Here is a 70322-nt window from a genome sequence, read left to right as displayed (position 1 = left end):
TCAGTGCAGAGCCCAATGCGTGGCTTGAGACCACGAGCCATGAGATCATGACCTGAACCAAAGTCAGACACTTAACTGACTGAACCACCTAGCTGCCCCTAAAGCCCTAATTGTAAGAGGGAGAGATAAAACAAACATTTTTTAGTAAGGTAATATGTACTTCAACATGTAAATGATTATTCAAGAAGACATAATAAAGTAGTGAAATAATAATACAAAACATGGAATCACCATGAATGTTACAGCTACAAATGCAGCCTGATGTAAGTGTGATAGGTGTGATATAGGTGTGTTTTATTTGTGACTCAGAAATTAGGGGCAGCATTGTCATTGGTGAAGTGATTTTCCAAAATAGGGAACAGCTATTGGTAAAGTTTTGGAAAGATAAAGTGCAGTCTTTTCTTGACTTACATGATAGTTGCATTTTTGGAAAATGAGTGTGTATGAAAACTCTACCAAAAAATACTTTATGTTTACATGTAGAATTAAATTAGGGCTTAAGCTCAATTAATTATAAATAGGTTTTTCACCTTTGTGAATGTCAGATGGAACACTCAAATGTTAATAGGGGCCAGTTTTTGATTGTTTAGTAGGAGTGTCCTGAGCATCTAGCATTCTTGGCCCCCTCCCATGATCCCTTGCCATGATCATTACAATTAAAATACATCCTCTAGGGGTGTCTGGGTGACCTAGTCAGTTAAGAAACCAACTTCTGCTCAGGTCATGATCTCACAGTTCGTGGGTTTGAGCCCCGTGTTGGGCTCTGTGCTGACAGCTCAGAACCTGGAGCCTGCTTCGGGTTCTGCGTCTCCCTCTCTCTCTGCTCTTCCCCCACTCGCTTGCTTTCTCTCTCTCTCTCTCTCTCAAAAATAATAAATAAACATAAAAAATAAAATACACCCTCCAGTTTCTAGAACACCTCCCTAGGGGGCAGTACTTCCCCCTTGAGACCACCGGTTTTGTTCAGTCGCTGGCCTTGTAGCTTATATTGGCAGCTACCATTTGCTAAGTGCTGTGTGTCCAGCATGGGTTAAGTGCTTTATTACATCATTTTTATCCTAAACAATAGTAGGTATTGTTATTACATACTTGGGAAGGCCGAGGCTTAGAGAAGGTAAATAACTTGCCCACATTCACAAAGGAAAATTAACAGGGACTTGGAATGCAGGTCTGTGTCACTCTGGATCCCCCTGTCCTAGCTGTTAGGTTTACAGGCCTCTGGGGCTCAGAGAGAAGTGGCTGAGGAAGATGAGCCCTTTGCCAGGTACTTGTGAGTGAGGTGGTCAGGAGAGCATTAGTCCATCGGAGGAAGCAGGCTTGAGACTTGGCTGCTGGTTTTCTTTGTTTTCACCTCTTCTGTGAAGTACTGGCGAATACAAGTGAAAGTGGGAGCCCTTAGGAAGTGCCTTCCTGGGTCCTGGGCTTTGTTCATCTTGGTGAATGGGTGAGTGGCTCTTTGAAGGCTGGTTCTGGGAACTGTGCCCTTGCAGGGGTGTATACTGTGGAGGAAGAGCTTGTGGTTGGTTGGTGCCAGCTGGCATCAGCTGGCCTTCTAAGGGCCTTCCTCCCTGCAACCCTCACCTCCATGCCTTTACTCTTTAAAGGGGTACTCCTCCTTGGGGAGCCAATCCGCTGGGAGACCAGCCTGCAGCTGATCATGGATGTCCTTCTCAGCAATGGGAACCCTGGGACTGGTCTGGCAACATTCCCCTATCCCCATCTTCCTGTCCTGGCCAGCAACATGGATCTCCTTTGGATGGCTGAAGCCAGGATGCCCAGGTGAGGACACAGAGTCTCTGGGTTTGACTGTGGTGGCCACTGCCATCTGTTGCCTGGGTGGTCCTGCTGACAGTTTCCTACCATCTGGGCGGTCAGTACTCTGGGCGGTCAGACCCCTGCCTGAGCAGAACCCATATTTGTCACAGAAACTTAATCTTCTGGGAGGATTTTCAATGGGTCACTTCTAATTATTAAATGAAAAGTATAGCTTACAGAACATTGAAGATATGTTGAGATGATCTTTAACGCATGATCTTTGCCCTCCAGAATCTTAACAGAACATGTTATTTTTTTTAAGATTTTTATTTTTTTTAAGTTTATATATTTTATTTTCAGAGGGAGAGAGGGAGAGAGAATCCCTAGCAGGCTCTGCACTGTGAGCCCAGAGCCTGATGTGGGGCTTGAACTCACGAACTGTGAAATCATGACCTGAGCCAAAATCAAGTCGGATACTTAACCGACTGAAGCAACCCAAGTACCCCTTTTTTAAGATTTTTTATTTTTTAAAGTAATCGCTATCCCCAACGTGAGGCTTGAGCTCATGACCCCTAGACCCCTAGACCAAGAGTTGTGCACTCCACCGACTGAGCCAGCTGGGCTCCTCCAGAACATGCTGTGTTTGCCTATGGAGCCCAAATGATGGATGACTTCTGAGGCCAGCAGTACAGCTGCTCCTTGCATTGTCCCTGTAGCACGAGTTCTTTGTTGTTTCTTTCTGCCCTTAAGATGTAGGGCGGGGTATGCAATAATTATTCTGATGATTGTGTAGGCCAGAGAGCTTGAGACCCAGTGGGTAAGTGACTTTCTCAAAGGCACATTGATATTGAGCAGGCCCATGTTCTCTCCTCAGCTGTTTAAACCTCATCTGGCGTGTCCTTTTTGGAGGCTAAGAACGGTCTAGGCAGCGCTTTTCCTAGCCCTTGAGGGCCTTCCTGGAAGGGCAGCTATGGCTATTGTGTACTGTATGGCTGCTCTTAATCTGCAGGCCCAAAGTCTAGAGTTTTCTTTCTCTGCTACTTACTGATTCCCAGTGCACTCTGTGAGTGATCCATCAACAGAGGGCAGCAGGCCCAACACTTGATGTGACTGAAGTCATGTCACTCATTAACTCCAAAGAGATGAGTGTTACAAGTGTTCCCTTGTTACTTTAAAAGATATATTTCTGCAGGGGCACTTGTGTGGCTCAGTCGGTTAAGCATCCAACTCTTGATTTTGTCTCAGTTCATGATCTCACAATATGAGATCGAGCCCTGCATTGGGGCTCTGAGCTGAGCATGGAGCCTGCTTAGGATTCTCTTTCTGTCTCTCTCTGTCTGCCCCCACTTGTGCTTTCTCTTTCTCTCTCAAAATAAATAAGTATTTTATAAAACGTATATTTCTGCATGCTGAGGTTAGATATTTTTTCTGAAGTATTCTTCCTATAGTTAGTGTGTGCTGACACTAGGTGAGAGGGGTTTGGTTATGTAGGCTGGAACTGAATAGCCAGGGGCAAATTTCAGTTTATAAACTAAATTTGAGATTGATTTTCTTTCTTTTTTTTTTGTTAAGTGTTTTTATTTATTTATTGAAAGAGAGCGTGTGCAAGGGAGGGGCAGAGAGGGAGGGAGAGAGAGAATCCCAAGCAGGTTCTGCACTGTCAGTACAGAGCCCGACGCAGGGCTTGAACTTGTAAACTGTGAGATAATGACCTGAGCTGAAACCAAGAGTCGGACACTTAACCGACTAAGCCACCCAGGCACCCCAAGATTAATTTTCATTCAGTAATTTAAAAATTGAAAATAAAATTTGTCACATAAATAAGTGACACTGAAATACAAGTTTATTTGTTTTTTAATTATTTTTAAATTTTCTTTTTTTTTTAATATATAATTTATTGTCAAGTTAGCTAACATACAGAGTGTACAGTGTGCTCTTGGCTTTGGGGGTAGATTCCCATGGTTCATTGCTTACATACAACACCCAGTGCTCATCCCAACAAGTGCCTTCCTCAATGCCCATCACCCATTTTCCCAGCCCCCATCAACGCTCAGTTTGTTCTCTGTATTTAAGAGTCTCTTATGGTTTGCCTCCCTCTGTAACTTTTTTTTCCCTTTCCCTTCCCCCATGGTGTTCTGTTAACTTTCTCAAGTTCCACATATGAGTGAAAATATATGATATCTGTCTTTCTCTGACTGACTTCTTTCACTTAGCATAATACCCTCTAGTTCCATCCACGTGGTTGCAAATGGCAAAATTTCATTATTTCTCATTGCCAAGTAGTATTCCATTGTATGGATATACCACATCTTCTTTATTCATCCGTTGATGGACTTTTGGGCTGTTTCCATACTTTGGGTATTGTTGAAAGTGTTGTTGTAAACATTGGGGTAACATGTGCCCCTATGCACCAGCACTCCTGTATCTTTTGGATAAATTCCTAGTAGTGCTATTGTTAGGTCGTAGGGAATTCTATTTTTAATTTTTTGAGGAACCTTCACACTTTTCCCTAGTGGCTGCACCAGTTTGCATTCCCATCAACAGTGCAAGAGGGTTCTTGTTTCTCCACATCCTTGCCAGCATCTGTTGTTTCCTGAGTTGTTATTTTAGTCACTCTGACTGGTGTGAGGTGGTATCTCAATGTGGTTTTGATTTGTGAAATACAACTTTAATATGTTGGACAGTATCTGTTAAGATTTGGTTTAGCAGCCAGGGATGAAAACCCAAAACAAAAGTGTCTTAAACAAGATAGAAGTTTCTTTCTTTCTCATGTTAAAGAAGTATGTGGTAAGCAGTCCAGGGCTTGTGTGGAAGTCCCACCTATCTGGGACAGGCTCCCTCTGTCTTCCTGCTGTGCAATCCTTGGCTCTTTACAGCATAATCCAAAATGGCTGCCTGAACTCCAGCCGCCATATCAGCATTCCAGGCAGCAGGAAGGAGTGGGGAAGGATGGAACAATTTTATACTCCCCAATTTTACACTTGCTAATAGTTTAGCCCAGCACTTCTGATTTCATTGACTCTTTGCCTGTAGCTTATTCACATGGCTGCTCACCTCGCTGCAGTGGAGGCAAGGGAGTACTTTTTACATCGGGTCACAATATGGTAAGCTGCAAATTGACACTGAGAAAGAAGGGGAGAATGGCAACCAGTAGTCTCCACAAATTTAAAGCTGAATTTAAACTTCAGTTTGTTGAGTCTTGACTGCTTGGGTTGTAATCCTAGCTCTGCCATGTTGGGCAAATTACTTAATCTTTATGCCTCAGTCTTCTCACTGTAAATGAGGAGAATGACTGCTCTTTCATGGGGTTATTCTGAGAGGTAAGTGTGATATGCCATCTCTAGTGCTCAACAAATGTTAGTAGATAACAGCAGGTCATAAAAATAGGTAATGTCATTCTTACTAGAAATAAGTTCACTTACCTGTCACCAACAGGGTGCTGGAGTGAAAGGTATAGGGTCCTGCTTAGGGCCTGTGAGGGGAGGCCTGAACTGCTGAGCTCTCTTCTCTGACAGGTTTGGCCATGGCACCTTTTTGCTGTGCCTGGAAACCATTTACCGAAAAATGACGGGCAAAGAGCTGCGATACGAAGGCCTGATGGGCAAACCCAGCGTCCTCACTTACCAGTATGCAGAGGACCTGATCAGGCTGCAGGCGGAGAGGCGGGGCTGGGTGGCCCCCATTCGGAAACTCTATGCTATTGGGTAAGTGCTGCTGCAGCTTCTCATCCCTTTCAAGACTCCCCCTGCTCTTCCTCCATACCTGATCACTCCCTTGTTTCCTTGTATCAAATGCACGCCAGTTCCACAGCTGTCCTTCGCTTTCTTTACCTTGTAACACTGAACTGGGTTTTTTTTCTCTTTCCTTTTCTGGTATGGCTACCCCTGCCAGTGATAATCCTATGTCTGATGTCTACGGTGCCAACCTGTTCCACAAGTACCTGCAGATGGTGAAGCATGATGGGGCAGAGAAGCAGGGGGCTGGTGGCTTGTGGAGGCAACGACCCTCAGCAACGCAGAGCTGCGCCTCTATCCTGGTGTGCACTGGTGTGTACAATCCCAAGGGTCCAGAGCCTACCCAGCCTGTCCAGGGTGCAGAGGAGGCTCCATTCCACGGGCACCGGGACTTCAGCTTCAGCCCGGGGCTCATGGAGGCATCCCACATCGTGAATGATGTGAACGAGGCGGTGCAGCTGGTTTTCCACAAGGAGGGTTGGATTTTATAGTGAGGGCTGTGCATTGGAGGCAAGGGGGCAGGAGGGGCCCTGGAACATTACGGGAGTCCTGTTGACTAGCTTCTGGCCCAGATCGCTGGGCATCAAGTCAGGGCTGCTTCCTGTGACACTTTCTGCCGCCCCACGGGGTGTTATTAACTGGTCACTTAGAAGAAGACACTGTTTTTCTTCTCCTGCTGGGCAATAGCCACAGAATTGTATCTGGGTAGCATTTTGGGTAGAACAGTCAGGATTTTCTGGGCTCAGTTCCTGTCTGATTCTCCTGGCAGTCTGACCTCAGGCTAGTTCCTTTACCTCTGTGCCTCAGTTTCATCTCTCATTTCAGTAGGGACTTCTGAAAAAAGGGGAAGTGGTAGGAAATAATGTGGAAATTTCTACAGAGCCTTGCCTGCATTGAAGGCACTACTACTACTACTGCGTCACTGCATGCCAGCAAGGTATGTCGCTAACACTAAGATACTGCTTTTTATTGTATTTTAGCTTATTGCCCAGAGACTTCTGGGCTTATTTTTTTAAATTGAAATAATCATAATAAAAATTCATTATGCTGTCTATTGTGAAGTGCTTCCTGGAAGGTACTAGAAAGTCCGGTGGGGGAAGAGTAGTGGGTGAGCAGTGTGGGTGATCTTGAAGCAAAGAGATTGGTGCCATTTTGCTCTCATAAGGTGCTGATGTCTCTGCTTTCCTACCTCTGTTCTCCCTCTGTTCCCTGTTCTTCCAACCCACCCCCGACCTGCAAAGCCTGAGTCTGTCTAGGAATTAGTTATGCCCAGGCTTTGGTATATACTTGGCAACTTCTCTGATACGGAAAAAAAAGATCTTGCTTATGGTTTGTTCAGAAAGAACAAATCACACAGAATCCTGTGTGATTCTGGAAAGAATGTGTTTCTTATATTTCTTCCTCTACAAGCAATCCAATTTCACTTTCCATGGTCTGTGTTGCCAAATCCCTTGGTCATTTCTTGCCCTTGTGTTACTCCAGCAGTCATTTGCATGTGACACAAAGCTGATGACTCCCTCCCCTCTTCTCAAAATACTCTTTACTTCTCTGATATCTCGCTGACTTCCTGACCCTTTTGTTTGGATGCCTGGTAGTCATTCAGAGGGAAAGAAACATAGGAGATTGAGAAGGAGTGGCCAGTGAAATAGAGTCACAAGAGTCTAGGAAGCTGAGTGAACATGTTTCACAAAGGAGGGAGTGATGAGCTGTGCTCACTCTAGAAGTATCAGAGCTTGGCTGTGTCCAAAGCTGAGTGCAGTCTGACCTTACTCCTAGCACCCTGAGCAGCCTGGGTCCTACTCTGGGTCCTGCTGCAGCCCCCGCCCCGTAGACACAGCACTGAAGATAGTAGGCTGAAGGCTTAGACACCCTTGTCTTCTCTCTCATCTCCTACGGCCAGTCCATCAGCACATCCTGCAACTTTGCCTTCAGAATGTACCCAGAGTGTGAGCATTTTATAGCCTTCAATGCCTCCCTGCTCCAGACTGTTGGCTCCTCTGGCCTGCGTTGTTGCGGCACACTCCAGTCTGGCCTCCCTGCCTCATCACCTCCTCCCTCCCCACTGCTTTCCACTCAGTAGCCCAGAAGCAAAATCCTAAGTTTGACCTCTTCTAGGATCAAAACCCTCCATGACTTTTCATCTCAGAGGAAAAGCCCACATTCTTTACTGCAGCACAAATGCCTCTACATGCTGTTCTTTCCCCTTCATGTACTAGCCCTGCTGGCTCCCTTGCCAATCCATCATACCCATTCCTGCCCCCGGGGCTTCTGCACTCATGGTTCCCTCTGCCCTACTTCCACTGTCCACATGGCTCATTCTATCTCTTTCCCCCCTCATCACTTGTTCAGTGTCTGGTGGATATGTCCTCCCAAGAAGACTCCCTCAACTTCCTATAACAAATAGCATTCTTAATTCCTTAATTTTTTCCATAGTCCTTATTACTCGTGACCTATGTCTACTTCCTTTTTTTTTAAGTTTATTGATTTATTTTGAGAGAGACTGTGCATACATGCACAAGCGGGGGAGGGGCAGAGAGAGAATCCCAATCAGGCTCCACACTGTCAACACAGAGCCAGTCACAGGGCTCAGACTCATGAACTGTGAGATCGTGAGCTGAGCTGAAGTCGGACACTCAACCAACCGAGCCACCCAGGTGCCCCCAAACATGATTTTCTTTTTTTCTTCTCCTTTGAGGATTATGGCAGAAGTGAAGAGACTAAGGGTCTTGGAGTCAGACAGACCTGGAATCAAATCCTAGCTGTCATTCACTAGCTATATGGCCATGGGCAATTTCCTTCATTTCTCCAAGTTTCCATTTTCTCATCTGTAAAACTGGCATTGGCAGTGTGTATGTCATAAATGAACTATTTTAAGTGCAGTACTGTATCATTTAGGATTTTGTTCAGCTGCTTATTACAGAAATCTGACTACAGTGGCTTGAACAAATAGGTGGTTATTTTTCTAAGCGATAGGAAGTTCAGAGTAGGCATTTCAGGCTGGGGAAGAAGCTCAAGGGTGTCATCAAGGACTCAGGTGCTTGGCCTACTATCCTTAGCATGTATGTTTGTCCAATTGCAAGATGGCTCATCTACCTTCCAAGGAGGATGGAGAAAAAGGTGAAGACAAAGCAAGTGGAGCTGGATTCCTTCAAAAGAACTTTCCCAGAGGTTCTACTTTAGGACTTCAGTTCTGTCTGGTTGACTACAGGTGGATCACACAGATGCTGGTAGCTACAAGGAGGCAGGGACAGGGCACAGTGTTGCTCAAATGAAATCCGGGTCTGTCTGTTTGGAAGACTAGTAGAATGGATGTTGAGTAGGCAACTAGTAGTACAACTCCAGTGCCTGGGACCCACAAGCATTTAACTGAGTATTTCTTCAAGTGCCCTGAGCAAGTGGGTAAAGCCCTGGCCTCAGGAGTACCTTGTCTAGCAGTCATCTGATGACGGCATCTGGCTGCATCTGGCTGGCAGTCTTGCTAGATTCCATTTGTACCTCGCTTAAGCTTTTCCAAAGCATTGTAAGTTCAACAATGTTCATCCTGTTTTGTTAGAGCCTTCTAAAGCCCCTAATGAAGAGAGAATTTTTACCCTATTTTTCTAAAGGAAGGCACCAAGGCACTATTTTACTTTGATTTCAGAAACATTTATTGATGATCGCCTAGGTGCCAAACACCATTCTAGGTGCCGTAGCAATGACCAGTCATTGGCAACAATACCTGCTCTCATGGTGCTTTACCTTTCACTGATGATGTGTCCAGTCAGTTAGCAAATGGAGAGGCTGGGTCTGCAGTTCAGTCTCCTGACTCTGAGCCCAGTATTCTTCCTGAGACACACACCAAAGACTCTCCTACCCTTAGCCAGCCTGCTGCCCTTCTCCAAGCATTGTTTTGTATCCTGGAGCAGTTGCTGTTGTGCATACAGCCCATGTGAGCTCTCCTCGGGCCAAATAGGTCAAGCTTACCAAATGGAATGACAGGTGAGTGCAGAAATGAGTTGGAAAATAAAGGCAAGTATGGCTATATGGGGAGGAATCATGCCAGAGTCAAGACTCCCTTGCTCCACATTGAAATGACAGAATGACAGCATCTCTGTGCCTGTCTACCTCTGGCTCTGTCCCTTTGGCTGCCTGTCATTCTGACTGTGTAGTCATTTCTCTCTCTTACTTGTTTGGGTTTCCTGAAGATCTCACAAGCCATTCCAGACCGGGTGCCAAAGAGCAAGTGTATACAATGGTACTTACTCAAATCTGTGTCAGAGGACAGGGCCAGCCAGCCGCTCAGCTCCAGTGCCAATCTTGTCCCTTAGGGGCTTTGTCTAAACTACAGAACCAAAACTCACAACCAACTGCTTCATTTGCTCAGTCCCAAACTGAATGAAAATACTACTTTTTTGTGTTTCGATGGAGCCAAGTGAATACAAAACAAAAAAGACTTTGTAAGTCAATTTGAACATCAAGTAAGCCACGCACTGTCCGTGCTGAGCCTGATGTAGCGTCCACGCCCACAAACTGTGAGATCATGACCTGAGCTGAATCAAGAGTTGGACACTCGACCGACTAAGCCACCCAGGCACCCCAAGTATTTTTAATAAAAGTATTAAGCTGGAACAAAACTATATCATGAGGGGTTCACACTGAACAGAGAATCACCTTGGGTCTCTTCAAGTCATTACCTTGGAGCCAGAACATAGAGGCACTTCCTTGGTGTTCCCCTTGGTGGCAGCAGCTCCCGGCCTCCTGAGGACACCTCTAGGCTGCCAGAGGCAGGTGCATCGAGCAAGTTGGTAATCAGAACTCCCAGCAGAGTTAGGGTTGCCATAGCAACTGGATGCTGCCCGAGGGTGGAATTTTAAAATATCACAGCTATAATAGTGTTTATTTCCCCCAATCACTGTCACTTCCCCAGTGCTGCGTGGTGCTGCTGAGGCTGGGGCCATCTTGGGACGCCTGTTTCCCTGCCTGGGGCTTTTGGCAGCTTTGGGGGTTGGAGGTGGGAGGATTGTCTCAGGGTGTGAACTGCTGGGAAGCTGACAGCTTCAGCTTTTGCTTCCAGGCTCCTCTAGCTCTTGGTTCCAAAAGCCTTCTGTCATTTTCTATATTTTGGGAGGTTTAGAAGAGGGGTCTAGCTTTATACTCTCTCCACTTCCTCCCACTGTGATTTGAGTGCTCTGACTTACACTCCTACCAGATCAGACTTAGCATTCCTGGGACTTCTCTTTGGAGAGGGGAGGGGCATATCCCCTCTTGTCTGCTTTTTTCTTTGGACTTTCTAACTTCCTCTTTCAGCTTCATTTATTTACTTACAAAATGACCATCAAGTACCCAAGGATAAGAAGTGAGAAACTGCCCTGGTCTTGAAGAAGCTCATTGTATTGACATTGGACTTGGGCCCTATCCAATTCCAAACATTTTTACAAACTTACACTAATTAAGACAGTGTTCTGTTGGCAGAGGGATACAAATCAATGGGACAAAATAGCATGCAGAAGCATGTGATAAGTATCCATCCGTGGATGAGTTGATAAATGTATGTATACACACACATACAAGATGTATACCTATACATATACACAATGGAATATTCAGCTATAAAAAGGAGATCTGGTAGGGCGCCTAGGTGGCTCAGCTGAACGTCCGACTTCAGCTCAGGTCATGGTCTCACGGTTTGTGGGTTCGTGCCCTGCGTCAGGCTCTGTGCTGACAGCTCAGAGCCTGGAGCCTGCTTTGGATTCTGTGTCTCCTCCTCTCTCAGCCCCTCCCATGCTCATGCTCTGTTTCTCTCTGTCTCTCAATAATAAATAAAGACTAAAACAAATTTTTTTAAAAGGAAATTTGGTATTTACAGTAACATGAATGGGCCTCAAGGGTCTTATGCTAAGTGAAGATAAATACCATATTATCACACTTATGTAGAATCTAAACAACAACCAAAAAAACCCCCTTGTGCTCACAGATACAGAGAAGAGATTGGTGGTTGCCAGAGGTAAGGGGTGGGGGTGGACAAAATGGGTGAAGGGGACCAAAAGGTACAAGCTTCCAGTTATAAAATTAGTAAGTTGGGATATAATGTACAAAATGGTGACTATAGTTAATAATACTGTATTACGTATTTGAAAGTTGCTAAAAGTACTTAAAAGTTCTTGGGGCACCTAGGTGGCTCAGTTGGTTAAGCATCTGACCGTTGGTGTCAGCCCAGGTCATGATCTTGCAGTTTGTGAGTTTGAGCCCCACATTGGGCTCTGCACTGGTGGCATGGAGCCTGCTTGGGATTTTCTCTCTCTCTCTCTCTCTCTCTCTCTCTCTCTCTCTCTCTCTCTCTCTTTTTCTCTATCTCTGCACCACCCCCACTCACATGTGGGCTAAGTGGCTATTCTTGGCTTTTCCACTCCAAGTAGTGACTTAATCCAGACACCTTCCATTTTATGATGCTGTCATCTTCAATGCATGATTTCCAAGGTCTCTATGGAAGAGGGAGAGAGAGTGGATGACTGTGAGGGATTTATGGCAAGACCTGGGAGTGGTACACAATACTTGTGTCCACATCCATTGGCCAGGCACATGGTTCCAGTGCAACTACAAAGAGGATGTGAAACGTCTTCCTTTGTGCTGAGGAAAAGGAAATGAGATCAGTCAGCATCTACCCTGTCTTTGTTGCCATATTTCTTTTTACCAGGATGAAGAAATTCTGTTTTGCCAAATTTTTGTTTAAATTAATAAATGTTGGAAGTTGTTTCTCTATGTTTATTCAGTTGATTATAAATGCTTTTCTCCTTTAATCTGTTAATGTGGTAAATTACAGTAATAGAATTTTTTTTTCCTCTTTAACTCTTCCTTGCATTCTTGTAATAAAACCTAATTGGTTATGTTGCATGTTGCTGGCTGCTAGTAGCCAGCATTTGTTTAGGGGCTCTTTGTCTATGTTCATAAATGAGATTGGCCTGTATATTTTTAACTATTTTCTACTGTCTTTGTCTGGTTTTGACATTGATTATATTAGTCTTATAAAATAAATAGTGGTTCATTCTATATTTTCCTATTTTCTGCAACAGTTTGTTTAAAATGGGAATTATCAGTTGGTTGAATGTTGGTGGAACACACAGATAATTATTAGGACCTGGCAAATTTTGTGGGGAATACTTTTAGTTACTGATTCAATTTCTTTTCTTTTTTTTTTTTTTTGAATGTTTATTTTTGTGTCTGTGAAAGCGTGAGTGAACATAAGTGGGGGAGGGGCAGAGAGAGAGGGAGACACAGAATCCAAAGCAGGCTCCAGGCTCTGAGCTGTCAGCACAGAGCCTGATATGGGGCTTGAACTCACAAACTATGTGATCATGACCTGAGCCGAAGTCGGAGACTTAACCGACTGAGCCACCCAGGCACCCCCTGATTCAATTTCTTTAATAATTAAATGTATATTCAGATTTTGCTACTTCTAACAGTTTAGGAACATCATATTTTTCTAGATAATTTACCAATTTTTTCTAAGTCTTCAAATACATTGACATAACATTGTTCATAATCTTCTTACCATTAAAAATCTCCATTGTTTCTAAATTAGATTTCCTTTTTCATATCTAATATTGTTTTATTTATACTTTCTCCCTTTTTCTTAATAAGTCATGCCAGATATTTGTGTATTTAAATGTCAATTTTAATTATTTATGTTCTTTAATAATTTCTTTATGATTTCACTGCATTTACTCTGTTCTTTCTCCCACTTATTTGGATGCTTAGCTTGCTAATTTTTAGTCTTCCTGCTTTTGTAATAAACATTTAAGGCTATCAATTTTGCTCTAAGTTGTGCTTTGGCTGTATCACATCATTTGGACAGGTAGTATTTTCAAAATCATTTAGTTCAAAATATTTTCTAATTTTTAGATGAGTTATTGGCAAGTATGTTTTAAAATATTCCAAATGTATGGGGAGTGGTTGGTTATCTTTCTGTTAACTGTGTTCTAATGTAATTGCTTTGAGGTCAAGGAATGTAATATACGTGGTCAAGTGGTCAAGTTGGAATGTAATATACGTGGTCAAGTTTTGTAATATATTTCTAAACAATGTGTAATAGTCAAATTTGGGGGTTACACAGTTCTATATTCAGCCATTGTATCAAGCTTGTTAATGATGCAGTTAAAACTGTATAGGGGTGCCTGGGTGGCTCAGTCAGTTAAGCATCTGACTCTTGATTTTGGCTCAGGTCATGATCTCATGGTTCATGAGATCAAGCCCTGTGTTGGGCTCTGCGCTGACAGTGGGGAGCCTGCTTGGGATTCTGTCTCCCCCTCTGCTCCTGCCTCGCCATGTGTGCACTCTCTTTTAAAATAGATAAATAAACTTAAAAAAAAACCAAAAGCTGTATATATCTTTATCATTGCTTCAACTATTTGATCTATCCATTACTAAGAGATGCTTATATCCCCTACTATAATAAAATATTTGGCAGTGTCTCATAATTATCCATTTTTTGCTTTATACATTTTGAGGCTATGTGATTTGATACATACAAGTTCAGAATTATGATGTCTTTCTGGAACTTGGTCCTTTTATAGTAGCAAATTCTTATATAACACTATGTGCCAAGGATTTTCCAAGTGCTTTTTTTTTTTATAATTTTTTTTTTTTTACATTTATTTATTTTTGAGAAACAGAGTGAGACAAAGCGTGAGCAGGGGAGGGGCAGAGAGAGAAGGAGACACAGAATCTGAAGTAGGCTCTAGGCTCTGAGCAAGCGGTCAGCACAGAGCCTGATGTGGGGCTTGAACCCATGAACTGTGAGATCATGACCTGAAACGAAGTCGGATGCTCAACTGACTGTGCCACCCAGGTGCCCCTCCAAGTGCTTTAAAAAAATTTTTTTTTAATGTTTATTTATTTTGAGAGAGAGAGAGAGAGAATTAGTGGGGGAGGGGTAGAGAGAGGGAGACGCAGAATCTGAAGTAGGGTCCAGGCCTGAGCTGTCAGCACAGAGCCCAACATGGAGCTCAAACTCGGGACCTGTGAGATCATGACCTGAGCCTAAGTTGGAGTCTTAACAGACTGAGCCACCCAGCGCCCCTCTAAGTGCTTTTGATACATTAATTATACATTAATTTATTTATCCCTCATAACAACTCTATGAAGTAGGTATATATTATTGTCTCCATTTTACAGATGAGACAATTCATGGCTGAGAGACTAAGTAATTTGCCAAGGGTCACCCAGCTTCTCAGTGGTGGAGCCAGGATTTGAACTCGAGCAATCTGGCTTTGGAGTGTGTGCCCTTAACTACTGTGCTATACTGTCTTTTTAAAATCATGATATGGTGAAATTCTCTTTTTTTAAAGGAAAGACAAGGCATAGACTGAGAAATACCCCTTTTTTAAAATAAATCTTTTTGGGGCGCCTGGGTGGCGCAGTCGGTTAAGCGTCCGACTTCAGCCAGGTCACGATCTCGCGGTCCGTGAGTTCGAGCCCCGCGTCAGGCTCTGGGCTGATGGCTCAGAGCCTGGAGCCTGTTTCCGATTCTGTGTCTCCCTCTCTCTCTGCCCCTCCCCCGTTCATGCTCTGTCTCTCTCTGTCCCAAAAATAAATAAACGTTGAAAAAAAAAAAATTAAAAAAAAAATAAATAAATCTTTTTAAAAAAATTTTAATGTTTATATTTGAGAGAGAGAGAGACAGGACAAGTGGGGAAGGGACAGAGAGAGAGAGAGAGAGAGAGAGATTTCAAAGGCTCCAGGCACCAAGCTGTCAGCTGAGAGCCCAACAGGGCTTGAACCCATAAAGCCTGAGATCATGACCTGAGCTGAAGTCAGGGGCTTAACTGATTGAGTCATCCAGGCACCCCGAGAAATACACTTTTAAAGAATTTTATTTTAGAGAGAACACAAGCAGGGGAGAGGGGCAGAGAGAGAGAGAGAATCCCAAGCGACCCATGACACTGAGATCATGACCTGAGCTGAAATCAATGCTCAACTGACTGAGCTACCCGGGTGCCCCCAAAATTTATCTATTTTTGAGAGAGAGAAAGTGTGTGCTTGAGCGAGTGGGGGAGGGGCAGAGAGAGAGGTTAGAGAGAAGATCCCAAGCAGGCTCTGAGCTGTCAGCACAGACAAACCATGAGATCATGACCTTGATCTCAATCAAGAGTCAGCCGCTTAATCCACTGAGCCACCCAGTTGCCCCTGGGTTGTTTTTTTTGTTTGTTTTTTTGTTTTGTTTTTTAGGTAGGCTCCATGCCCAGCACGGAGCCCAATGCCAGACTTGAACTCATGACCCTGAGATCAATACCTGAGCTGAGATTAAGGGTTGGACACTTAACAGACAGAGTCACCCTGGGGCATTTCTGATGAAAAGTCTACTGTCAATCTAACTTGTTCTTTATAAGTAAGTTGTTTTTACTGTTTGGTTTCTCTTAAGATCTTTTCCTTGTTTAGACATTCTGTAGCTTCACTTCAAAGCATTTGGACATTTTTATTTTTAATTCATCCTGTTTAAGATTTATTGCAACTCTTAAATCTCTGGACTGGAGAAGTTCTTTCACCAATTTTGGAAATTTTCAGCCAAAATTTCTTTATTGTCTTTCCCCCAATTGTTTCTAGTTTCTCCTGGAAATTCTTTAGGCATATTTTGGATCTTCCCAATTCATCCACCATGTCTTTTGATCTCTCTTTTATATATTCCACTCTCTAACTCTCTGTACTTCATTCTAGAGAATGTCTTCAGATACATATATTATTAAATCTACACTGCTCAGTTGTGTTTAATTTTCTGCTTAATTCATCTATTAAATTCTTTCCGATGGCTATATATTTGAAATCTGAAGTTCTTATTTATTTATTTTTATTTTAACTTGTTTTATTTTTTATTTTTTTAAATTTACATCCAAATTAGTTAGCATATAGTGCAACAATGATTTCAGGAGTAGATTCCTTAGTGCCTCTTACCCATTTAGCCCATCCCCCCTCCTACAACCCCTCCCATAACCCTCAGTTTGTTCTCCATATTTATGAGTCTCTTCTGTCTTGTCCCCCTCCCTGTTTTTATATTATTTTTGTTTCCCTTCCCTTATGTTCATCTGTTTTGTCTCTTAAAGTCCTCATATGAGTGAAGTCATATGATTTTTGTCTTTCTCTGACTGACTTAATTTCACTTAGCATAATACCCTCCAGTTCCATCCATGTAGTTGCAAATGGCAAGATTTCATTCTTTTTGATTGCTGAGTGATACTCCATTGTATATATATACCACATCTTCTCTATCTATTCATCCATCAATGGACATTTGGGCTCTTTCCATACTTTGGCTATTGTTGATAGTGCTGTTATAAACATGGGGGTGCATGTGTCCCTTTGAAACAGCACACCTGTATCTCATGGATAAATACCTAGTAGTGCAATTGCTGGGTCGTGGGGTAGTTCTATTTTAGTTTTTTGAGGAACCTCCATACTGTTTTCCAGAGTGGCTGCACCAGCTTGCATTCTCATCTGAAGTTCTTATTTTTAAAAAAAAATCCTTGTATTTGTGATTTTTTTTCTTGTGTAACATTTAACTTCTTTAGTTTTAAATTAATATTTTAGTTTTTTAAAGTTTATTTTGAGAGAGAGAGCATGAGTAGGGGAGGGGCAGAGAGAGAGGGAGAGAGAGAATCCCAAGCAGGCTCTGCTGCCAGTGCAGAGCCCCATGTGGGGCTTGATTCCATGAACTGTGAGATCATGACCTGAGCCGAAACCAAGAGCCGGAGGCTTAACTGACTTAGTGTTGCTCTGGGGCTTAGAATATACCATCTTAGCTCATAAGAATCCACTTCAGATTTATACTATATTAATTCCAGTGAGATATAGAAACTACACTTTTTTTTTTTTTTTTTTTTTCAGAGCTCACATGGGATTTAATTGTGGGGAGGCTCTGCGGGAGAGCAGCTTTTACCAGGTTGGTGTAAAAATGGAACAGGGTCCAGACATGGTTCTTTACACTGACAGTTATAGTAAATTCCAGAATTCTAGCAGCAATTTGAATCATATTAGAAACTATATTTCTATTTATTATTCCATTCCCTTTTTAGTGCTATTACTGTTACATGTATTCTATCTTAATGTTACAAACCCAACAATGCTTTGTTATAATTATTACTTTATATAATTTTATGTCTTTTATTTTTATTAAAAAAATTTTTTTTAATCTTTATTTATTTTTGAGAGAGAGACAGAGTGCAAGCAGGGGAGGAAGAGAGGGAGACACAGAATCCAAAGCAGGCTCCTGGCTCTGAGCTGTCAACGCAAAGCCAAACGCAGGGCTCGAATCCATGAACCACAAGCTCATGACCTGAGCTGAATTCGGACGCTCAACTGACTGAGTTACCCAGGCGCCCCATAATTTTATGTCTTTTAAAGAAAGAGTAGAAGGGAGAGAAAGTATATATTTATAATTTGTCATATTAAACTTACCATTTCTGGTTCTCTTCATTTCTGAGAATTCTCTTCATCAGGTTACCATCTGATATCTAATCCTTTAACACAGCTTTGCTCTCACCCACCTCCTTTATGTTGTTATTGTCAAATATATTTCTATGTGCTAAAGGCCCAACAATACGCAGCTGTGTGTGTGTGTTTTAAATTAATCTCTGTGCCCAGTGTGGTGCCTGAACTCACAACCATGAGATCAAGAGTTGCATGCTCCACTGACTGAGCCACCCCTGCAGTTGTGTTTTTTATAAGACAATTTATTTTTTAAATTTATTTATTATTATTGTTTGTTTGTTTAGAGAGAGAGCATGAGTGAGGGAGAGGGGGAGAGGGGGAGAGAATCTTAAGTAGTCTTCATGCTCATCTCAAGCCCAATGTGGGGTTCGATCCTATGACCCTGGGATCATGACCTGAGCTGAAATCAAGAGTCGAATGCTCAACTGACTGAACCACACAGGTGCCCCTAAAAGACAATTTTAATAGCAGTTTTAGGTTCTCAAAATTGAAAGAATAGTACAAAGATTTCCCAGTATACCGTGTGTCCCCACAAATGTGTAGCCTCCACCATTATCAACATCACTCACTAGAGTGGTACATTTTCTACCAAAGATGAACCTATATTGACACATCATAACCACCCAAAGTACACAGCTTACCTTAGGGTTCACTCTTGGTGGTGTATATTCTGTAGGTTTGTATGATGATATACACCCATCATAGTATCATGCAGAGGATTTTCACTGCCCTAAAAATCCCTTTGCGCTCCACCTATCCCTCCCTCTCTCCTAACTGCTGGCAACCACTGATCTTTTTATATTCTCTATAGTTTTGCCTTTCCAGAGTGTCATATAGTTGGAATCATACAAGTATGTAGGTTTTTGAGATTGGCTTTTTTTTTTTTTTTTTCAACTTAGTATTAGGCTTTGAAGGTTTCTCTGTATCTTTTCATGGCTGGATAGCTCACTTCTTTTTAGCACTGAATAATATTTCATTGTTTGTATGTACAGTTTTTTTATCTACTTACCTACTGAAAGACTTCTTGGTTCCTTCTGTTTTGGCAATTAGGAACAAAACTGCTATAAACATTCATGTGCAGGTTTTTGTGTGGATATAAGGTTTAAACTCCTTGGGGAAATACCAAGGAGTGCAATTGCTGGGTCATATGATAAAAATATGTTTAGTTAAAATTTTTTTTAACATTTATTTATTGTTGAGAGACAGAGACAGACAAAGCATGAGTGGGGGAGGGGCAGAGAGCGAGGGAGACACAGAATCCAAAGCAGGCTCCAGTCTCTGAGCTATCAGCACGGAGCCCGACATGGGCTCAAATTCACAAACTGCGAGATCATGACCTGAGCCGAAGTCGGATGCTCAACTGACTGAGCCACCCAGGCGCCCAAAAAAATATGTTTAATTTTATAGAAATGCCAGAGCATGTTCCAAAGTGGCCGTGTCATTTTGCATTTCTACCAGCATTGAACAAAGGGGTTCCTGTGCTTCTCATTCTCACTAGCACCTGGTGTTGTCAGTGTTCTAGATATTGGCCATTCTACTAGATGTGTAGTCATATCTCATTGCTGTTTTAATGTGCATTTCCCTGATGGCATATGATGTTTAGCATATTTTCATATGTTTATTTGCTCTCTGTATATCTTCTTTGGCAAAATGTCTGTTAAGGTCTTTGGCCCATGGTTTTACAGTTGAAAAATTCTGTTTGTCTTAATGTTGAATTTTAAGAATTCTGGGTATATTTTGGATAACAGTCCTTTATCAGATATGTCTTTTGCAAATATTTTCTTCCAGCCTGTGGCTCGACTTTTCATTCTCTCAGCCGTGTCTTTTGCAGAGCAGATTTAAAAAAAATTTTTTTAATTAGAGAGAGAGAGAGCACGTGAGCTGGGGAGAAGGGCAGAAAGAGAGACAGAGAACCTTAAGCAGGCTCTATGCTCAGCACGGAGCCCATCATGGGGCTTGATCCCATGACCCTGGGATCATGACCTGAGCCCAAATCAAGAGTCAGATGCTCAACCAACTGAGCCCTCAGGTGCCACAAATTTTAAAATTTTAATGAAGTGTGACATCAATTCTTTCTTTCAAGGACTGTGACTTTGGTGTTTGTATCTAAAAAGTCATTACCAAACCCAGGGTCGTCTGGAGTTTCTCCTGTGTCATCTTCTAGGAGTTTTATGGTTTTGTGTTTTACATTTGGGTTTGTGATCTATTTTTTTTTTATTTTTTTTTAACATTTATTTATTTTTGAGACAGAGAGAGACAGAGCATGAATGGGGGAGGGTCAGAGAGAGGGAGGCACAGAATCCGAAACAGGCTCCAGGCTCCGAGCTGTCAGCACAGAGCCCGACGCGGGGCTTGAACTCAAGGACCGCGAGATCATGACCTGAGCCGAAGTTGGCCGCCTAACCGACTGAGCCACCCAGGTGCCCCATGTGATCTGTTTTTTTTTAAAGTTTATTTATGTTGAGAGAAACAGAGTGTGAGTGGGGCATGGGTAAAGAGAGGGAGAATCTCAGGCAGGCTCCTCACCATCAGCTTTGAGCCCCATGTGGGGCTAAAACTCACAAAACTGTGAGAACATGACCTGAGCTAAAATCAAGAATCAGACACTTGACTGACTGAGCCACCCAGGTGCCCCGGCCTGTGATCCATTTTGAATTAATTTTTGTGAAGGGTGTAAGATCTGTGTCTAGATTCTTTGTGTGTGTGTGTGTGTGTGTGTGTGTGTGTGTGTGCATTTTTTTGTCCAGTTGTTCCAGTACTATTTGATAAAAAGATGCAGTTGCTTTTTAAATGAGTTGGATGAAAGAAGAAATGTGCAATTGCATTCTTTTATAATTACCTACATAAGGACCTTTGCTGCAATTGCTTTACACATAATTTAGAAGAAAGGAATAGAAATACACAATTACATTTTTTATAATTGCATACGTAATGACCTTTACTGGCACACTGTTTTGTTGCATATGGATTTGAATTAATGTTTTCAGTCTGAAGAAGGTCCTTCAGAATAGCATTTTAAAATAAGGTAGCACTGCTAGCAACAGGTTTCTCAGATTCTGTTTGTCTACAAATGCCTTTATTTCATCTTTTTTTTTTTTAATGTTTATTTATTTTTGAGACGGAGACAGAGCGCGAGTGGGGGAGGGCCAGAGAAAGAGGGAGGCAGAATCTGAAACAGGCTCCAGGCTCTGAGCTGTCAGCACAGAGCCCGATGCAGGGCTCAAACCCATGAACCGTGAAATCATGACCTGAGTTGAAGTCAGACACTTAACCAACTGAACCACCTGAACCCAGGTGCCCCAATTTCATCTTCATTTTTGAAAGATAGTTTGGCTGGATATAAGAATCTTGTTTCACTTTTTCTTTCATCACTTTGAATTTGTCATCCCATTGGCTTTGGCCTTTACTCTTTCTGATGAGAAGTGAACTGTTAATCTTATGGGATTCCCTTGTATATGATGTAGTTTTTTTCTTGATGTTTTCAAGATTTTCTTTTTGTCTTTTGCTTTTAACATTTTGACTATGATGTGTATGGATCTCTGTGTTTATCCTACTTGGAGTTTGTTGAGCTTCTTGGATGTGTAGATTAATATTTTTCATCAAATTGGGAAGTTTTCAAGAAATTAATTCTTTGAATATTTTTTCTGCTTTTTTCTTTCTATCCTCTCCTTCAGGTATTCTCATTATGTGTATGTTGATATGATTAATGGTGATATGATTATCTCTCTGAGGTTCTGTTTATTTTTTTCTTCATTTTTTTCTCTCTGTTCTTCAGAGTATTTAATCTCCATTGATTCTTTTTTTATGCCAGCTCAACTGTACTGTTGAGTCCCTCTGATGAATTTTTCATTTTAGTTTTTGCAATTTTCAACTCCAAAGTTTCCATTTGGTGGTATTATTATTATTATTATTTCTATCTCTTCATATTCTGTATTTGATGAGACATTATCATCATACTTTCCTATAATGCTTTAAGCATGGTTTCCTTTAGTTCTTTGAACATATTTATAATAGCTGTTTTGAAGTATTTGTCTCCTAAATCCAATGTCTAGACACCTCAATGGCAGTTTCTGTTGTCTGGCTTTCTTTCCCTCTGTGTGGATCACACTTTCCTATTTCTTTTTTTTTTTTTTTTTTTTTTTTTTTATTTATATATGAAATTTATTGTCAAATTGGTTTCCATACAACACCCAGTGCTCATCCCAAAAGGTGCCCTCTTCAGTACCCATCACCCACCCTCTCCTCCCTCCCACCCCCCATCAACCCTTAGTTTGTTCTCAGTTCTCAACAGTCTCTTATGCTTTGGCTCTCTCCCATTCTAACCTCTTTTTTTTTTTTTTTTTTGTTCCCCTCCCCCATGGGTTTCTCTTAAGTTTCTCAGGATCCACATAAGAGTGAAACCATATGGTATCTGTCTTTCTCTGTGTGGCTTATTTCACTTAGCATCACACTCTCCAGTTCCATCCACGTTGCTACAAAAGGCCATATTTCATTTTTTCTCATTGCCACGTAGTACTCCATTGTGTATATAAACCACAATTTCTTTATCCATTCATCAGTTGATGGACATTTAGGCTCTTTCCATAATTTGGCTATTGTTGAGAGTGCTGCTATGAACATTGGGGTACAAGTGCCCCTATGCATCAGTACTCCTGTGTCCCTTGGATAAATTCCTAGCAGTGCTATTGCTGGGTCATAGGGTAGGTCTATTTTTAATTTTCTGAGGAACCTCCACACTGCTTTCCAGAGCGGCTGCACCCATTTGCATTCCCACCAACAGTGCAAGAGGGTTCCCGTTTCTCCACATCCTCTCCAGCATCTATAGTCTCCTGATTTGTTCATTTTGGCCACTCTGACTGGCGTGAGGTGATATCTGAGTGTGGTTTTGATTTGTATTTCCCTGATAAGGAGCGACGCTGAACATCTTTTCATGTGCCTGTTGGCCATCCGGATGTCTTCTTTAGAGAAGTGTCTGTTCATGTTTTCTGCCCATTTCTTCAGTGGGTTATTTGTTTTTCGGGTGTGGAGTTTGGTGAGCTCTTTATAGATTTTGGATACTAGCCCTTTGTCCGATATGTCATTTGCAAATATCTTTTCCCATTCCATTGGTTGCCTTTTAGTTTTGTTGGTTGTTTCCTTTGCTGTGCAGAAGCTTTTTATCTTCATAAGGTCCCAGTAATTCACTTTTGCTTTTAATTCCCTTGCCTTTGGGGATGTGTCGAGTAAGAGATTGCTACGGCTGAGGTCAGAGAGGTCTTTTCCTGCTTTCTCCTCTAAGGTTTTGATGGTTTCCTGTCTCACATTCAGGTCCTTTATCCATTTTGAGTTTATTTTTGTGAATGGTGTGAGAAAGTGGTCTAGTTTCAACCTTCTGCATGTTGCTGTCCAGTTCTCCCAGCACCATTTGTTAAAGAGACTGTCTTTTTTCCATTGGATGTTCTTTCCTGCTTTGTCAAAGATGAGTTGGCCATACGTTTGTGGGTCTAGTTCTGGGGTTTCTATTCTATTCCATTGGTCTATGTGTCTGTTTTTGTGCCACTTTCCTATTTCTTTATATGTTTCTTTTTTTTTTTTAAGTGTATTTTATTTATTTATTAAAAAAAATTTTTTTAGTTTATTTATTTATTTTGAGAGAGAGAGCACAAGCAGGGTAGGGGCAGAGAGAGAGAGGGGAGTGAGAGATTCCCAAGCAGGCTCCACGCTGTCAGCCCTATGTGGGGCTAGAACTCACTAACTGTGAAGTCATGACCTGAGCTGAAGGCAGATGCTTAACCGACTAAACCACCCAGGTGCCCCTAAGTGTATTTTATTTTTGAGAGAGAAATAGAGAACAGGGTAGGAGCAGAAAGAGATCCAACGCAGGCGCCACGTTGACAGCAGAGAGCCCAATGCGGGGCTCAAACTCACAAACCATGAGATCATAATCTGAACCGAAACGAAGAGTCAGATGCTCAATGGACCTAGCCACTCAGGCACCCCATCTTAAAATGTTTCATAATGTTTTGTTGAAAACTGGACATTTAAGGTAATATAGCAACTCTGGGAACTGATCATGACCCCTCACCCCCACCTTAGGACTTTTTGTCATTGATGTTTGTTTTGTTGTTGTTTAGTGACATGGGTGGAAAAATTCAGTGAAGTCTGTTTTGCTTGTAGTGCAAAGCCTCTGATATCACTTTTTGGAAGATGTAGCAATGGACATGAACTCAGTCTCCCTTCCCTCCTGGGACGGTTCCAGTTTTAGCTGGGTTCTCATTGGCTGTCTTTTTTCCTGATCTCCCTGTTAAGCTTCTGGCTGGTCTGCCTCTGTTGGTTTCACATTCAGCTCTAATCTTCACTAATTGATAGCTGATTGTTCTGTTATTTTTCACAATGTCCTGGGGCATAAATTGCTCCACATCTGATCCAATAAATTTGGACCCCTTTGCAGGGGTAGTTCTTGAGACCAGTTTTTGAGGCTTGCTCTGTCCCCAGGTTTTAGCTCTTTCCCTGGTTTTCTCTGTTAAACTTCTAACTGGTTTACTGTTTCACTTGTTCCATCATGGAACTACCTAAGCCTCCTCTAAATTACTTACCACCAAGATTTCCATTGTCTTCAACAGTGCCTTTAGACTTGAACTTCCTCACACTCTGTTCCAAATAAAATCAGGCTCCTTAGGCTGAGCTACAGAGCTCTTTGTCTCTCTATCTAAAGCAGAAACTTTGTGCCAGTGCTCACACAGAAATAACACACTTCTCTTGGAGTGATACAACTTTCCAATGAACTGGAAGGGGATGAGAGTAGGGGGTAATAGCTCCTTGTCTTCTCAGCTTGCCTCTCCCTGCCTGGAACCTCTACCCCACGAGTGAGCTGGGACAGGGTGATTTGGTTCAGTATTTTTAGCCTGCCACACCTAGGTTAGAACTTTTACTCTTCAGGAAGGGACTGGTTGGTGGTAGGGAACCTCAGATCTCTCAGCTGTGCTTTTTTGGAATAGAATTTCTACACAGGAAGCTGGGGGAAAGGGGGCTGTATTAGAAAGCCCTTCCTAGGGAGAAACCATTATCCTAGCCTAGGAGACGGGAAGCCCCTTTTTCTTGGCAGTATTCACATGAAGTAGTTTCTTTCACACTCAGCTAGGGGAGGGAGGGAGCAGATTGTGGCTTAAATGCCACAGACTCTTGCTGTTCTTACAGAGATTTAGTGTACTTTATTGAATAAATGTTTTTCTATTTGCTGGATGCCTTAAGACTATTTTCAGAAATTTTGAATCATTTGTCTGGTTGGTTTGGTTTGTTGGTTTTTACCTCCCTCCATCAACCCTCAGTTTGTTTAATGTTTATTTATTTTTGAGAGAGAGAGACAGAGAGACAGAGCACGAGCAGGGGAGGAGCAGCGAGAGAGAGACACAGAATCTGAAACAGGCTCCAGGCTCTGAGCTGTCAGCACAGAGCCTGATGCGGGGCTCAAACTCACAAACTATGAGATCATGACCTGAGCCAAGTCAGTGCTCAACCAACTGGGCCACCCAGGCGCCCTGACCCTCAGTTTGTTTAAATGGTTGTTTTTTATAGTTGCTAGCAGTTATGGCTGTTTCACTGGGGAGCAAATTCACAGAGATCCACACACTGCTATTCTTGGATGTAATTCTCCCTGCCTTGTTCTTTTCTTTTTCTATACTATTCTTTTTCATAGCATTCTTTTTAAAAATGTTTTTAATCATTGTAAACTTATTGGTATTATAGCCATCATCTGAAGTTCTTGGTGGTGGGGGGGGAGGGTCTAATCTTGCTGTATATTTCATCTGCTGGCTTTCATTCATGATGGATTATTTCCTTATGTGTTTTGTAATTTGGGATTGTGAGCTCACTTTTGCTGGTGTTTTATCTATGGGACTTCTGTAAGGCCTGTGTTGAAGGTGTGTCTCTTCAGAACTGTTTTATATTTGCTTTCAGTAGGTATCCATGTTCATTGTCAGCCTACAACCAATATATATATTTTAACTTTTTAACACTTATTCAATTTTGAAAGATGAAGAGAGACAGAGCATGAGCAGGGGCGGGGCAGAGAGAGAGGGAGACATAGGATCCAAAGCAGGCCCCAGACTCTAGAGCTGTCAGTCAGCACAGAGTCTGACATGGGGCTCGAACTCAAAGACTGAGAGATCATGACCTGAGCTGAAGTTGGACGCTTAACTGACTGAGCCACCCAGGTGCCCCAATATATATATATTTAAATAAAGTATATTTATTTTGAGAGAGACAGAGAGAGTACAGGGGAGGGGCAGAGAGAGGGAGAGAGAGAATCCCAAGCAGGCTCTGCAATGTTAGCCAGGAGCCTGATGTGGGGCTCAAACTCATGAACCTTGAAATCATGACCTGAGCTGAAGTCAGACACTTCAACTGACTGAGCCACCCAGGTGGCCCAGCCTATAACCAATATGTATGTTAATTTTTAGCATAAGATCATTGAAATTCTAAATCTATATGTGGTGTAGGCTCATGGTAATGAATTCCCAGGAGGGGTTTTCCTTGTACTTCTAGCTGAGGCCAATCCTCATTAATTTCGATGTAGTCTCCCTATTTGGGTGGTAGATTTGTTTTTCTAGTCCATCCTTTCATTGAGGGTTCTGGTTTTATGTAGGAAGCTCAGCTTTGCCTTCTTGCCTCATTGGGGTTGAATGCCAGGTCTCCTGTCTGTTTGGCTATTAAATCCAAGTTCCCATCTGTGTGGTCCAATAGAACGTGCCACAGTGATAGAATTGTTTTGTATCTGCTGTCCCATACGGTAGCCACTAGTCACATGGGGCTTTTGAGCACTTGAAACGTTGCTGGTGAGACTGAAGAATTGAATTTTAGGTTTTAATTTATTTCAATTAATGGCAATTGAAATAAATTTAAACCTAGATTGCTGTTTGTGGCTAGTCCCTACCATATTAGATAACATCGCTTATCTAAGAGACTACATATGTGAAGGCAATCAAAGCATCATTTACTTCACTTATCATTTTGGTTTTTAGTTTCCTCTTTATTTATGGCCCCAAGAATTTATCTTACTCTCTTAACTGGGCATTTAAAAGGACATTCAATTTTATCTTGTATTTTTTTGCTAGCTGGAGAGGTTTTATATTACTTAGTTCACAGTATTGCCAGAAGTAGAACATAGTCTCTGCTTTCACTTTCTCTCCCCTCCATATCCATCATCTTTACTGCAAAATAACTTTTCCAAAATGCAGATCTGTTCTTGTGACATCTCTGCTCTCAAGAGTTCCCTATTCTGAGGGTGCCTGGTTTGAGTGTTGGTTGAGGGTCCGACTCTTGATTTCAGGGTTGTGGGATGGAGCTCCATGTCCAGCTCCGTGCTGAGCATGGAGCCTTCTTGGGATTCTCTCTCTCTCTCTCTCTCTCTCTCTTTCTCTCTCTCTCTCTCTCTCAATCCCTTTGCCCCTCTCCCTGCCCTCTTTCTCTCTAAAAATAAAAAATAAAGAAATAAATCACATCTTAAAAAAAAAAAAAGAGTTCCCTGTTCTCTCAGAATGCAGTCCATTCTGCATATGGGCTGGCATATGAGGTCCTACCTGTTTCCTCAGGCTTATCTCGTATTGCATCTTCTTGCACCTCATATTCAAGCAGTGTCCCATACTTGTAATTCCTTAAAAATGTCCTGCTATTTCATACCTTTGGTACTTTGTTGATCTTGCTCCTTCTACCTGGGATGCTCTCCCTATCCAGCCCTATCTGCTATCTGCTAACCAACATCTGCTCATGTTTTACAACAGCTTTCATACCCCATCCTCCTTGAATGCTTTACCAACTCCTATTTCATACCTCTTCTGGACCCTATATAACATTTGGTCATAACATTCATAATATTTTATTGTGTCTCCCTCCCAGTGTAGGTTCCTAGGAAAGGACTTGCCTTGTTTTAGTGTCTAGAATCCCGACACCTAGCCCAGGGACTGATACATGGAGTTGCCTCCTTTCCCCAAGAGGGTAATGGCATGTCTGTGTGACATCTGTGGGACAGCTCAAGGCACAGCCTTGCTCCAGGTATTGGAGGAGCTCTGAACTGGGGTAGGAGGAGTGTCCATCTTCAGAGAGCTCTAAAAGCAGTTTTGAGGCTCCAAGTTCCTAATAAGCCGCACGCAGCTTCACAGACTCATCCTGTCTCAGTCCCAGTTCCCTGCTAGCTTCCCTTTCATTTTCTGATAGTCAGTATGGTGACTGTGTAGTTGAGAACCAGAGATCCCTGCTTGTGTCTTTTCACAAGTACCTGTGAGGTTCCACACACCCCTCTGACAGTTCTCTTTGGACCTGTTCTTTATTCTCGCTATGAAGGTGAGAGAGGGCAGTGATAGTGAACTGAGAATGGATCGGGAATGAGTGGGGTCTTGGTTCAGTATTTGGAGGGGCTGGCCCTGCCTCACTGAACCTTCCTATGCTGCTGAGCTGGCAGGGATATCTTTCCCTTACTCCTAGTCTGTCTACTGCTGTTCCAGGAGGACAAGAATATTAGGTCCCCAAATGAACCTTACCCAGTGCCTAGTGTTTAGCAGGTTCTTAGGTAAGTATATTTTGGTTTGAAACCTGCTTAGTTTGTCCCTGTCCCCCAGGATGCCCATGAGTGCTGCCATCCTGGAGAGTGGTACGCAGTGAGAGCACTGGGCTAAGAGAAGTCTAGATCTAACCCTAACTCTGCCCTTAACTGCTGTGTGACTTGGAGTAAGTTGTTTTACTTCTCTGTCTCTCAGTTTGGTATGTAAGATATCTAGCATAGATCCTCAGGGCTTATGAGGTCCTTGGCATCTGTATCTTCCCTTTGCTACATCCTTGTAGGATATTTTCTCTCACTTTATATATGAGGAAGTCTTTTTGTCCTCCTTCTTCTTGTCATGTCTTTGTCAAGCCCTTTCCAGGCTGAAGCAAAGGCTGTGTGTGTGTGTGTGTGTGTGTGTGTACACAGAAGATTAGAAAAAACCCAGTGCAAAGAGGAGATCCTTCCAATACCTAGGCCACCAACTTATTCTTTCATGTACTCGGATTTCTTATCCTTATTATATGTGGTCTTTTATTCAGGGCCTCAGATCTGAAAAAATTGGGCTAAAAGATCTTGTACAGAAAGTTAATCTAATCTGGGGCACCTGGGTGGCTGAGTTGTTATGTGTCAGACTCTTGATTTCAGCCCACAATTTGTGGGATCAAGCCCTGCCTTGGGGTCTGCACTGACAGTGTGGAGCCTGCTTGGGATTCTCTCTCTCTCTCTCTCTCTCTCTCTCTCTCTCTCTGCCCCTCCCCTGTGTCCTCTCTGTCTCTCAAAAATAAATAAACTTAAAAAAAACCAAAACAAGAAAGTTAATCTGATTGACAGTATATTTCCCAGAAATACAAAGGATAACTTCAAAGGGCTGTTACAATTCAAGTGGCTGGGGAGGGAACCTGTCCTGGAGGCATCTGTGGGAGGAGGGGCTGGGCCTGCCAGGTGAGAGCAGGAGGGGAGTACCGTGAGTGGTGAGTGGGTCAGGGTAGCCGGCAGGTGTGGGGAGTGGGAGCAGATCTCTGAGTGTTCCCTCAGGAGCCCAGTTCTTTGCCTTCATCAGCTGCTTTTGTTCCTTCACCTTCTCTTCATTAACTTGAGCAGAAGGCTTGGGTCAGCTTTCAGGTTAGTTGTTGGCTGGTGTTTTCCCTGGGGGAGAGCTGGGAGATTGGCTGTAATCACTCCCATTAGCACTTGGCCGCTCCCCAGTCTGCTTCTTAACCTCGACTGTCTCAATCCTGATGCCTGCTGGGTCTGCTGTGATGCTCACACCTGAGTGCAGGCTGCATCCGCTGTTTCTTCCCCACCCTGCCCCATGTGGAGGGGCCTTGGCACCAGCTGCCATAGTGGAATCTCTCACACTGAAGTCTGTGAAGACCAGCTCCAAGAACCACTGTCCTAATGAGAGTGGCTTTGCTTCCTGGCACTTCCCAAAGTGCAAAGCTGTGGGGGACAGAACTCTGGATGTGGCCTCAGGAATCCAGCCCAGAAAACCATCATTAGAGCCCTGTACCATGAGTAAATGTTCCTTGGGACGTTAAGACAAGAGCTAAGAGGAATTAGGATACACCAGCTGCCTTTAACTGAGTACATACTCTGTGCCAGGCACTAGGCTAAAACCTTTGAATTCATGACCTCTCTTAATATAACAGCCTGTTAAGGTAGATATTGGTCCCTTTTTACAGTTGGATAACATGAGGCTCAGAGAGGGGAAATAACCAAGCTAAGTGGCAGAGCTGAGGCCACCGACCCCAGAGCTCACGTTCTGTCTGGCATGACGATTGGACATAGAACTTTTGAAAGGCTATGTGTGACAGAGGCAGATGGAAAAGTGAAGGCTGTGGTTCTAAATCGCACATTTACCATGGCTTAGTTGTACAGACTGGAGAAAACAAGTTTGGCTCAAACTGACCCTTATTCAAGAGGCAGATTTAGGGGCAAGGCCTGGGCTTTACTGTTTCCTCCTCCCTGGCACTGCAGGGTGTCATCTAGGAAGGGAGCCCCAATGGCAATGAAATCAAGGCAGGGAACTTGGAGCCTGAAGTATGTGGGGAAGGAGGAAGGGGCCAACAAGCTTCCTGCCTTGCCAGGATGTTTGCATTATACATGAGCCTCGGATTTTTTTTGAGCCCCAAATGCTCTAGTCATTTCTTCTCCCCTAAATCTGTAAAGCCAGAGCTCTACCTGCTGCCTTTCTGAGTTGCTGGTGGATATCTAGCCCCAGTCATGGAATAAATCCTAGGGGCTGAGTCAGAAAGAGCTCTGTGCCTTCTGTCCACAGTGGCTGGTTGTTAACATTCCCCATCACTGTCTTTGAGCTTTTGTTTTTTATCAAGGTACCCATACCTCTAAAGATGCCTTTATTTTACTCTCTGCTATGTACATCTTTATTAGTTGCAATTACCACTTTAAAGACCTCTGAGAATACCAAAAGCCCCACTTGGCTGGGGCCACATAAGTAATTCCTTTACCTACCCTCTCTCCCCCAGCAGTTATATTCAAAGAACTGATCCATTCACTGGAAATTGGAACCTCTCTGAGGGTCTATCACTGAACTCAGTGCGGGGGCACATGAATATGTAGAAATACATGACTGGGCTGGTCCTTTTAAATTGTATAGCCTGACGCCTTCATTAGTTTTTAAGTGCCTGAAGGAGAGGCAGGATGCCCCAGCCAGCGGGCACTGGACAGAGCCAAGGGGCCAGAGCTGCCTTTCTGCCTGCAAAAGTGTGCTGACCAGGAGGAGAGGCCTGAACCTGTCGTCTGTGTCTGGTGCTCAGGCGCATGGTCTGCGCTGAGACCAAGACCATCCAGTTGCTAACGCTTCAGCAGTTCAGCTAGTGGGATCTCTGAACGACTTTCCTAGGAATCCTATGCTCGGGTTAGTCCTCCCAGCGCCACCACCGACCCCCCCACCCCGCCCCTTCCCGATTCCCAGCCCCTCCCTCCCCTCCTCTCTTCCTCTAGGCCCACCACAGCGCTCCCCACCCCAACTCTTGTGTCTCAGCAACCCCTTCCCCCTTTTCTTCCTGCTGATCCAGCGAGCCAGGCTTTCTCCTTCTCTGGTCTCTCCTCCTCCTCTCCCCCTTGAATCCAGTCCTGGTTTCCCCGCCACCAGCTTCCCTTTTCTCTCCGGCTGGGCTCGCTCCCCGCCCCCGCCCCCGCCCCCGCCGCGCCCGTCGTCGCCGCGGAGGGTTCAGCTCCTCGCCTTCCCCGCTCCCAGCCACCCGGGGCTTGGCTCGCCCAGTCCGGTGGCTCCAGTCCGGATCTCGCTGCTGCCCGACCCGGGTACGAGTCCCAGCCGCTCCGGAGGAGGCGGCGGCTGGCCCCGGCTCCCCTCGGCCGCCTAGCCAGCCCAGGGTTGGCGGGGAGGGAGCAGCTGGGCAGCCCCCCGGAACCCCTTGGAGGACAATGCACCCAGCGCTCGGCAACCCCCGCTCGGTCTCGTCCTCGTCCGGCTCCTTCCCGCCGCCCCCCGCCGCCGCCCGGCTGCAGCCCCTTTTCCTCCGGGGGGGTTCCTTCCGCGACCGGAGAGGCTCGGGCGACAGCAGCACCAGCACCAGCACCAGCAGGGGGGGAGGCGGCGGCAGACGCGGCGGGGGCGGCGGCGGCGGCGGCTCCCGCTCCCCCAGCAGCAGCACCGGCGCCGAGCGAGAGGACGACGACGAGAGCATCAGCATCAGCAAGCCGCTGGTGCCAGCCACCGCCGCCGGGCTCCCGGGACCCCCGACTCAGGGGGGCGCCCCAGCCGCCGACCCCGCGCCCGCCGCCTTCTCCTCCTCGGCCGCCCCCTCCTCCTCCACCTCCACGCCCACCTCCTCCTGCAGCATGACAGCCGCGGACTTTGGCGGGGGCGCGGCGGCCGGGGCCGTCGGGGGCCCCGGGGGCCGCTCGGCTGGGGGCGCGGGCGGCACCGGGACAGGCAGCGGCACCTCCTGCTGCTCGTGTTGCTGCTGCTGCGGTCGCCCGACCCGGTCGGGCCGTAGGAGTCGACGCCGCGGCTGCGCCCCCAGCCCGGGGTGCCGCTGGGGCTACCAGGCGCTGTCCGTGGTGCTGCTGCTGGCGCAGGGCGGTCTGCTGGACCTGTACCTCATCGCCGTCACCGACCTGTACTGGTGCTCCTGGATCGCCACTGACCTGGTGGTGGTGGTGGGCTGGGCCATTTTCTTCGCCAAGAACAGCCGGGGCCGTCGGGGCGGCATGGCGAGCGGCGCGCACAACCACCACCAGCACCACCACCACGCCGCGCCGCCCCTGCACCTGCCCGCCTCCTCCGCAGCCTCCGCCGGGGCTGCGGCAGGGGCCAAGGCGCGCAGCGGCCGCGGGGGCGCCGGTGGCCCGGGGGGCGGCCCGGGGGCTGTCGGGTCAGCGGGCGAGTTCGCCTTTGCCTACCTGGCCTGGCTCATCTACTCCATCGCCTTCACGCCCAAGGTGGTGCTCATCCTGGGCACGTCCATCCTGGACCTCATAGAGCTGCGCGCGCCCTTCGGCACCACGGGCTTCCGCATCACCATGGCGCTGTCCGTGCCCTTGCTCTACAGCCTGGTGCGGGCCATCAGCGAGGCTGGCGCCCCCCCTGGCTCGGCGGGACCCCTACTCTTGCAGCCCCAGCAGCACCGAGCCGCCGGCTGCTTCCTGGGCACGTGTCTGGACCTGCTCGACAGCTTCACCTTGGTGGAGCTGATGCTGGAAGGCCGCGTGCCGCTACCCGCGCACCTGCGCTACCTGCTCATCGCCGTCTACTTCCTCACCCTCTCCTCGCCGGTGCTCTGGCTTTACGAGCTCAACGCCGCAGCGGCAGCTTCGTCCTGGGGCCAGGCTTCAGGGCCGGGCAGCTGTAGCCGCCTTCTGCGACTGCTGGGTGGCTGCCTGGTGGACGTGCCCTTGTTGGCGCTGCGCTGCCTCCTGGTGGTGAGCTACCAGCAGCCCCTCTCCATCTTCATGCTCAAGAACCTCTTCTTCCTAGGCTGCCGCGGCCTGGAAGCCCTAGAGGGCTGTTGGGACCGGGGGAGTCGGGCCTCCCCCAGTCGGGGGAGAGGGGGCTATGGCGCTCCGCCCTCTGCCCCACCGCCGCCACCGCCACCACCACCACCACCTCAGGGAGTCTCTCAGCTGGGCCACTGCATCTCGGAGAATGAGGGAGGAGCCCATGGCTATGTCAATACCCTGGCAGTGGCCTCCCAGAATTGAGGAGGGATAAAGGAGAGGGGCTTACTTTGGGCTTGAGAGACCCCAGCCCCTTATCCTCTGACCTCTCACCCAGATTTGATCAGGCTCCATTTGGAAAAGGTAACTGTCAATAGGGCTAAGGGCCAGTGTGTCCTTCTGCACCCTGTGAGTCAAGACTGCTTGGAGGGAGACCAGCTGCTAATGATGAAGGAGGAAGGTCCACTTACTCAATTCTCCCTTCTCCATATCCTACTCTAATCTAGCCTCCAGGGGGCTGGATACCTCTGCTTCTTGCTTTTCCCACTGCCATCCTAATTCCTGTCCATTGTGGGGGAGCATGGAGTAAAGGTGGTGCCCAGGCAGGGGGTGCTGGGCCTTAAGCCTTCCCTCTTGCTTGGAAGTGCCAGCTTCTTATAGGCTGTGGTTAGTGGTCACTGTCCCATGCCTTGAAACTGACCCGGAATCCACTGTTCTCCTGATGTGTCTATTGGATTTTTCCCCCCCAGATAGTAGATGCAAAGTCTGTGTTTGTCTCTGTGTGTATAGTGTTGTTTTCTTGTGTCCACATTGTGACCTCTTGCAATCAGTAGATCTGGGAGGCCCTGCCCTCCCCACCACACATATGACCACTCTCCTCATTGCTACCTGAATTTGTGGCCCTGAATTCCCAGAAAGAGCTGGGCTCCTGGGAGTTGCCCAGTTGCTCTCCTCCGAGGGAGAAGCTCACCCAGGACCTTCCTCAATTCTACTCCTCTCTTCTCAGCTTGGGGAGGAGAGGGTCCCTACTCTAAGGACCAAACCACACCCTTTCTTGGGTGAGTGAGCATTTCTACCTCCGTGCTTTCAACTTTTGTAGCATCATGTGCTGATGCTGCTTGCAAAAAATAAAGTCAAAATACTCAGAAGTCGCATTCAACATGGCCACTGGATCCAGCTGGGGTTTGGTGCCAGTCTTATTACAGGGTCTGTGGAGTATCAGCCATTGGCTTGCTCTCCCTGTCTCCTTCCCTTTGTACCTGGAACTCTTATCCTTCCTGAGGTTTGTTGCTGACTGGGTCAGATCTTGGCTCAGAACAAAAGCTTTGGTGGGGTTCCTGGGTAGATGTGAAGTTGGGGCTCCCATCGGCTCAAGGAAATCCAATTCCCCATCTGTCCTTCCTCTAGGAAGCCTGGTGTGTATCAGAAAATGTGGTGATGACCTTCGTCCTCGGCTCTGGTTAATTAAGAGAATTTCTACGGAGAAGGCAGGCTGCATAGAGAGACTGGGCAAATCTTACCTCCGCCCTGCCTTCCTCCCTAGTATTCTCGCTGAGGTTGATGATGAGGGACACCCAGGGGTTGCCCACTTATACTCTCTACGTGGGACCTCACTCTTGGAATCTTTGAGGCAGGATAAGTGTTTTTAGGGGAGGTAAGAGTGCTGGAGGACAGCTGGCAGCAAGGCCAGGAAATACTCATTTTCTTCCACCCCAAAATAAGATGGGGTGGTGCTATAAGAATTTTTGTTTTCCCCTCCCCAACTTCTTATGCTTGAGAAGTCTTGTGTGGTTTAATGAACCCTGGACAAAAGACTAGAAGTCACGGACTGTAGTTTTGACTCTGTCACTCACTAGCTTTGAGTGACATGTCACTTGCTTTCTGAGCCTCAGTTTTTCACTTGGGGCCCTTCTCTCTCAACTTCTTGGAAGTTTGTTGACAGAAGACATCTGTCCATGTAGACAGAGACAGAGAGGCTGATGGCTTGAGCAGAGTTCTGAGCCTCCCCTACTGTCACTGTGGGGGACGATGGAGGAAAAATGTTTACACTCAATGTATTATCTGTGTTCCCAGCCCCTCACCCTACCAGGTCCAATATTAGCTAGTTGGATTTTACAACGATTCTTTTTTTTTCTGCCTTCTCCCCCTCCCCCCTCTTACCCCAATCCTCTCCCTTTAAATTCTCTGTGCTTGAAGTTCTGGGCCCAGACCCTGGGTGGGCCCCCATGGCTGCTCCCTGGGTCCCCATATCCTGTCTCCAGCTTTGCTCTCTCTGCTACCTAATCTCAGTGACTGTGAAAGGGCTCTGTGTCTGAGCCATGGCCAGCCCCTGGCTGGCCCCTGCCCCACCCCTCTCTCCTGTTTGGATGGTGGTCTCCCGCTGAATGACTGTAAAATCTGAGTGCTGTTGAGTTTTCTGTGGGAGGCTGTGATAGGTTCCAATGAGCTACCACTTCCCGAGATATGACAAGAGATTTATGGCACCTGGGCCAATTCTGGCAGAGGCCAGGCCTGCTCAGGCTCTGTCTGCTGCGCCCCCCCCCCCCCCGCCCCTCACCCCTGGACATTCTCTTTCAAACATCTGGTGCAAGCACTTTGTGCTCAGGGGTCAACCCCTTCCTTCTGGTGTTTCTTTCTTGAGTCCTTTTACTTTCTTTCCTTGCCCCACGCTCAATAAGAAAAAACCCCTAAAGTTTCATTTTTCTTGCTTTCTAGGGGCATCTTTAGTGGGGGGTCAAACTGGAGATGTTTCCCGTGGGTCTAAATAAAGATAAGGTGCACTGTCTCCTGAGGCTTGTGCTGGCAGTATAGTTCACAGAAAAGTACTCTGGGTTCAGAATTCAGACTGTCTGCCTCTAACATTTGTGCAAGTAAGGCATGCTCTTGATCTGAGCCTCTGACTCCGTATCTGTTTTAAAAGGGGGTTGGACTAGACCCTCTGTAAAGGCTGTTCTGCTATAATGTGCCCTGGTTCTGGTTCTATGTGTCTTTGTGGAGGAGAGCTGGCTGGTAGAGCCTGGAAGAAGGGAAGCGGCAGCTCACTAGCATTTATCACGTTTTTTCCCCCTTTCTCTTTTTAAAAATAAAACCAGCCTCTGTTCTGAAAATAAAAAAAAAAAAAAGCCTTGAGACTTGTGACAAGCTTCCTGTGTGGTTTGTTTAAGATCTTTCCTGTCCTGGTTTCCTTACTAAATTCTTAAATGTCACTGTGACATTTGTCATCATTTTATAGGCTTATGTTAACATCGTGGGTACACCTTGGCTATTTCCTTCTGGGCGGTTGGCATGCTATTCAGAGAGGCAGTGTGGTTTTGGCCTTGACCTGGGGGGTGTCTAGCCGGGCTTTCTGTAGGCAGAGCTAACTCAGGTGGGCGCTTGGCCTGAGAGAGATTTCCCCAGCCATTTGGGGCTTTCACTCCCACTTCTTTCTAAGAATAACTTGCCAAAAGAAAGATTGAGAAACTTATGTTTAAGTACTCTGTCTTCCTCTATTACTCTTCCCTCAGCCAAGCATGAATTATGTACGAATGAGAAGAATAAGGCCTTTAAAAAACAAACAAACAAACACAAAGGGGACTGTGAAGTCTAAGACAGAACACTGAGTCTGCACAAAAATAATAGATTTTTTTTTAGCATAGATATAGCCACTCTGTGTTGTTGCCCTATGATGCTTCTGGCCATTCCAAAGGCTACACAGTGGTTGGACCCAGAGGGTGAAAGAGGCAAAATCAGAGCATGGGAACGGCCTGGCCCTCGGCTTGCTCTCTGTTCTACTAGCTGAGGCTGTGGGCACTTACCTCACCTCCCAGAAGGTTTTCATCAACAGGAGCAATATTATCTCACAAAGCTGTGGTAATAATTAAATGAGGTGGCATATGCAAAAATGGTCCTTTTCCTCAAGATATTTATAATCATAATGGGGGACAAAATTTACATATAAAATAATGACAAAAACATAAGATCATGTTTTCATTTGTTCCTAAATCTAGATGTAAAATAAGATGATTAATTTGACTAAGCATGTTATAAATATTTACACATTTCTCATAGTTAGGCAAGCTAGCTCTTACCCATTTGGTCAACTGGAACATATATGAAAACATCTTTGTGAAAATGAGAAATGGCATATGAATGGGCAGTATATTCAGAGTGGGCAGGGCTGAGGTCTCAGGCCTTGCCTGAGGGGTTGAGTCTGATCCTGAAGTTCCGGCCCTCTGGAAGAACCTGGGAACATGCCCTGTGCTCGCCTGAGTCAGGCCCTTGCACAGCAGCCCATTTCATCCTCACAGCCATCTCCAAGGGAGGCTTATCTCTATTTTCCTGAGGCCCAGAAAGATAAAGTAGCTTGCTGAATACCACACTAGAGTCAGGAAGGGAATCCAGATCAGGGGCCCCTGGGTGGCTCAGTCAGTTAAGCGTCTGACTTCAGCTCATGATCTCTCGGTTTGTGGGTTCGAGCCCTGCATCAGGCTCTGGGCTGACTGCTCAGAGCCTGGAGCCTGCTTCACATTCTGTGTGTCTCTCTCTTGCCCCTCCCCTGCTTGTGCGCTCTCTCTCTCAAATAAACATTAAAAAAAAAAAAAAAAAAGAGAAGGGAATCTAAATTTGAACCCAGGTCTGTCTGCTTTCCAGATATTCACTACCCCAGGCAGCCTACAGACTTAGCTGTCAATTAAGTTCAACTTTCCCTTATTAAAGCTTCAGAATGGTCTGGCTCAGAAGCAGGGGCTGGTTTTCATATTCTGTGTGAGTCCCAAGAGAGAGGCATTGAGCAAAAGTCCACTAGTGGGACACCCATGTCAGGGTGCAGGCAAAAGTAGGGGGCCAGCCACCTGTGCCTCATTCCTTTCTGCTCTCTCTCCTCTTCTCAGGTCACTATTGTATCTATCTTCTTCCTCTCTAATCAGAAAGGAAGAATCCAGTAAACAGCCTAAGGGACTACTCTTCCGAGGAAAGGAATCTAGGAACTGGGGTGTCGGGAGTGGGGGCATGTTGAACAAGAACTCTTGGTATCCTTCAAGTCACGAGAGAGGGGACTCCATGTTCCTCTAACAGACAAGGCTGGCTCACCTGTCTTAACCAACCTAAATGGACAGGATGTGAATGTGGACCGAGTGCCAAGATCTGGGGGAGGCAGCAGGGCATGGAGAGCTGGAGGGGAGACCAAAAGCAAGAAGATGGACCTTGAAGCCATTTAGGAGTGATGTGGGAGGCCATGAGTGGGCACCCCAACTTCGCAGCCTGTACCCACGGGCTGGGGGCAGTTGCTTTATTTTATATTCTCTCATAAAGAATATTGGATATTACTTTTGTAACCTGAAAAAGCAAACACTATAGTGAGAAAGCCATAGCAACAGAAGAGAAGCTAGATAAACAGTGAGGTTCCTAAACTGCTCTGACCCAAATCAGGTCAGAGTGCTCCTTGCTAAGAGGCGATGAGACCTAAGGGAGCCTCTGGACTCCTCACAAGAGCAGCAGTGGGTAGGGGTAGCAACACCTGGATGGTGTGATGGCTACCGTGTACTGAGTACTGCCATGTACTGATTTCTCCTGTGTACTAAGTACTACCACATACTGAGTACTACCGTGTATTGAGTACTATCATGTACTACTGAGTGCTCCTGTGTGCAGGACACACCCAAATGATTCACATGCACGTTCCAGCCACTCCTCACAAGACCTCTATGAGGTAGGAGCCCCTGCTGCACATCCTGCAGCCTGAGACCTAAGGAGGATTACTTGGTAAGCCACATGGCTGGCAAGCAGCAGAGCCAGGGTTCCAGACTTGGGTTAACCTTGGGCTAACCAGCCCTTGGGTTGCCTCTTTTTAAAGAACCTCTCAGGCGCCTGGGTGGCTCAGTGAGTTAAGCATCTGATTTGCGCTCAGGTCATGATCTTATGGTTCAGGAGTTCGAGTCCTGCATCGGGTGAGCACGAGCCCTGCTTCAGGTGAGCCCTGCTTCTCTCTCTCTCTGCCCCTCACTCACTTGCGCCACCCCCCCTTAAAAAAAAATTCTCTCTCCCTCTCTCTGCCCTTCCCCTGTTCTCTGTAAATAACTTAAAAAAAAAAAAAATCTCTTTCCAGATCCCTGGCTTGAGACCCACAGCTGGAGCTGGAATACCAGCTCTGCTTTAATCTAAACTCACGCATACTTGGGCCCTTACTTTCTTGCACAGCCTGAAGCAGCCTGTGTCTTGTGGCCCTTAACTCACAGGTCTTTTCAGGAAATGCTGGGGCAGAATGGCACCTGGCACTGCCCTTGTGTATTTGGGACGGGAGCGCACCAACTGCAAAGCTAAAGGACACAGGATTAAAACTTTCCACTGCATTGTAAGTGCATCTTCCTCTCCCTTATGCCTTATTTAATATTCAAAGATAAGCAGAAAATCAGTAAAATCCATCATAGCCTGCCATGCAGAGATCCCAGCTCAAACTGCTGAATGGATGTTTAAGTGACTAACAACTCCCTGAAAGCCTGGACACCTCTGAGGTCCTTCCTAAGCAGAAAAGAAAAACTGGTTTTGGAAGCTGGGTTGGAAAGCACTGTATTGAACAATGTCTACATCACCATTTAGTCATCCCTACTGCCTTTTTTTCTTTTTTAAACTAGGAACAAGACAGCAGGCAAGTCCACTTGGAAGTTGGAAGCTGGCCTGGTGCAAGCATGCAGACTTGGGCCGGATACCAGTCACAGCTACTCCACTGCAGGCTTCGGTCGTATATTGACTGTGGGTCCTCCCACCCACTTGAGCCACTTTTGCACTCTATTTAGGAGAGGGCCTGAGTGGTAGGAAAGTCACAGCTTGGAGGACATCTGTTCTTGGAATGGTGTTTCTGGGTGAAGTAGGATTTTATTAGCCATGTTTCAGAATAGTATGAAAAGAAAGGCATGGCTTTATTTATACATGCTCTTGAAGCTCTTGGCATTTGGCTGACAGCAGACACCACAGGTTGACAGAATTTCCAGCATTTATGCTGGAAAGACCAGTATGAGACTGGGGCTTTAGGGTAGGGCAGGGAACAGGGGAGGAGCCAGGGAAGAACATTAAAGAAAGGGTGAAGCCTGGGGACTTCATGATTCCACTTACATGTTATGTCCAAAATGGAGAAATCTATAGAGGGATGAGGAATTTAGGGAGGTTGGGGTGAGGATTAAGGAGTGCTAGATTTCGATTTCTTTTGGGGGTAAGAAAAATGTTCTAAACTTGATTATGCTGATGGTTGCTGAAGTCTGAACTCTTAAAAGCCATTGAACTGCATGAGGGCAGCTGTGAATGGTATGGTATGTGCATCGTATCTCAACAAAGCTGTTAGGAAGAAAAGTAGCAGCCCTGGAGATAAACAGGACTTAGTGAACAATGCTAATTGAGGACATTTTAGCCTCAGAGGCCAGCAAAGCTAGAATTCAAGGTTTGTGGGGAATGCAATTCAAATGGGAATGTCTTCTGGGCACCAGCACTACACTGGCTAGGGCCATTCTGCCACCACAGAGAGCCCTGGCTCCAGCAAGGAAGAGCCCACGGTGGTATTCCACACTCTGCACATTTAATGCTTCCTAGAAGCTGGGGAAACACCACAGGCTGGTAGGCATCTGGACCCAGCTTACTGGAGGAGAGATGGAGCCTGAGAGGCTGGCAGCTGGGAGAACTCAGTTCCTTTTCTCCCTTCTTAGTCTGTTAGGGCTGCTTTAACAGAACACCATAGGCTGGGCTGCTTATAAATGCAGAAATTTATTTCTCACAGTTCTAGAGGCTGGCAAGTCCAAGATCAAGTTGCTGGCAGATTGGGTGTCTGGTGAGAGCATGCTTCCTGGTTCACAAACCATCTCGCTGTGCCCTCACGTGGCAGAAGGGAGGAAGTCTGGGGCTCCATGCACGTGACCTCATCACCTGTCCCTCCACAACCGTCACACTGGGGATTAGGTGTCAATGTAAGTATTCTGGAGGTGCACAGACACCTTACCTGGTCCTGCTGTCAGGCTGTATACGGGCCACACTCTGTCTGGGACTTAGGCCTGATGCCGCTGCCACTATGAGGTGAAATCGCACCACTGGAAAGGACTCTACAGCTAGGAACTCTTGACCCATAGTAACATGGAACTCAAAGTAACTACCCAGAATTCTAACCAGAGTTAACACATTTATTCATTCTTTTATTGATAATCTTCCTTTTGTGCACACATATGCATGGGTGTGGCATACACACAGGTAACCTGTGATACTTGGTTTCCCATTACGTGCCAGAATCCTCACCCCTTCACTGAAGCTTGAAGCTGTGACTCCATTCCAGGGGCAGATGGCATCCCAGTGTGCTTGCCAGGACCCCAGAGGGACAAAGCCTTCAGTTTCTCCAAAGGAGGCACTTTCAGGAACCACTTCTTCAAACACTGGGCCTTAGCATCTCTCCTCTTTGAACCAACTCAGACTTTTAAAGACAGAGTGGTACACTTTCCTCTCTCCTCAAAGAGGCCTGCTTCTGCCAGCCCTCTAACTCCTGCCCTGCCCCTCTCTGCCCACCCTGATGTGAGGTCCGTATCTCATACTCAGTCTTGGGCACCCAGCTCTGGTGCTTCCTGTGCTCATGGGGGGCAAGAGGTGTGTGGATGGGGGGCTGCTGCCCAGGGGCCCGCTCACGCAGTCCCTAAAGACCCTGTCTTTGACTGAGTGCCAAAACAGGGGCTCAGGATTTCAGACTTTTCTCCCCGTTGAATGCTGTTAGGTTTCACACCACACATTTCCATCCTGTCTCTTTTCAAAACTGAGCTGAGGTGGCTTTCAGGTATGTCTGGTCCTCAGCCTCCTTCTCTGCAGAGCAGCAGCTTCCCATATCAAAGGAATCCCAGGCCACAGGGCTGATGTCCCAAACCCCAGCCTGGCCCACATGCCTTCTCCAACTGGGGCTCTAGCTGCCTCTCCACCACTTCTCTTACTGCTCCAGCCCTCACCCCACCTGCTGCCTTCTGCAACCACAGTGACTTGGCCCAGGTTTCCCTTCTTTGTATTTTCATAGCCCTGGGCAGACCTCTACAATGGCCTTACTTTGCTCATGACCATCCTGTTTGCTAATCTGTTGCTCTCACTAGATGTTAAGCCCCTCCGTGGCCGGGGCCAGTATCTCCTGCAATTTACCTTTGTATCTCAGATGCCTGGCACATAAGAGGTGCAAGATAAATGCTGAATGAATGAAAGAATTAACGAATGAATGAATGGTGGAGACTCAAGGACACTTTGTCACTAGCTCCTGGGAATGGGCTGTGGATTCTTGTGGGGAAGAGACATCATGACCAGAGGGTCAGAGAAAGAAAATTAAGGGGGATGCCCAGGGATCAAGAGGTTAACACTTCAAAGGCAAACATTTCACACACGGACATATGTATACATACAGACACTCATGTGCACACTTGTGTACATACACGCACCCTTCTCCCAACACTCGGGGTCTAAGGAGGCCCTATGGCATCTCGGGCTCCACACCATCCCAGCCAGAGTTCTTCTGAAGCTCTTGGAAGAAAAGTTGCCGCTGGAGGCTTCTCAGGCTCTCTAGGTCCTCAGGCGAGAGCTGCTTGGCCGACCTCCCCAGGTCCTGCTTTTCTCCCTCCTCCTCCATTTCCAGGAGTCCTTCAGGGGGCTGCGGGGAGCTCCTGGAGATGTAGCCCTGGTCGGACTGCACTGACTGTCGCTGCCCATCCTCACAGGGAGCGTACAGGTCTTTGAGGGCTGCTGCGGCGCTCTCCCAGCCCTCCTGGTCCTGGCAGCCCAGACTCTGTTGGAAGAGTGAGAACATCAGGCCTTCGAGCTGTTCCCTCACGTCTTCCGGGAGGTGGTTGGGCGATGCCCTAGGCGTGCTGCAGAGGGGCGGGTCCTCTGAGTCCACGGGGAAGAGGATGCTGTTCCGCCGAGGGCCGTGGCCCTCTAACAGTGGCCAGGCCTCATCTCCCTCTACCACGGCCAAGCGGCTGGCTGTGCTGCTCCCGGTGGCTTGAGGGACAGGCTGTACTGCCTGAGTTGGAGGCGCCTCCTCCACAGGGAGCACCTCTGTCTGGAGCGTCAGGGCTGCCGGCTCTCCCTGGGGCTGAACTTGAGGTTCCAGCCGGGACATTCCCCTTCCTTCCTCACAGACGCGCAGATCGAGCACCAGGCAGCCCTTGGAGGCAGGTTCCTGCACCAGGGGCTTTTGCTTGATGATCCCTCCTCCCGGTGGCAGCAGCGGCTCTTCAAACACCTCTTCATCCAGGGATGGGAGGTCCTGGTCCTCTGCGGAGCAAAGGTTCTCGCGCTCGAACCAGTCAGGGCACTGAGCCTGCCACTCCCGGAACCTCTCCACGGCCTCCTTCAGCAGCCAGCCACTGGGGCTCCGCAGGTAGTTCTCGCCCGTGAGCTCCCCAACGCGGTGCATCCGGCCGGGTTCAAACATCTCCAGGTCCTGGATTCGGAAGTAAACTTCCTCAAATTTGTCCATGAGTGGGTACCTGGGAGTGATGTTGAAGAGGTCAGGAATATCACTCTCACTGCTGATGTCACGGAAGTAGCAGACAATGTAGGTGCCGAAGCAGGCTGGCTTCTTAAAGTCTGGCAGGATCATGTTCATGGCCGCTGTGAAGAGGTCACCCCCGGGCTTCCAGCAGTCACACCGAAGCTGGACAGCAGGCTCCTCCCAGCCAAGGATGGCCTGCCACTTGGCGCGGGTGCCTCGGGAGCACAGGATGATGATCTTGGAGTTGGTCTCTACCATTTCCTGCTTCTGGCGGCCCACCCAGGTCATGATCCCCACCTCTGAGATGACCTGCTCCTGCAGCAGGTCGAGGGCCACTTCGGTGCCACAGACGGTGAGCAGGAACTGGGCGAACTTTAGGACCACATCCACGTAGAGGGGGTGGTCAGCTGAGTAGACGATCCAGACCTTCCTGGGCTTCAGGGGTGGGGGCGTCAGGCTGCTCTTGGGCAGGACATCTGAGGGAAACAAGGAAAACCAGGCCCACAGGTTCAGGTGTGCATCTGCAATGATTCTCAAACCACAGGCCAGGGGCAGAACTCCTAATGGGTCAGGCCAGGAGTACCCTAGACCAGGAAGAGATTGGCTCCCTAGCCGAAGTAATGCAACTGAGGTCTCTGAATAAGCCAATGTTGCTATTTCACCCATTTTGGCTGCCTGAAAAGAATCACAATTTGACCCCTTCTGGGACAGTGAATTTCTTTCTCATGATTCCTATCTGGCCTTTAGCCGATACTTTAAAAAGAAAAAGAGACACAAAGGCCTGCCTATGGAATACAAATATCTGTTATAGGTAGGACCTCTTTTTATAAAAGATGGTCCCTTCCCTTCCTTCTTTGTCCAAGTGATTTAAAAAATGTTATCTTAGCTTTGTATTTGAGGTCCCCTCTGTGTGGTGGTACTAGGAAGCAGGTCCTCTTACGGGGAGGTCTCCTGAAGGAGCTCAGGAGTTAAAATGCAGAAGGCAACCCACCCATGTCTCTCAAGAGAACCCTCCATCAAGCCTTTGACAGCAAAACACACCAAACAGAGGCCACCCACACCAGGAAATACTGACCTGTACATTTGGTGTCATTCCCGTATTTTTCACGAGACCCTGAAAGAAACAAAAATACACTGGAGCAGCTCTTTTGGAAGAGAAATAGGGACCAATTCACAAGGGCACCTGATGGCATGCTGTCACACCCCTGACACAGAGCAAATGATAAGGGAGGGCAGTTATTAGATGCTTCAGGGCCTTTGCAGGACCCCGTGCTGTGTGGAGTTGCTCAGGTGTGAATCCCAGGTCAGCCACGAACAGCTGTGAGATCTGGGAAAGTTACCCATGCCTCAGAAACTCAGTTTCTTCCTCTGTAAAATGGGTCTGTGTGGCACAGATTAAATGAGACTGTATATGTGAAGTGTCTGGCACACTGAACATAGTCAGCAGGGGTCACAAGCACTTGGCAGCACTGACCCAGCAGGGACCCTCAGAGCGGTGACTGGGAGTTCCACCCACGTCCCTCATTGTAGCCCTGGTTCCTCTCCTCTCCACAGCTGGGCTGCTTCTGAGAAACACCCCACTGCAGGGAAAGCCTCTTCCTCAGAAGTGTCCTTGCCAGAGGCTTACAACACATCTCCAGAAGTAGCCCCCACCAGGCCGGTTTACAACATTTCCTCCTAGTATTTTTGAGGTGAGGAAGAGAAACAACATTCTTAAGCAACTGTTCCCCCTGAGCTACAAAGAGGGAAGCTGTGGTGCAGGAGTCGGCTCCCCAGTGACATGGCAGGGTGAACGGAACCCCCGATGGCCAAGGAAGACATGCAGAACCTTCATTTCAATCCCCACCTTTTGGGCCCTTTCCCAGAACTACCAGAAGATAGTCAAATGAGTGAACTTTCCTTCATGTCTTCTTCTTCATGTGTCCTTTCGTGTCAGTGTGGCGTGGGGCACTTCAGTAAAAGGTCAGAAGTGCAACAACAGAAATGAAGCAAAAGCCTCTCTGATGTCTGTAGGGAGCTTTACAGTTTATAAAGTGTTCGCAGAGATGTTAACTTATTTGACCCTCCCAACAATCCTGTGGAGAAGAGCTCTCTCACTGGGTCTTCCAGTGCCTGGTCTGGCGTTCTTCCCATCACACAATAAATAATAATTAATAAAACCTACTCCTGACGAGACTTGAATGTGTGGAAACAGCTCCCAGACTACTGAAGGAAGGGCCCGGGCCCAATGCGGAGGGGGTGGGGGGTGGGGTGGCAGGGAAAGTCTGAGCCCCTAGGCTAAAGGCCCTTGTTCTCTCCGGCTCAGAACTTGGCCAGATCATTCAATCCTCACACACCCCTGAGGGGGAGGTGTTATCCCATTTTACAGAAGAGAAGATCAAATCTAGGGTTTGTTAAGCAATTTGCCTATGCCTGCAAAGCAGGGAGGCAGAGCTGGGACCCACACCTGTACGTTCTGGGTCTACCCAGAGCCTTCTTTTCACACCATGCTGCCCCTTCACCATTCTCCCTGACCTAGGATGTACAAGTCTGGGAGCTGCAGGATGGAGTCATTCAGGTTCTCCCACCTGCCTGGCTGATCATGTCTGATGCAGGGAAATTCTACCCTAGCTCCTTCCATCCAGTTTGTTTTAATGGTATTAATTTTAGTAGCAATAAATATAATTATAGCTAACATATGTTCAGCAAATATGTGCCAGGCTCTATGCTAAGGATTCATATATAAACATTATTTCATGTCATCCTTATATTTGTTTTACGATGTGGGTATCTTTATAAATTCCACTTTATAAAAGAGGAACCTGAGGCTCAGAGAATTAAGTAATTTGCCCAGGTAGTAAGTGGTGGAGCTGGTATTTGAGCCCAGGGCAGCCTTCCTGCAGGCTGAGTTCTTGACAACTGAGCTTGGTGTGGCCTAAAAGAGGCAAGTTCTGTTCTTCAGGCTGGGGTTGAAGGGTGCCCTCCTAGTACAGCCTTACAGAGACTGCAGCAGAAAGAAGGGGACATAAGAATAAAGAGAGGAACAGAGGGGAAAACCCCATGACCCACCCCCACAGCCCCTGCCCCTTACTGGGTAGCCTCCAGGTCATGCAGATGATCAGCAGGATGACGGAACCCACCAGCAGGATGGAGATGCCCGTGATGAACCCGTACACCCACAGGGGTATATAGTCTGTGGTAAGCAGAACAGCATGAGTGATGTAGCAGAGGGGGTCTGCTATGCCAGCCCTGAGCTCCCCCAGCCCCCGGGCCCAGCCCCTGGGCTGTCCACTCTGGCCTGCACCATGACACGGTGATGATCTCCACCCCTGGGCTGGCCTCTTGGTTCAGCCTTGTCTGCCTGGCTCCATCCAAGGCTCAGTCAGGGATGTCTCACGTGGCCCCTGGGGAATGGCCCCTGCGGACTCCTACAGCGCTACGGGAAGGAGAGTGGGGCTTACCTGCGATTGAGACTGCAGTGAGAACAAAGGGAAAACAGTATTCTTAGTTATTAGCAGTGACCACAAGAACCATCACTGCCCCCACTGAGGGCCTGGCAGTGACCTCGGCCCTGCACTAGCACTCCAAATGCCCGGTAAACTGAGTGAAAACATCCACATGGAACACCCAAGTTGTCGGTCTATTAAGAGATGACCCAACTCTCAACCGGGAGGCTAGGTTCTCCTCCAGGCCAATGCAATGTCTGCTGCTTTCTGGTCTGCATTTGGCTGTAGCCACATGCTAGGGGGTGGGTGGCTTATGAGTGGGAAGTTGGCAGCGGTGCAGGGGGAGGGAATAGGCTGCCGAGCTTCTGGCCCTCGGGCCAGAAGCCGAAGCTCCGCCACTTCCTTGGTGTGTGATCTTGGACAAGTTACTGAACATCTCTGTGCCTCTATTTCCTCATCTATGAACCTGCGGAAAGGACCTTCTGCTTCACAGTATGAAGAGTCACAATTTGTGAGGACTGAAAGTGGACATGGTAAAACACTTCATTCAGTACATGGTCCATAACTGTAACTCTCTGACAGTAACAATTCCTGTTTTTTTCAGTCTCAAAAGTTGAAGATCAGAAAGGTTAAGTATTTTGCCCACGGCTACATAGCTAATGAAAGGCAGTCAGGAGTCCAACCCAGGAGTGTCTTTAGAGCCCCACATTGCAGGCCTGAGTAACTCTAAGTAAAATTAAACTCCGCCCCCACCCTTAGAACCAGGTCAGGGTTCAGCTCAAGGTGTTGACTTCATTCACACTCACCCCTAAAATGCCCCAGAGCAGCCATAAACTTCCTACCTGGAGGATCTGGAATTTCCGGGCAGGGTACAGTTATGGAGTGTCTCAGGCAGTCGTTTAGACAGCTACTGAAGAAGGGCTGGATCTGTGAGAGCAGAGGAGAGAGGGATCCTGAGATGCTGGGGAGACTTGGGGTCCTCTACTAATGCTTTCTCGCCAGCAGGCTATTTGAGGACACACACCTGGCTGGTTGCTCGAGGACCTCCCTGTGCTGTCGGACAGATCGCCCATCAGCTACAGGGGCCAAAGAAGCCCGGCCAGGTGAATCTGGGAGAAAGGGCTGGGGAAGGTGGACATGATGTCTCACCAGGCAGGGAGGCCCAGTGGGGCACGGTGCCAGGTCCTCAGAGAGAGCATGAGTCCCTGAGCCGCCCTCCTTTCCTAGTCTGCCCTTCTAGGAGTGCTACCTGTGCATGTGCTCCCACACCTGTGCACACTACACTCACTCACCTGTACTCGGTGGCGGCAGCACCAATTAGAATCTGACAGGGTGAGCGTGACATTGGACCGCTGGCGGGAGTCCTGGTACGCAGGCTGTAGGGAGAGGAGAGGACGGGTGAGAAAGTGCTGCAGGTGGCTGCTGAGAACGCTGGCATCGCTGTCCACTGTGCCCCATAGGAAGGCCACACACACAAATGCTTCTTGGGTTTCTGTTCCAGGAAAGGCTATGTTTCCCTAGGGCAACTGGTTCATTGTTAATTTGTGAACACATCTAGTAACTGGAATTTCTCTTTGCTTTGGCTGCTGGCATCATGGGGACAATCTGTGTTCATAACCAACGGCCTGACACACATTTTCAGTAGTAACTGCACCCTGGTTCCATCTTACTTCCTCATCTTTATTTCCCCTTTGTCTTAATACCCACATTTAAAAATATTCAGATCCTTTTTGGAATAGGTGGAAAACAACAACAACAACAAAAAGAACAGAGGACACTGTGGGGAAGGAAGAACTAAAAGGACGGGGGAGGTGAGCAGGGCAGAGATCAATGACATTTCTATCAACTGCAGAATCAACTGTAAGAGACAAAGGAAAGATCAACCACAGAACTGATTCTACGTCAACCACGTACCAGAAGGAAAGAAAAAAAAACAGATGCGCAGGATTGGGGTTGACTAAGCATGGTACTGAGCGCTGGGCTTCTGGCAAAGGTTCTGTCCTGACAGTGGAGGGAGACTTGAGGCTGAGGGAGGCAGCATGGTACTACACTGGAGGGGTCAGGACAGTGGCAACATTACCTTGGGCACCATCAGTGTGTGCTGGAAGCAGCTGTGGTTCTCCGTGTGTGGAAAACTTGTCAGCAGGATCTGGTAATGGGTAGATTCATTCCACAGGGTGAAGCTCACCCACAGCTGGCGGGCCTCCAGGGTCTCCACGGTGATGTTGGGGTCCCACAGGCTGCCTGGTCAGGGCGCAGACACAGGCTGGGAGTGAGGGGAGGGCATGCGTGCGTGTGTATGCTCCTGGGCAAAGCTCCCCCAGCAAGACCGCCAGGTGTGGTTACCTGAGCCCACGCATGGTGTGATCATCTTCATCCTGGGGTCTTCGCAGCCTATCAACCCAGAAGAAGGTGAAACAACTAAGCCTCTGCCTTAGAAAGTTTGCTCTTCCAGACACCCGACACCAGGGATACAACCTGTTTCCTTCTGGGAGGCTTCAAAGATGGGCCCTTCAAAGCCAGTTCCCAGACAGCACTGCTGCCATTAGCCAGAGGTCCCACAGAACTGGGTGCTGACCTGGTTGTCTCCTCCTTCCTCTCTCAGGGAACCTTCCAGACTCAACTGTACTCCTCCTGAGCTTGCTCTGAGTGACCCAAGAATCTCAGCCCACTCCGGATCCTCCTCCCACCTCCAGCTTTCTCTGTGGGTTGCCTCTGACTCTTGATAGGGGCAGAAACATTTTGTTCCTCCACAGCAGTGTTTCTCGAACTTTCCTGTGCATCATCATGGTAGTTTCTGATTTAGTCAGGTCTGGGGTGGGTCCTGAAAATTTGTACTTCTAACAAGCTCCCAGGTAATTTGATGATGCCACTGGCCCAGGGATTGCCTTGAGGACCACTGCTTCAGAAACATCTTCTTAACCTCCCTTCCCCAATGGCATTGACTGTATCATTTTCACTTTGGTTTAAGAAGACATGTGATAGGTATGAATCGCTGTAGACTGACAGTCACTGAGTCTACTGCAGGAACAAGCGAGGGGACTGGGGGGATTCACACATTTGACAAGCACTTACTGAGCACCCAATCTGTGCCAGGCACTGTTTTAGACAGTGGTGAATAAGATAGAGTCCCTGCCCTCTGGAGAGCACATTCCAGTAGAAAAGACCAATGAAAACAAACAGCATAATGTAACATCACAAATATATGGTGACAGTATGTCAGGGAGTGATGGGTAACATGAAGAAAAATAAAGCAGGGTAAGCAGATCGTGTGTGTGTATGTGTGGTTGTGCATGTGCCCATGTGGAGTGCTCTAGGAATGGAGAAGACTGTCATCATCCTTAACAAGCACTTCCTGATGACCTACTATATGCAAGGCACTGTGTGGTTCTGGAGATTGCACAGACCCTGAGCAAGCCCCAGACCCTGTCCTCAAGGGGGCTGGGTTTCCATATGTAGTTGGCTTTGAACAATGAGAAATGTTGTAGGTTGTGGCTGAGATTCTGGGGAGGACAGAGAAATAGATGGTGCACACACATTAAAGGTTTAGAGGATAAACCCAGCAGTCTTCTTAGGCAGGATGGATTAGTGGGGGAAGAGGAGACGGTATCACACATGGGATGGTGGTGGATAAATGCAGGTAGGATGTGGGGTAAAAAGTGAAGAATCAGGTGGGGACAAGTGGGGAATGAAAAAGAAAAAGGTGCAGAGCAAGGTGACGAGAGCTGGAACCAGACTAGAAGCAGGAGTTAAAACTCTCTCAAGAGTGGCTTGTTCTTCTGACCCTTCAGGGGGAGGGAGTTGGGGAGTTGGGCAGGAGCTCCCCAACTGTGGCATCTGTTTATTCCGTAGGTATCACATGCTGTAATGGCAGTCACAGTCCAGCTGAGCAGGGAGGCTGATGTCTGAGCCACCTGCTGGTTTCTTCTCCAAGAGCTGAGTGGTGAAAGGAATGGCTTGGGAGGGCGCTCTTACCAGGTACGGGAAAGTTCCTGGACTGGTGGTTTGGGTCACCATCAGGGATGGGTTTGGGCAGGTGGTGAACAGTCACCTCATACTCCTGGCCAGGTTCTACCACAAAGTGGCTGAAGGTAAAATGCCACTGAAAAGAGGGAGGAAGGGGAGGTTGGAAAGGTCACATACACACTTCTCACCGAAAGAACTCCAAGCCCACCTGCCCTCAAAAGATCAGTGAAATGGGAGAAGAAAACAACCACCAAAGCAAGATCCCAAATCAGAGGGAGGCATTTCTTTGTTCTTTGTTTCCTCTGGTCTTTGCTGCCTATTTTAAAAAAGTCTGGCCCCTCATCAGTAGACTGTAGTGTCATATGCCAGAGAATCTGGGGAAAGCCAAAATAGTCCTCCTCCATCGTGAGCCCTCTCAAACTCCAGAACTACAGCGTAAGGGAGCCAGGGAGCCGAGCCAGAGGACTTGGGGCTATTGGGAGAGTTAGCACACAAGAGGCAGTTCTATGCCTTTGCCTATTTTGGGCTTTTCATATGAATGGAATCATTCAATATGTGAAAAAACAAAAAACAAAAAAACCAAGAGGCAGCTAAACACCATTTGTTAAATGATTCTTCCTCCTTAAGGGAAAACCAGGGATCTCTTGAGAATGTTCTGGAGCAGGAAAGTGCAGAGGGAGGGTTACAGATCCCCACTGAGTCTGCATCTGTAGGCACCTTTGTTGTACAGGTAACAGAAGGTGTGCAGATATTTTTTTTCTGGATGGTGCAGATGATGTGCATTGATTCCACCTCTCATTCTAACTATCCTGGTGGTGGACAGAGGTTGGTGGTGGGGGCGCGGTTTGCTTCTAACTTGATCTAGGCACGTGGTCCTCACCATCCACCTGGCAGTCAAGTTTGAGGGTCCTAATTACATACAGGAGAAGGGATCTGTCTTGGCTGCTTGTGGTTGTGGGGGATCTGCAAACAGGTACTTTTGCAGATTTCAACCAGCAGTTTGCACAGTGGAGCTTCCACCAGAATCACTGGGCAGGCTTGTTCAACACCGATTGCTGGGCCCCGCCCTTACAGTTTGATTCTGGAAGACTGGAGTGGGGCCCTAGATTCTGCATTTCTGACTGGTTCCCAGGTCATGCGGATGCCGCCAAGGACCATACTTTAAGCAAACTAAATGAGAATGAACATTTTACCATCGGGCAGTGAGCAGCTAAATAAACGGAAACCGCTGCAGAACTCACTGGCTTGTGCCCCAGCCACAGTGGTTCTCTAGGCTGGGCAAAGCTGTTTCTTCCTGGAGGCAGGCCCCAGGTTAATCTGGTTACAAAGAAAGAGAGCAGGAGGTGGGGCCGTGGAAGTCCTTCCCATTCAACTCTCTTTACAATGAACATCTAGTTACAGTTGGAAGCAAAAGCCAGGTGGGTATGTCTGGGAAGTCTTCGGAAACATGTTCTGTTCCTCACTGTCACCAGAGGAACACAATCCACTCTGGAGCCGGACACTTACCCGCTTATGATGATGCTTCAGTCTGGTCAGAAACTCAAACTTGACACACAAACGTTCATTGGTGTTCAGCTGCAGGACAGACAACTCTGCACCCTCCAGGTAGAGGATGCTGGCTGCAGGCCAGAGGGAGGAGAGGAGACAAACAGATGTAGATCAACAAACACAAACCGCGGGGTGTGGTGCTTCCCCATCTGTTATGCTTACTCACTCTTAAAAGAAAATCTGCACATTGTACCTAACCCTCCACTTCCTGTTACTTTTTGCTCGCTCTTGGGCCTGAGTTAGCCTCCTGCCTTGCTGACACTTACCTCCCAGCTGGGCAAGGACAAATGAAACTTTATACTGGGCTAGAGGCAAAGGCTGTGCAAATTTGTGGCTGGGATGTTGGCAACATGGCACGGGTGTCACACATGGCTGTCCCAATCCTTGGATAGGCTGGGGCAGGCACCAGAGGCTGGAGACTTATAAAGAGGATAACCTCCCCCAGGCCCTGGTCACAAATGTGGGGCTGGCTCTTGTTCTGTCATACAACTCTCTATCCCTGGAGAAGGTTTTTTGGGGGAAGGGTGTTGTTTTAAAAAATGCCAACTCCTAGGAGCAGCTGGCTGGCTCAGTCAGAAGAGCATGTGACTGTTGATCTTGGTTGGGGTTGTGAGTTTGAGCCCCATGTTGGGTATAGCAGAGATTACAAAAAAAAAAAAAAAAAAAAAAGCCAACCCCTAAATTAAGAGGAAAAGCAGGCTGGCAAATGTGTTACCATTTTCCAATAAATATTTGGTACTGCAGTCAGAGAATTAACCATTTGACTTCCTTTTCCAGGGTGATAAGGATTTTAGGCTGAAGGAAGGATGGTGGGTTGAGAAGATACCATCATTGGTTAATATCTAAAATGCTGAAGAAGTATTCATGTATTGCATGAAATGATAGAGCCTTTCAGCATGAAATCTGGGCCCTCATGTCTGAGCATAGGACTGGGAACCCAATTCTGAGTCTGGTGGGAGAGCCGTATGGTCTAGTCTGTGGATTCACCTGGAGGTAGGTAGAATCTCCCAGGCAGAATCTGACATGCCCACTCACCATCTGTCTGCAGGGTCCATCTGATGCCAGCTACAGGCAGTAGGTCTCCATGCTGGGTCTGGACAAAGTCCAGGTGGACCTGGACATCCTTTGGGGATGAAGGGGTCAGATTTCGAAGGTGGATCCAGCTGTCATCCAGGCAGGTACCTGGAGCCAGAAAAAGCAAAAATTAGAGACCTCCATGTTCTGCAAGAACCTGAAGAAACTGCAAAAGAATGAGGCATGCAGGCAAGATGCGACAGCAGTGGCTCCAAAGAGCTAGATCTTAAAAGCTCAGGGGCCTGCGACCCTTAGCTGGGTTCTTGGCTTCACCACACTGCCCCCACCCCTTTCCAGCTTGTCTGGGTCGCTGCAAATCTCTGAAGTCTAAAGGGCATGTTAAGAGAGAAGACAAAGCATGAAACTTGGTTTTGAGATAAAGCAGTGAAATGGGAGTACAGGAAGGATGGGGTAGTGATAAAAGTTGATTCATTTTATATGCCAGGGGTCTCTAATTAGCACAGACACTTGAAGTATGTGCCTCCTTCTTGAAATAAAACACAAAACAGGACCAACACCACAGATGTCTCTCGCCTGACAGTGACAAGCTCTGACAAATCAAATCGTATTATAGATACACCAGGGCAGTACTCCCGATAATATTTTCAAAACCCAAATGACAATTCTGATTCTCACTTTTGGACTTTTGCATAATGGATATTCTCGACAGGAAGCACAGGTACACACATCCTGGATTCCCAAGGGCACCTCCTGCTGAGGGCTGTAACCCTTATCCCAAAACAAAGTGGACTGGCAGCACTCTTGTCGGAGATCAGCATGGGGTTAGCATTTTATTAACAAGGCAATGACAAGACTAACAAAAACAGATGACTTACTATTCTTGACTACGCAGTTTAGCCCCTGTGGAAAAAAAGAAGGAGGTAATTACAGCTGTGAAAGAATGGTAGTTCACCAGCCAGGCTCCCCATGCTTCCCTTGGCTCCTTCTCAAGGATAAAATGTACACAGCCACCCACTCCCACTTCAGGCCGCTCTTGGGGCAGGGAACCATATTCTCCTCACACTTCTCTTATCCTGCACTCCCATCCTTGGATAGGAGAAACAGGATGGCAGTGGGTACAGTGGCTGGCAAAACAGAAAGGGCATTTTCTGAGTAACTGGTAACAGCCAGGAACTTCCCAATTTTAAAAGACACTGAGAGGGTTCTCTTGGGGCACCCTGCTGAAGAGGCCTCTAAATACCCAGCAACTTCCCGTCTCCCATCTGGATAACAGTGCTGTAAGAGGAAGGAACAGAAACTATATCCCTCGTTACAGGATCAGTTATGGAAAATTCACCAAGTCTCTACAAGCTCCTTTAGGTGCCAGATCCTGTTCTGGGTGACTTAGATATATTATTTCACTAACCCTCATACACATATGATTAAGTATTGCCCTCTGCCCTGTTTTATAGATCAGAAGACCTAAGTACAGATATTACCTTATGTCGCTTCCCACTTGGCAATCTGTGTTAACTCTCTAACCCAGAGGAGCTCTGGGGAGCCGAATTTAGAAGTCCCAATTACAAACAATAGGAGATGTGATTACTGGGCTTGAGTTTGGCCAGCTGACTCTACTTTGGAAGACACACACACATCCCTGGAGCTCAGTCACCTTCCCACCACTTACCAGCTAAGTGACTTTAGGCAAGATATCAAACATTGCCAGGCCTTGATTTCTTCAACTGTAAAATCAGAATACCCATAACACTAACTTCACAGCATTGTTGAAAATCAAATGACACAAATATAAAGATCATGGGGCAGGGGGTGGGCTGGTGGTGATGGTGGTGTAGGTTTAAGGAAGCCCCTTCCTTTCCACTTCTAATATATCTCTATTACAAAAAATTTCAAACAGCAGAAATGTATTTGTGTATTAATGATGCAATTAAATAAAGTAATACAGTGCTCCTGGACTGTTAAACAGGCAGCTTACTAGAAGCCCTAAGAAAATCGTTATGAGGAATTTTGTTGGCTGTAGTGCCCAGCGAACTATGTCATTGCCAATAAATGAGACAATATTTGTCCAGTGTTGGGCACATAATAGTTGCTCTTTAATTACTGGCTGCCCTTCCTTGGAGCTTGGCATATAGTAAGCACTCAAAAAATGGAAGCTATTATTATTACGGTGATCTCCATGTATTCAGATTTGGCAGTGGAGCAAAGGAAGAACTCAGGCGCAGTTGTTTCTAGTTATCTAAACTGGCAAAATGGACCAATCATGGCTTGTGGGACAGAAAGTTGGATGTCGAAGCAGATCAGAAATACGATTTTTGATTTTCGGGACAACACCGAAATTTCGTATATGTGTGTAAATAGGGTGTTGTGGTCAGCACCCACCTTTTTCTGTAAAGGGAGCAGAGAGCACCTAGGTGGCTCAGTCAGTTAAGCGTTGGACTCTTGATTTTGGCTCAGGTCAGGATCTCATGGGTTCCTGAGTCTGAGCGCTGCATCAGGCTCTATGCAGAGCCTGCCTGGGATTCTCTCTCTCTCTCTCTCTCTCTCTCTCTCTGCCCACCTCCCCCTACCCGGCCCCTGCTTGTGCTGGCACATGCACTATCTCTCCCTCTCAAAATAAATAAACTTAAAAAAAAAAAGAGCAGAGAGACAGGGCTAAAGATGGGAGGGGTAAGATGCTGTGCCACCAGGGTTCACTCATAAAGTGGATACAGGGATGATATACTTGAGCATGCTCCAGGATTGACTTCAAGCACACCATTTCATCCATACCTGGGCATCTGGGACACCAGTTCATGAGCCCATGGGGTCCAGATTTTCTGTAGCCTGTCCAGCTCCTGGTGATGAGTTATCATTACCCAGGGCCATCAAAACCCTGCTAGGCTCTCCTCACATATTCAACAAAATCTACTAGCTGTCTGCTCACTCTAGTGTCACTCTGTTTCCTGGCTGGTGAGGAGATTACCTCCCAAGCGCAAGCTCATTTCTCCGTCCACCGGAAACTCCTAGGACCAGAGCATAGCTGAAATCAAGAGTCAGATGCTTAACTGACTGAGCCACCCAGGTGCCCCTAATTTATCAAGTTTTAGAATTATCTTTGTGCTATCTTTAAAAATTGGGTAACTTATCCTTTTGTTCTGTGGTATTGAATGCCCATCAATAGGGAATGGCTGAATAATGTGAGATCTAGTTTAAATCTCACTATCCATCAAGACAAATGGTTGGATAGATTGCTCTCCACTATGGAATATTATGTAAATACTAAAGACAATTAGTTACATAGAAATCTACTAACCTGGAGTGATGGCTAAGATGTGTTGATGAGTGAGAAGAATAAGTTGCAAAGAACTTTTTATCATATGACCCAATTTTCTACAGAAACAAGTGATGAAAAAACCCTTCCCATATATTTACATGTGTTTGAATATGACTGTATGAGCATATGAAAATATGTGGACAGATATATAGCAGGCTGTTAACACATTGGCTACTGTAAAGGGATGGAAGCAGAAGAGATGGAGAGAGGGAAGATAAAGGGGAAAAGATTTAAACAGAAGAAAAAAATGTGCATATAAGTGAAATATAGAAAATAGAAATATAGGGGCGCCTGGGTGGCGCAGTCGGTTAAGCGTCCGACTTCAGCCAGGTCACGATCTCGCAGTTCGTGAGTTCGAGCCCCGCGTCAGGCTCTGGGCTGATGGCTCAGAGCCTGGAGCCTGTTTCCGATTCTCTGTCTCCCTCTCTCTCTGACCCTCCCCCGTTCATGCTCTGTCTCTCCCTGTCCCAAAAATAAATAAACGTTGAAAAAAAAATTAAAAAAAAAAAAAAGAAAATAGAAATATAGAAAAATAAATTCCATTAGAGGTTGTGGCATGTTGATCATGTACATATATCTTTTCCCCTTCCCCGAACCATATGAAAATTCTAGGAAAGGGAAAATTTTATAAATTTTCAAGGACAAAGAGGAAACACCAGTGGACAAAAGAGGTGAATACATTTTTAAAAGCCAAAGAGGAAGGAGGAGTAGACAACTGGCTCAGGCCAAGTGGAGGAACTTGCATCTGAGTTCCTTGCTGCAGAAGGGAATGAGACAAGAAAGAAGCCAATGGCTCATCAGAATCTTTTAAAGAACCAGGTCTTAAAGGTATCAGGTATCTGGGGAGGTAGTATAAACAAAGGAACTGAAGGGGGTGTGGTAAAGTGAAGGTCTACATAGAGAATGTTGGGAACTTCAGCCTCTTTTTCCCTGCTCTGATTTCAGAATGCTGGCAGCCAACCCCTGGGAAAGGACCTCCAGATGCTGACATTAAAGAGTCCACTGATAGACAGGGCAAGTTCATCATTAGCCTGACCCACTATATTAAAGTCTGATGACCAATAAGCCCTATCTACACAGAGTATGTAATCAGCTTTTTAGGACCTCATTCTTTAAAAAAAATTTTTTAATTAAGTTTTTCATTTTAATTCCAGTATAGTTAACATACAGTGTTATATTAGTTTCAGATGTACAATATCATGACTCAACACTTCCATACGTTACTCAGTGCTCATCATGATTAGGACCTCATTCTTAAAATATTCTCAGACAGCCAAAGAGTATCAGATACTTAAGAAGGGTTTCCTGTATGAGAAATAGATCAAAACATACAAATTAAAAAAAATACTCTTGAAGGGAATAAGACAATGGTAGGAACAGAATAAAATTAAAACTAACAAAATTATAATACTTTCAAAGAGATAAGAGAGGACATGGACAAGGACAGGATACTGTGGTAAAATGAGCAAGCTGGGAATAAAAATGAACCTTGGAAATAAAAAACTCCATAGAAGAGTTGGGCTACAAAATTCAGGAAATTTCTCTGAAAGTAGAATAAGCACAATCAGAAATCAGAGAAAACATGTGAATATTTAGGAATCAATTCAGGAAATCAAAGTATGATTAACTGGATTTCCCAAAGACTGTTATACTGGAAACAGAGGGGAAAAAATTAAAAAGCAAAAAAATCCACTCCAGAACTAAAGGATACATATTTCCAAATTAAAAACATTCATTGAATGGCCTGAAAAAAAGGCCCAGACCAAGGCCCCACTTCATGAAACTTTTGGAATAGCAGGAATAAAAAAGAAGATCCTAAGTGTTTCCAGAGGGGGAAAAAAATAGGTACCATACAGTCAGGAAGGCATTGGCTTTCTTAGCATCTGTACTGTTTCCCAGAAGGCAACAAATCAATGCCTTCAAAATTCTAAGGGAAAATGATCTTTAATCCATGATTTTTATACCCAGCCAAATTAATCAAAAAAGTGTGAGGGCATGTATGTGTATATATTTCCCTCATATCCTTATGCATTTTCTTAGGAAACTGCAGGAGGATATGTTCCAGCAAAATAAGGTAGTTAAGCTCTGAGAAGGAAATCATAGGGTCCAGGACATGGGAACTGTAAACAGGACAGATTATCTAGTATGATAGTTGTGCCGTGGTGCAAGTCCAGGTCCAAGCTGGAGAATGTGGGGTTCCAGGAGGGAGTTCTTTGGGGGATGAGGAAATGAAATTGATGGGATATCTGATGTTTGGGGAAAACAGTGTATGACAAATCTGATAGAAAAAACTAGTTATATGGAAAATTATGGAAGATAAAGAATTAAAAGAAATATCATCTCACAGAGGAAAAGAAATTACACCAGAAAATAAATATAATCAAAGGGCACCTATTTGCCTCAGCAGTGAATATTACTTGGTATAAACCCCATGGATTTCATTGAGATTGTGATGTAACTACAATGGGGATGCTGGGAGAAGCAGTGGGAGCAGAAGTATAAGAAATTGAAATTTTTATGTTATGAGTCAATAGGTAATATCTAAAATTGACAAGTCAAGAAAAAACAGTGTAAGTACATTTAGAAATGTGGAGGCAAATGCCAGAGGAAAAAAAACACTAGGGGTACCTGGGGGACTCAGTCAGCTGAACATCCAACTCTTCATTTCGACTTGGGTCATGATCTCATGACCCTGGGATCAAGCCCCACATAAGGTTCTGTGCTAGCATGGAGTTTGCTTAAGATTTTCTCTCTCTCTCCCTCTGCCCCTCCCCTGCCTGTGCTTGTGTGCTCCCACAAGTGCATACATGCACTCTCTCTCTAAAATAAAAACAAAACAAAACAAAACAAAAAACTAAAAGAAGTATATGTGATCATCTCTGGAAAACAGTTTTAGGAAGTGCTGAGGGCTGGGACAGAGATCTGATGTTTTTGGTTTTAAAGGTCTTAGTATAATTTTAAAAGGATCACCATGATATTATACATGCTGCCAAATCAAGCATAGGATTACTACATATTACCTTGATAAGAATTAATTAAAAGACAGACTTTTATTCAGGACATTACTCCAAACAAAAGAAGGGATTAAACAGTGAGATAAACGGATGAAAACATTAATTTGTTTAGGGGAAGGAATAGCAGACTTTTTCCTTTTAATTTCCATGTAGAATTTCCTTTAGTGTGATGTCTTAAATGATGTAAAAAATGCATTCAGGCTCTTCTCTGAATGCTACTGAGACAGATCTTGTTGTATTCTCCTCCAACAAATCATCCCAAATTATTTACTTCAAATGTCCACTTTAAAAAAGATAGTTGGATCAGAATATTATTTATGAGCTACTTGCTTGTGAATGGCATTATGTTAGCCCTCCTGCAGAAATCTGAGAAAGAATGTTGGTGAGGAAGATGGCACTGGTAGCAGCTAACATTTACTGAGTTCTTCTTTTGTGCCAGGCATCATGCTAAGCACTTTATACACATATTTCATTTAATCTTTATAATAGTCCTATGAAGTAAGTACCGTTATCCCATTTAAAAAAATGTTTATTTATTTATTTTTGAGAGAGAGAGAGGCAGATAGAGAATCCCAAGCTGTCAGCACAGAGCCTGATGAAGGGCTTGAACTCACAAACTATAAGATCATGACCTGAGCGGAAACCAAAAGTTGGAGGCTTAACTGCTTAACCAACTGAGCCACCCAGGCTCAGTCCCATTTTTACTGATGGAAAAACCGAGGCACAGAGAGGTCAGCTAAGTGGCCCAAGAGCCCATAGAGCTAACACTCAAACCAATGTAGTTTTGCTCCAGAATCCTTGCTCATTTTTTTTTTAAGTTTATTTATTTTGAGAGAGACTGAGACAGCACGAGTGGGGGAGGGGCAGAAAGAGGGAGACAGAGAATCCCAAGCAGTCTCCACACTCAGCGCGGAGCCTGATGCAGGGCTTGAACCCACGAAACTGTGAAATCACGACCTGAGCAGAAACCAAGAGTCAGACATTTAACTGACTGAGCTACCCAGGCACCCCCAGAATCCATGCTCTTAATCACTGCTATACTGTCTACATTGAAAAAAAAAAAAGGGACACCTACAACAGGTAAGCCAGTATTCTCTATCCATAGTGGTAAAGATTAAAAGGAAGAAATTTATTTCACTATGTTTAACTGTGTGCATGTAATGAACATTACCAAGTGCCTGGTAAAGAAAAGCGGGCTCTGAAGCCACATACTGCTCTGATTCTCAGTACAGCACTCACTAGGTGTGTGACCTTTGGCCACTAGCATGTAATCACGCAGCCTGGCAGGTTATTGTGAGTGTGGAATGAAGCTAGCATGTTAGCCCCAGGCAGGGTGCCTGCCACAAAGCTATAGGTGAATGTTAGTGCCCTTGTACCTTCCAAAGCCACAGCCCATGTAGTCTGTTGCTTTCACTCATTCACTCACTCACTCACTCACTCACTCACTCACTCACTCACATATTATCACATGACCCTGTGAGGGGAGGATCTTTTATAGGCAAGAACATTGGTCCACAGCAATGGAGTGGACCCAGGGCTACAGAGTGGGTGAGCAGGGAAGCTTGACCCAGAGACCATATCTTCTGACCTGGTGTGTCCTCTTCCCTGCACAGTACTGCCATGTGCTTTTGGCTGCTATGTGATATCACAGTACTGAGATGGAAGTCTCGCCGTGAGCAGTCAAAGCGAGGAGCTGGGTATGATGGTCAAGGAACCTGTTAACTGTGCTGGTTCCACTGCCAGCAGTGACCCTGACTGCTGGAATGCTCATACCATGTAAAAAACATCCACAGAACACAACTTTTTACGCCAGGAGTGGCCTGGCAACCAGAAGATAAGGGTTAAATCTAACAGTTTTTCTACCACAAGTGAAAACCACAAAGTGCTCAGGAAAAAAAAAAAGAAAAAAAAGAATTTGTAATACAACATACATCCTGTCTCTAAAATCATGTGTTAACACTCATACTGACCAAATCCAAGTCACTGTCTTTTCTTGAGGGCTTTCCTCTTGGCTAGCAGTCATGGCAAACCTGTGAGAAAGCCCAGGCAGGGGGAAGGGCCAACCAGTAGGCTGCCCAGGGAAATGCAATTACTTATGGTTTCTCCAGTATTGATTTTTGTGGAGAACTCAGAGTCATCTGGGTTTTGAGGTGCCAAACCCAGGAAGCCAGAAATAGTGCTATGCTTGATGTCAGTTTACCCTTGCTTTTCCCGCAGAGCTAACCATTCATTCATTCATTCATTCATTCATTCATTCAACTTTAATTCCACAAATATTTATCAAGCCCCAAGTCCTGTGCTTGCAGCACAGAACAGGTATGTAGAAGGCTCTACTCTGTCTTGGGAGAGAGTCACTGAGCGAGAACTCCAACCAGGCTTTGGATAGACATTTGTATTCTGGAAAGTGGTACACACTTTGTGATGGTTCATCCAGGTCTTTCATTATGGAAGTGAAGAAACCCAGGTGCAGGCCACCTACGTTGCCTAAGCTTGCAGAGATTCTAAAAGTGAAATCAGGATGTAAGTTTAGGTGCTCTGAAGCCAAGTTTTTGTGGTGTCCCCTACCCTCACTATATTGCGTTGTATCCACAAACACCAGTGGAGGCAGAGAAATCTGAAGGGTGTTGTTTCTTTCTTTTTAAAAAAAATTTTTTTCAACATTTTTTAATTTATTTTTGGGACAGAGAGAGACAGAGCATGAACGGGGGAGGGGCAGAGAGAGAGGGAGACACAGAATCGGAAACAGGCTCCAGGCTCTGAGCCATCAGCCCAGAGCCTGACGCGGGGCTCGAACTCACGAACCGCGAGATCGTGACCTGGCTGAAGTCGGACGCTTAACCGACTGCGCCACCCAGGCGCCCCGTTTCTTTCTTTTTAAAGAGACTAGTCGATGAAGCAGGGAAGCTGTTTGTTCATGGAGATGAGCGGTCTGTGAGCCAAGTGTCTATGTAGAGGCAAGATGGAGGGAAGGCAGAACACAGGAGATGGCAAACAAATTTGGCCGGTAAGTATCTGTCTCCAGCCCTGCTCCTGACTTTCAATAGCTTCCCACTGAGTGATTAAAATCAAACACTTAGTCTAGCTCTTATACCAGGCCATGATGGAGTCCCTACCTCCCTTTCTAGCTTCTTCTCTCACTTTCCTGCCACATTCTCTGGTGCAATCACAGTTTATCCTGCTCACCCAAGGGCCTGGGCTCAGCCTCTGTCTACCACCTGGACAGCTCCCACTACCCCTCAGGGCTGCCCTAATGTCTTATCTGCCCTGAAGAACATCCCAGCCGGAAAGAGTTTTTCTTTCCTCTGGAATTCTGTACACTCCTGGTTGCACAAGGAGCCCTTGCTATAGGCTGCCTTGCACCATAGTTAGCACCTTCAAGCCTCTTCCCCATCCTAAATGATTTGAGTCCCTGCACATTAGGGTCCCAGGGGTGTTTCCTCATAGTTTCAGTTCAGAGCAACAGTATCTTGTATTTTGCAGACACCTGGCAAACGGCCATCAGAAAATGAACACGAATTCTCTAGGTACAACAGTTCTATACCAAGTCTGTGGGAAGGATCTGCTGAGCACATGTCCCCTACTTTGCCTAAAAGCGGGACTCACAAGGACATTTCCCAACATTATTCATATAAAAAAAAATTCTTCTAAATCGTTACTCCCTCTCCACTCTCTTTTGGCAAATCCTCCATGACATTAGATAAGGAGACATATCTTTGGTTGTTTCACATCCTCTGACTCAGATACTGGGTCAGAGGTGGTGGAGGGGAGGGAGCTGAGGAAACCAGAGAGAAAGTGGAGGAAAGAGACATTTCTGAGGGGAGAAGCTGTGGAGGTGAGCAAGGTGATCTGCTGTTTGTTTTTTTCCCCTTAAGATGGTCCTCCACAGAAGGCCACTACCCGACGGGTGGGTGTGTCACTTTCCGAGGGCACATTGGGGGTACTACTTGACGGGTCCGAACTGGATGAGGGTGGCGGCGGCGGTGGTGGAGGAGCTGGAAGGTCGATGTCTTAATCCTTTCCCCAGTCCTTAGGGCTTCTCGCCCTGGGGAGGTGTTGCCCAGCTGCCCGGAGCCAGCCAGCTGCATTCCGCACAACTGTCCCCGTCCCACCGCTCCGTCCCCTCGGCCCCCGCAGGCTGTCCGGCCTCGAGCACAGGGCTCTAGGACCGCTGGGTCCCCCCTGGGGATAGCGGAGCCGAGATCCGTTGGGGCCCCCAAGCTCCTCAGAGCCTCCCCCTAATCAGGTTGCCGGGGGGCTGGTGGGGCTTCTTTGAGGCAAGCTCCCGAGGTCCGGACGGGTCTCCTGACCTCGGGTCCTGGCCCGCTCCGGCACCGCGGGGATTTGTAGGGCGCACGGCTTGGAGGCCGCTCGGGTCCAGTCCCCGCTCCTCCGAAGGGCTCCCCCCGCCTCCCTTTCTAACCGGCCTTGCCCAGCCTCTCCGGCCAGGCCCCGCGCCTCCCTCTCCTTCCCCGAACCGTGGGGCCCCGGCGGCGGCGGCGGCGGCGCTCCCGCCTCCCACACGGGACGCCGGGTCGGGTTGTGCAACACGCACCGCGCGAACTTCTCTCCCGCAAACTTTTCTCGGGTTCACCCCTCAACTCCCACCAATCCGAGTGTCCTCCGGAGCGCGCCCGCTCCGAGACCCCCAGCCTAGACTTCCCGCCGGCCCGGCCTGGGGCACCTCGTCCGCTACCACCGCCTCTGTCCCTCACCCACGTCCCAGTAACCTCGGGGCGCGTCGGGGTCTCACCTGCTGGGAGCAGACCGGCGCCGGGTAGTCCAGGAGCCGCGGGGAGGCGCGAACCGGGGCCAGCCCGCTCAGGAGCAGGGACAGCAGTAGCCGCCCCAGCAGGGGCCCCGGGACGACTGGTGGCCCGCGGCGCGGAGTCCCCATGGCCCCGCACTGTCGCGGAGAGCTCGCGACCCGGCGGCTGGGGCGCTGAGAGGGACCGGCCCTGGGCTTTCCCTTCCGCCGAGAAGCTCCGAGTCGGCTCGACTTCGCCTGCTTCCGGCTTCCAGCCGCCCAGGGGGCGGGCCGCCGAGGGGCGGGGCTCTGGCCCGACCAGCGCTCCGCTGGGTCCTCCTTCGGCCGTGCGTCCAGGTGCGCGCTCCTCCCCGCGCTCCCGGGGCCTGGGCTCGACTTCTGCGCGCCAGCTTCCCGCCGCCCCGCCCACCGCCTCTCCTAGCTCTCGGCTCCCGCCAGCTCGCAAATTTCATCTCCGCGCTTACCCGCCAGCCGTGGCGCCCGGCTTTAGCTCTTTCCCGCGTTGCCCGCGCCCCTGGTTAGTCTTCTCTGCGTTTTCTTCTCGGTTCCTGGACGTCAGGCCCCAGCTCGAGACTCCAAAGGAGTCCGATCGATTTCTTACTCCCTTCCCCTCTATTCCCACCCCTGGCAGCTCAGTTGTCTGGCTCTGTTCTGACTTTCTTTTTCTCAGTCAGGGGCTGCTGCTGCCGGCTCCGACCCATTTCTCAGTTGGATTCCGGGGGAGGAAGTAGGAGCAGTCATTTCCCATAGAGTTGGCGTCGACTCTGGGAGATTGAATTCTTGGGGGGCAGGCACCCGGTTTCGGACCATTCTGCGTGCTCACAGCGCCGAAGACTTCCGTATTTCCCGAGACTTGCCCCACGTCCGTTGGAGGACGGCCATCGCGACCACAGCTCCTTAGTCTCCCTCCTGATGACTCGTCCTCTGGAGGAGCGCTGACTGCATGCTTTCCTGTCCGGACTCCCCAAGACTATCCAAGTTGGGCCGCGTCTCCCTTCTCCTGACTCCTGCCACTGCCCGACCCGGCTCGTGGCTTCCAGCCTCTGCCTCCCGGATTTCACCCTACCCGCTCCCGGCACATTTGCCTTTCTTAAACTGCATTTCGTATCCCCTTCCTGCGTTTCCCCTACACCCACCTCCCCCGCATTTCTCTCCTGGTCAACTCTAAACGCCTGGCCTGGCCTTTGAAGCCCACGGAATCTAGACGCACTTAGCTTTTCCGTGTGTTTCCCACCCACGGACTGGAGCTCCCAAGTCTGGGTCGGTGGAGTTTTTCATTGTCTGAAGCAGCCGCCATCCTTTTCTGCTGCTGAGGACCCCTGGCGATTATCTCTGTTAGCCCCGCACCCCCAACAGACTGCTGCTCAATTAGGCCTCAAGCATCCTGCTCTCCGAACATCTTTACCCGTTTTTTTCTTTTTAATGATTATTTATTTTGAGAGAGAGAGAGAGAGCATGAGTGGGGGAGGGATGGAGAGAGAGAGAATCCCAAGCAGGCTGAATGCTCCAAGCTGTCCTGGGGCTTGATTTCAGCAACTGGGAGAACGTGATCTGAGCTGAAACCAGGAGCCCTGGATGCTTAACCAGGCGCCCCTTTACTTGTTCATTTCTGAAAGAATCTTGGAAAATTCTGCATCCTCTCACCCATTTTTCTAAATGTTTATGTTTGAGAGAGAGCGAGTGCGCCTGAGAGCGGGGGAGGGGCGGGGAGCGGACGTGGGGGGAGGGATGGGGAGAGACACAGAATCTGAAGTTGGCCCTAGGCTCTGATCTGGTCAGCATAGAGACTGATGCAGGGCTCGAACTCAAGAACAGTGAGATCATGACCTGAGCGGAAGTCCTGTTCCCAAGGCAGATGCTTAACCGACTGAGCCACCCAGGTGACCCGCTCTCACCCATTTTTTAAGACAATACTTAAGGGGTGCCTGGGTGGCTCAGTCGGTTGAGCGTCTGAATTTGGCTTAGGTCATGATCTCACAGTTTGTGAGTTCAAGCCCCACATTGGCTCACTGCTGTCAGCGTGGAACCGGCTTTGGAGCCTCTGTCTCCATCTCTCTGACCCTCCCCTGCTCGCACTTTCTCAAAAATAAATAAACGTTAAAAAAAAAGACACTTAAAATTTTTAATCCTGTAATTAAGCAGATGTAGAGGATATAGTTAATTTGACATTTGTAGCAGGCAGCTTCTGAGATGGCTCCCACAATCCCACCTCCTGGTATCCACGTCCTTTTATATCTCCCTCCCTTTGAATGTGGGCTGAGACTAATGCCTTGATTCCAACAACAGAATAGGAGTAGAATAAGACAAACATGATGGGATGTCACAATATTAGGCCACAAAAAGACCATGGGTTCTGGTTGTTTGGCCTCTTTCTCGGTTGCTGTGAGCTGCCCTGTGGAGAGGTCCACATGTCAAGGAACTGAGAAAGGCCTCCAGTCAACAGCCAGTAAGAAATTGAGGCCCTCATTTCATAATTATTAGTACTTAATTGATCAAAATGATGTAAAAGTGACACAAGTTTTGATAGTAATTATTAAACAGAATAACAAACATTTGAAATTCTCTTATGAGACGAGTAATTTTTTTCCTCATATCTGAGGACAAATACTGCTTATTCACAGAACGAGACTGTGTTCAGCATTTTAAATATTTTGCGTATAAGCCTCGAAAACTTTGTTTACATAAATAATTATGATACTAGGTTTGTCATAATCATGTTACTCAATTCTTTGAACCCCTTCTGAGTTACATGCCCCAAATCATATAGCTATCTGTCACCAAATATTTTCGATGGTTTGGCAGCTGATAACTTGACTGGGTCCTCCTTCAGTTTTGGTAATGCAATACTTGGCAAGACTTGACAACAAGATGTCATTAGAATCCTATTAGACACCAGTATTCAGGGAGATTCTTTTGTTTAGTGCCGGGTGAGATTTTTATACCCCTCCAGGGCTGGTGAGAGGTCTACTTTTCTTTTCAAAGTGGGAGAAGGGCAAATGTGAAAAAGAGGTGGGGAAGGAGAAGATGCCTCCCATACCTGGGCCCTTGATGGCTGGCATCTTCCCAGGCAGGTAAGTTTTTAGAAGAGGAGAGAGAGATGCTGAGGTTCTAGAAACCCATTTTCTTCAAACTGGGATCAGCAAACCTTTTCTGTAAAGGGCCAGTTAGTAAATATTTTATATTTTGCCATATGCCCTCTATCCCAGCTATTTAACTCTGCCCTTGTGGCACAAAAACCGCTATACCAAATTATGGAAAGAACTCAAATGTCCATCAACTGATGAATGGATAAAGAAGATGTAGTACACACACACACACACACACACACACACACACACACATACATATATACATTGTATATATACAATGGACTACTACTTAGTGATGAAAAAGCATGGAATCTTGCCATTTGCAACAGCGTGGATGGAACTGCAGGGTATCATGATAAGTGAAATAAGTTAGAGAAAGACAGGTATCATATGTTTTCACTCATATGCAGAATTTGAGAAAGTTAACAGAAGACCATGGGGGCAGGGAAGGAAAAAAAATAGTTATAAACAGAGAGGGAGACAAACCATAGGAGACTCTTAAATACAGAGAACAAACTGAAGGTTGATGACAGGGGGTGGGGGAGAGGGGAAAATGGGAGATGGGCATTGCAGAGAGCACTTGTTGGGATGAGCACTGGGTGTTGTATGTAAGTAATGAACCACAGGAATCTACTCCTGAAGCCAAGAGCACACTGTATACTCTGTATGTTAGCTAACTTGACAATAAATTATATTAAAAACAACAACAACAAAAGCTGCTATAGATAGTATGTAAACCAAGGAGTATGGCTGTGTTCCAGTAAAACTTTATTTACAGACACTTATATTTGAATTACATATAATTTTTACATTACCCAAATACTATTCCTCTTTTGATATTTCCCCCATTATTTAAAAATGTAAAACCCATCTTAGCTCCTGAGGTGGTAAAAAGCAGGCAGCCCGCCAAATTTGGGCCATAGGCTCTAGTTTGCTGACCCTTGACCTGAAGCATCCATGGAAGCATGCCCCTTGGGAATGTGTATTCTAGTTTGAACTCAACATTCTGGTGCTTTAAAAACTACCAGTGCCCAGCCCTGCCCTCTCCATATTGATTTAGCTGATCTGGGATGGAATCCAGGCATTAGCTTTTTTTTTCTTTCTTTCTTTTAGGGTTTCCCAGGTGATTTTAATGTTGCAGCTGGACTTGGACCACTATTCAAATTGCCATAGGCTCTTACACAGCTCTCAGGTATGAAGCTGCTCTGTGCTACACTTACTGTATTTCATCCAGAGGAAAGCATCACCATCATAAGATGAATTGCAATTTGAAAGATTATAAAATGTAAAAAAGTGGGTGTCTTCAGTTTAACAGAATCTTGCCTACAGGACTGATCCTTCCTTACAGCAAGGATCCTGGCTTCCCCACCACTGTGTTCCTCTCACCCTTCAGTGCTCTGCTTGGTGTGCCGTGTTGAATAAATACTTAATGAGTGCACCATTGTACTGCTTTGTGTATTGCATGTTCTCTGGGCTCTTACTGTTTTCTTCCCTTCTTCTCTGCCTCATCCTGAGGAAATAGTAGATAGTCAGGAAGCATTTGTGGATTTATCGATTATAAAAGGATTAGTAGGCTGATATCAGGAACTGGAGTTAGGCAGGAACTGAAACTTGGTGGTGTCTTTGGCTGTGGAAAAAGAGAAGAAGGCACTGCTCCTACTCTTGGATGATGAGAGAGAGAACAGAGTGGTTTTTGCCATGAGGAAGATGGGATAGAGTCGGGAGGTAAGGAAATAGTCTCTGTTCGGTATTTGTCTATTATCACCCTGTATTCTCTACTAGTGTGTAATCTCAACCAAAGAAGGTCTGGGAGTCACTTTACACTGTGTTTAGAAAGCATCTGTCTCATAGCAGATGATCAACAAATATATTTTGAATAAACTGTTGGATAAATGTGTCCACTAAGGCTTACTAAAGCCTGAGAGAGGTTTTTGTATGTGGAAAAATTATTTATAATATTGGTGTTTTAATTATCATTCACTTACTTATGAAATTTAAGTCCTAGTTTTTCTCAAGCTTTTAAATTCAACTTACAAATCTTGCTAGTCCACTTATTAATCTAGTAATATTTATTTAAAATAAGAACACTTTTACTTGTTCTTTGATTCATGTACAGTTAACACATAAATTTAAAATTAAATTGTCTTTAAATATTTAACACTACTCAAAACTTGATTAATTATATTTTCTTAGACATTTCAAACCATATCACAAATTTTATGTGTCTGCTTCTCGCAAATATTTCTAATGCTAAGCAAGTAGACTTATAAATTTAACAAACAAAATATTCCTAAGTGTTTAAGTAACACTTG

At 46.5% G+C, this 70322-nt stretch overlaps 3 protein-coding genes across 5 annotated transcripts in view; 2 read left to right on the top strand and 1 right to left on the bottom strand.

Annotated features, from left to right (window-relative positions):
- HDHD5 (haloacid dehalogenase like hydrolase domain containing 5) overlaps positions 1 to 6541 on the top strand; it is a 17590-nt gene extending 11049 nt beyond the window's left edge. Inside the window, exons 6-8 of the mRNA XM_025930663.2 lie at positions 1605 to 1779; positions 5271 to 5459; positions 5647 to 6541. Of these exons, the coding sequence (XP_025786448.1) occupies positions 1605 to 1779; positions 5271 to 5459; positions 5647 to 5980 (698 nt within the window). The 3' untranslated portion in view covers positions 5981 to 6541. The remainder of the gene's footprint in view (positions 1 to 1604; positions 1780 to 5270; positions 5460 to 5646) is intronic.
- Positions 6542 to 31637: 25096 nt separating this feature from the next.
- TMEM121B (transmembrane protein 121B) lies at positions 31638 to 36684 on the top strand. The gene has a single exon (XM_025930947.2). The coding sequence runs from the start codon at positions 31870 to 31872 to the stop codon at positions 33646 to 33648; it is 1779 nt and encodes a 592-aa protein (XP_025786732.2). The 5' UTR covers positions 31638 to 31869; the 3' UTR covers positions 33649 to 36684.
- Positions 36685 to 41096: 4412 nt separating this feature from the next.
- IL17RA (interleukin 17 receptor A) lies at positions 41097 to 65185 on the bottom strand. Of its 3 annotated transcripts, XM_025930575.2 has the most exons (13): positions 64907 to 65185; positions 54708 to 54732; positions 53833 to 53979; positions 52756 to 52868; positions 51259 to 51385; positions 49630 to 49677; positions 49364 to 49527; positions 48576 to 48659; positions 48126 to 48210; positions 47299 to 47310; positions 46929 to 47030; positions 44934 to 44972; positions 41097 to 44334 (listed from the first exon to the last, which is right to left on the bottom strand). In XM_025930575.2, exons 1-13 carry the CDS (start codon positions 65048 to 65050, stop codon positions 42836 to 42838), a joined length of 2589 nt encoding a protein of 862 aa, XP_025786360.1. In that variant the 5' UTR covers positions 65051 to 65185; the 3' UTR covers positions 41097 to 42835. The 3 variants fall into 3 exon arrangements, with proteins under 3 accessions (XP_025786360.1, XP_086570606.1, XP_025786361.1); XM_086714480.1 differs by lacking the exon at positions 46929 to 47030 and having other exon boundaries at positions 64907 to 65183; XM_025930576.2 differs by lacking the exon at positions 47299 to 47310 and having other exon boundaries at positions 64907 to 65183.
- Positions 65186 to 70322: the final 5137 nt, after the last annotated feature.

Source organism: Puma concolor, chromosome B4 (assembly GCF_028749965.1).
Source record: "Puma concolor isolate L17-30 chromosome B4, mPumCon1.1.hap2, whole genome shotgun sequence".
NCBI lineage: Eukaryota > Metazoa > Chordata > Mammalia > Carnivora > Felidae > Puma > Puma concolor.
Note: the sequence above shows the minus strand (reverse complement) of the source record. Positions and strands in the feature narration are given on the sequence as shown.

Excerpts from the sequence above, each read along its gene's own strand:
- IL17RA (XM_025930575.2), bottom strand. The coding sequence starts at position 65,050 with ATGGGGACTCCGCGCCGCGGGCCACCAGTCGTCCCGGGGCCCCTGCTG. Across the intron at positions 48,660-49,363 it reads ACACACTGATGGTGCCCAAG|CCTGCGTACCAGGACTCCCG; the intron begins GTAATGTTGCCA and ends CTCTCCCTACAG. Across the intron at positions 44,335-44,933 it reads GAATGACACCAAATGTACAG|ATGTCCTGCCCAAGAGCAGC; the intron begins GTCAGTATTTCC and ends TGTTTCCCTCAG.
- TMEM121B (XM_025930947.2), top strand. The coding sequence starts at position 31,870 with ATGCACCCAGCGCTCGGCAACCCCCGCTCGGTCTCGTCCTCGTCCGGC.